Source organism: Pseudopipra pipra, unplaced genomic scaffold (assembly GCF_036250125.1).
Source record: "Pseudopipra pipra isolate bDixPip1 unplaced genomic scaffold, bDixPip1.hap1 HAP1_SCAFFOLD_160, whole genome shotgun sequence".
Classification (NCBI taxonomy): Eukaryota; Metazoa; Chordata; class Aves; order Passeriformes; family Pipridae; genus Pseudopipra; species Pseudopipra pipra.
In genome coordinates, this window is record NW_026990639.1 from 1 (window position 1) to 69,294 (window position 69,294).

A 69,294-nucleotide genomic window follows, 5' to 3' on the forward strand; every position below is an offset into this window, starting at 1 on the left:
TCTTATACATCACATCATATATACTATATATATACAAAGATAAAATAAAATCATTAAGAATCTTTAAGAATCTAATCCCCCCTTCCCCCCCCTACCCCCCCTTCCCCCCCCTACCCCCCCCTTCCCCCCCCTTCCCCCCCCTTCCCCCCCTACCCCCCCCTTCCCCTCCCTTCCCCCCCCTTCCCCCCCTACCCCCCCCTTCCCCCCCCTTCCCCCCCCTTCCCCCCCCTACCCCCCCCTTCCCCCCCCTACCCCCCCCTTCCCCCCCCTACCCCCCTACCCCCCCCTTCCCCCCCTACCCCCCCTACCCCCCCCTTCCCCCCCCTTCCCCCCCCTTCCCCCCCCTACCCCCCCCTTCCCCCCCCTACCCCCCCCTACCCCCCCCTACCCCCCCCTTCCCCCCCCTACCCCCCCCTACCCCCCCCTTCCCCCCCGTCCCCCCCTTCCCCCCCGTCCCCCCCTTCCCCCCCCGTCCCCCCCCTTCCCCCCCGTCCCCCCCTTCCCCCCCCGTCCCCCCCCGTCCTCCCCCGTCCCCCCCCGTCCCCCCCTGTCCCCCCCCGTCCCCCCTCGCCTTGCCTCCCACCCCTCCTCCGCCACTACTCCCCCCTTCTCCTTCCCCCCCCCCCCTTCCCCCCCCGTTCCCCCCCGGGCAGGGGGTCCCGGGATGGGAGGAATCGCGGGGCGGATCTCCCCGCTCTGACCCCTCCCACCGCAGGACCCCACTCCCCCGGACGGGGGTCCCCCCGACCGCCCCCCGGGGCGGGGAGTCCCGAGGTGGGAGGGGCCAGAGGGGGGAACTCGCCCCTCCTCCCCTCCCACCCCGGGACCCCCTTTCCCGGAGGGGGCCCCGCCCCCGACCGCCCCCGGGGGAGGAGTCCCGGGGTGGGAGGGATCAGTGGGAGGAGTTCGCCCCTCTGACCCCTCCCACCGCGGGACCCCACTGCCCTGGAGGGGGTCCCCAGGCCACCCCTCAGGGCGGGGAGTCCCGGGGTGGGAGGGGCCCGACAGGGGGAAAACTCCCCCCTCCCACCCGGGACCCCCTTCTCCGGAGGGGGCCCCGCCCCCGATCGCCCCCCGAGGGACGGAGTCCCGGGGTGGGAGGGATCAGTGGGAGGAATTCCCCCCTCTGACCCCTCCCACCCGAGGACCCCACTCCTCCGGAGGGGATCCCCCTGCCCCCCTCCCCTGGCCCCTCCTCCTCCCCCCTCCCCGAGCCCCCCCTGCCCCCGCCCACCTCCCCGAGCCCCCTCCTCCGGAGGGGACCCTCATCCCCTGCCCCCCCCGCCTCCCCCTCGTCCCCCCCTCCGGAGGGGACCCTCATCCCCTGCCCCCCCCGCCACCCCCTCGTCCCCCCGCCCGCGGAGCCCCCCGTGTGATGTCGGGACGGGCCGGAGCCCCGGCGGTGTCGGGCGGTGCTTGTGAACTGCAGGGGGGACCCGCCGAGCGGGCCCGGCCCCGTGGAAAGGGGGATCCAGGGGGGGCGCCGGCTCCGGCCCTCGCGGCTTTATTAAAGCGGCGCCCCCAAGCCCGCGGCTGCGGGGACACGGCCCGGGGGACAGGGGGACGGACGGGACGGGCGGGGGGGCAAGGACGGAGCGGGGGTGCGGGCAGGTCGGGCTGTGCAGCGGAGCAGCGAGGGGGGAGCAGGGGCAGGCAGGGGGGGCCGGGGGCAGGTGGGGGGGCCGGGCTGTGCAGGAGGGCAGCGACAGCGGCCGGGGAGAGGCGGCGTGCGGGGAGCGGGTGGAGGGTGGAGAGGAAGGGAGGGGACGAAAAAAAAGGGGGAAAAGCAAAAGAAAGACAAAAACAAAAGCAAAGAAAAAGGGCCGCGGCAGCGAGAGGCTCCCGCGGCGCTGCTGCCTCCCCGCGCACTGCCCGAGCAAACGGCCGCGGGGGCGAGTTCCGGCGCTTAAATACCCCCGCCCCGACCCGCCCCCTGCCCGTCCCCGCCCCGCGCACCTGGACGGGCCCCGCCTCGCACACCTGTGCGGGCCCCGCTCCGCCCCGGCCCCGCCCCGGCCCCGCCCCGGCCGCGCCGTTTAAAGCCGGCAGAGCCGCGCTCGTCCCGAGTCTGTGGAGGAACCTCGTACCGGGATGCTGCGGGAGCGATCGGCGCGTCGGAAGACCGAGGGTGGCGATGGAGCTCGGCAGGAGGACCGGGACAAGGATCGGGGCCAGGACCGGGACCGCGACCGGAGGAGCGAGGTTGGTTTGGGGCTGGGATGGGGCTCGGCATCCGGACGGGGACCAGGATCGGTGCCGGGCTCATCCCAGCCCGGCCTCGCCGCCTGTGCCCCGGCAACGCGGGCGAGAAGAGCCGCTCCGGGCCGGGCGCTGGGGCCGAGCGCGGCGGGGCCGCTCGGGCCGGGGCTCTGCCGGGGCCCGGTCGGGGGAGAACGGCGGCGCGTTCGTCGTGTCGACGCGGAGCCGGGGCTGGGACCGGCCGGGGCGCGGGGACACGCCGGGCCGGCCCCGGGACCCCCGAGGAGGGGTGCCGCCCGTACCCCCCGCGGGATCGGAGCTTCCCCGCTCGGGCACCCCCGAGGCCACCGCACCCGCTCCCGGGGCGAACATCGCCCGTCTCCCCCTTAAACGCGGCCCCAGGAGGTTCCCACCCCCAGGGCCCCCCGGGAACGAGGGATCTGGGGCCCGCCGGGGCTCCGGCCACGGGCCCGCTCCGGCCGCGGGGAGCTGGGGGCCTGCCGGGGAGGGAAGAACGGCGGCAGCCCTTTCCCCGTTCCTCCCGTGCTCCGGGACCCCGAGCAGAGCTGCTCGTTTGTCCCCGTGTCCCTGTGTCTGTCCTCAGGCGGCCCCAGGAGCTGGCACTGACCGTGCCGCGGGTCGGGCACAGGCTGCTCCCAGCTCTGCCTGCGGAACTTCGGCAATTACCGACAGCAGTTCTTTGCCCTGCCATCCAGAAGGTGCGGCTCATCTGACACCAGCCAGGTGAGACCTGAGGCTCTCCTTCCTCTCCCCCGCTTTCTCGGCAACTCGCACCCTCCCGGGGCAAACCCTCTGGTTTTCAAAATCCCGTTGAAACATTTCCTCTTGATTTGCAGACGGGGAAGGCCCTGCCTGGGAGGGAAACGGCTACAGGGGAGGAAACCAAGAAATGCTCCAACCGGATGGTGCTGCGCGAGTCAAAAGAGGGGCAAGACCACGGGCAAATACAGTCAGGAAATGAGCTTTTATTCAATCTCTGCAGGAGCCCTTCGCAGCCACGGGCCGGAGGGAGCGGGGCCGGCTGGGCTGTGCCCGGCTGGGGACGGGCACCAATTCATCGCTGCCCTGCTCAGGGAGGTTTTCCGGCCCCGTCCGGGCTTCACCCAACGGCTGCAAAGGTGCTCGTGCGGCATCCGAGCTCATTTCCAGGGATAAAGGAGCCAAACGAGTCCGGAGGGATCCCTCGCTCCGAGGCAAAGGCGTTTGGTCGAGTGTCGCCGCCTGGTCCCGCCTGCGGGGGAGCGTCTCCTCCAGGTGAGCCTTCGGAACCCAAAATGCCGGGGGGGCTCAGGTCGGGGCCGCTTTTCGGGCCCGGAGTTGGACGGAGCCCTCGGCGGCTCCCGCTTCCCGCCAGGAACGTTCTCGGGGCTCCCTGGGCAGTCCCAGCTGGGCAGGGAACGCGGGCCGGGAGGAGGCCGGAGCGACAGACAGCGACCCAGCCCTGCTTGGGCTTCCTATTGCCAGGGGATGGAGGAGCTGTGCCCTGGAGCTGTGCCCTACAGCCCCCGTGGGGTGGGCACGGGGAAAGGGCTGCCCGCGGCTCCTCAGCCGGGCGCTGCTCTGGACGGGCCCCCTGAGATGCCTCACCCTGGACACGCCCCAGCGCCAGCCCCAAAGGACCCAAAGAATCCAGCTGGCACTCGGCAGTGTCGGCACGGCGGGGCTGCAGAGCAGCGCGGGCAGCCATTCCCAGGGCCCACCTCCCAGAGCTCCCCCGCGCCCCCCACGGGTGTCCCGCCCGCCCCAAATCCCTGCCCTTCCAGCCGGAGGCCAGCAGCCAGCAGCAGCCTTAAAGCCAGGGCCATGTGCCCTCAGCGGCACTAAATCCCGAGCAAGAGCCCTCGGAGATGCCTGAAAAGAAAAGAGGGTGCTTGGAGAAAGTTGGGCTTGGATGCAATTCGCAGTTTTTCGGGGACCCAACCGCACCTGCAGAACCCGTGGACAGCTGGAACAGGTGGGTCAGAGCCGAGGTGCCCTGAAGGCAGGGCTGTGCATCCCTTTCCTCGGGGAAAAGAACTCCCCGGGGCCGCTCCCGAGGCTCGGAAGGGACAGCGGCTTCCCGCCCGGACAGACGTCCTCGCCCGTGCTCAGGGGCTGCCTCGCCCCGGGCCGGGAGCGCGTCCGGCCCCCGCCTTCTCCTGGGCCAACACATCCCCTGGAGCCCGGCCCGGGGCGGAAAACCGGCCCAATTCCAGGGAACTCGCTCAAGTCCCCCCAGGGACACCAGCGGGGCTGGGGGAGGAGGGTTATAAACAGCAAAGTCTGTGGAATATCAACCTGTCCTTGTCCCGATCCCGCTGAGCAAACCTGGAACCGTGGCTGCTTCCTGGCAAACCTGGCGTTAGAGCGGCAGCTCTGCGGGGGAACAGCCGGGCTCCAGGAGGCACTGGGAGGCTGTTCCAGCAGGAATTCGGCAAGGAATTGCGGGCTGTAGGTAGAATTCATCCAAACCTGCAAAGCTGAGACCGGCACCCAAACCTGGGCCCCCTGCAGAGAACAATCTTTGTGCTGCCGTGTCGGCCAAAGCCGCTGCCCAACAGTCCCCTCGTTTGACTTTCTAGGTGAATTGTGCACAAGCCAGTCCCCCATTCCCTATCCAGGCTGGGAGTGCTCGTGCCCTTGGCACAGATGGCTCTGGCTGGGCAGGAACTGAGAGCAGGACGTGGGGCAGAGTGGATCAGCTGCCCAGGGAACATCCAGGAGATGAAGCTACGGGATCCTCATTCCAATCAAGGGAACACATTCTGTCTCTGGCAGAAGCCGGGAGCCAAAGCAGATCCCGCCTGGCCAGGCTGGGGGGCAGCAGTTGGATCCACTCTGGGGGAAAGCCCCTGTGCCTGCCAGGAGCTCTGACTCTGTTTGTCCTGCCAGCTCCTGACCAGTGTCAGGGCCACTGGGAGGGATTCAGAATCCACAGAAATCCCAAATCCTACTGAGGGACTCAATCAAAGGAAGAAAGTAATTTTTGTCATAAAAAGATTAAAAAAACTGTTAAAAATTCTAGGACAGCAATCCTGGGATTCTCAGGAAACTTAGTAGTGCTCTTGGTTCCATTTCAATGGATCTTTAGTCTGTCAATGAGCAGCTTGGAGAACTTCCCCTGGGATTTAGAGGCTGAGCAGGGTTTGCTTTGGATTGCCTGGCACCTCTGGCCCCAGCTGGTGCAAACACAACTTGGGCCAATGTGGTTAAACACACTTTCCTACAAAAACAGTTGCTGTATCCCCTAGAAACTACCCCAAGTTTGCAGACAAAACCTTCATCTCTGTCCCTCCTCAGTTATCCCAGGTTTTCCAAGCTGGTGCAAACACAACTTGGGCCAATGTGGTTAAACACACTTTCCTACAAAAACAGTTGCTGTATCCCCTAGAAACTACCCCAAGTTTGCAGACAAAACCTTCATCTCGGTCCCTCCTCAGTTATCCCAGGTTTTCCTGGCTGGGAGCTGCAAGGAAGCTGTAAATTGAAAGGCAGAAAGAGAAGATCTGTCAGCAAAAGGCACAAAGAAGGGGACAGGTTTCAGAAAACATTTCTGCAATCTAATGAATAACTCTTTCCAGTTTCCCAGGGAGAAGAACAGGAACTCACAGCCACCAAGGCCTGACAGTCCCCTGCAGCCAGAGCTCAGCACACACCCAGAGAGGCAATTCCAGCATCTAAAAGAAAAAAAAGAAGAAAAAAGTGATTTATTTTGGTTTCAAGTTATTTTAAGTTGTTCCAAGCAAAGCAAGCCTTGCTCTGGTTTCAGTTGGGTGAACAGGGAGCGCTGGGCACAGGGCACGTCATTAATGCCCAGGGGATGGGGCTTTGTGGGGGAGGGAAGAGCAGCTGATGGAGTTGCCCAGTCCAATTCCTGCCCCAGGCCTGACTGGCCCAGGACAAACCCTCTGGCAGGCAGTGGTTTTGTTCCCTCTCATGGTCAGTGCCCAGTGTGTCCCTGTGGGCAGTGCCAGGCTGGGGACAGGCACACGCAGCTGGCAGCACTCTCTGCCCCAAACAGCCTCGGGGGGCAGCGCAGCCCCGGGGATCGAGGGGGGCTGGAGGCGGCCCAGGAAAGGACCCCCCGCTCCCCCCGGGGCAGCTCCACAGCCCCCCTGCCCTCTCTGCCACGGGGGCCCCGCTGCTCCCCCGGCTGGCACAGAGCCCCCTGCCCATGGCTGGCAAATCAGGGCCAGGGCTCGGCCTCGCTGCAGCCGCCCCACACAGGAGCAACTCAGGGATCAGCCCAACATTTCCCTGCTTGGCCACTGCAGAGACCCTCAGTTCACCTCAACAGGTTCCTTCTCTTCCCAGCAGGTTACCTGAACTTTAACACCCACAACTGTCTGTCTGTCACCACTCATCACATCAGGTTACCTCAGTGTGTTCATTCCCTGCCCTGCAGAGAATGAACCTCCTTTTTAACCCCCAAACTTTCCCCTTCCAGCCCACTCCTGATTACCTCTTTTTGAACACAAAATTGAGTCATTCTCTCCCTGAGTTTACCTACCTTTTAAATCCCAGAGTCTTCCCTACCTGCACACTCCTGATTACCTCTTTAGGACCTCCAAATATTCATGCTCTGCCCTGCAGATTTGCTCAAGTGGGACCCCCAAAATTTCCCTACCTCTCCACAGCTGATCACCTCATGTATACCTAAATATGTTCATGCTCTACCCTACAGACCACCTCAAGTTTACTCTCAAAACTTCCCCCACCTGCTCACCACTGACTACCTCCTTTTGACCTCCAAATATTCATTCTCCACCCTGGAGGGTTTCTCTAGTTTTACCTGTCCACTGATGACTGCCTTAGTTTATCCCAAAATGTTCATTCTCTCTGCCAGACACTACCACACATTTTACCCCCAGAACCTTCCCTGGGCCCACTGTGGTGTCCACTCCTGATTGCCTCCTCTGCACCTCTCAGGATTCATTCTGGACCCTGGAGATTACCTCAGAGATTTCTGCCCTGAATCTCCCCACCTGGCCACCACTGATTACCTCAGTTGACCTCCTGATGTCCTTTCTCTCCCCTGGAGATAACCTCCTTAAAAACCCCCCAAGTTTTAACTCAAAATATTCCTTCTGTCCCCTGGACATTACCTCAAGTTTTACCCCTGTAATTTTCCCCATATGTCCACAACTGATTACCCCAGTTTACCTCAGGATGTACATTCTCTGCTCCACGTGACCTCAACGTTTACAAACACAAATTTTCCCTCCTTGCCCATCACTGACTGCCTCACTTTACCCCAAGGTATTCATTCTCTCTGCTACAGATTTTACTCCCAAAATTCTCCTTACCTACCCACATGTAATCAGCTCCTCTGTACAAATACATGTTCATTCTCTACCCTGTGGGCTACCCCAAGTTTACCCTAAAACACTTCCCAACTGTCCACCACTGAGTACCTCATTTATCCTTCAAAATATTCATTCTCTGCCCTGGACATTCCCTCAAGTTTTACCCCCAAAGGTTTCCCCTCCTGCCCACCCCTGACTGCCTCAGTGTCCATCAGGAGGTACATCCTCTCTGCTACAGGTGACCTCACTCTGGACCCACTGCATTTTCCCGACCTCTCCACATCTCAGCAACTCACTTCTACATCAAGATGTTCATTCTCTACCCAGCACACCACCTCCAGTTTACTCTCAACACTTTCCCCACCTCTCCACCACCCAGGAACTCATTTTCACCTCAGAAGATTCACTCTCTGCCCTGCAGATTCCCACAAGTTTTACCCCCCACATTTTCCCTGCAGGTCCGCAAGGTTTACCCCAGGAGGTGCATTCTCTCTTCTCCACAAGACCTCTGATTTTACAAACACAAATTTTCCCTCCCTGCCCACCACTGACTGCCTCACTGGACCTCAAAAGCCTCATTTTCTCCCCTAGGTGACATCCACACTTACCCTCACAGTTTTCCCTGCTTGCAAACTACTTATTACCTCATTTTTACCTCCAAACATTCATCCTCTGCCACACAGATGACCTCAAAGTTTCCCCCAAAACCTCCTCACCTGTCCACTACTGTTTGCCCCAGTTTACCCCAGGAGGTGCATTCTCTCTCCTCCACATTACCTCAGGTTTGACAAACAAAGATTTCCCTCCCTGCCCACTACTGACTGCCTCACCTTACCCCAAAAGATTCATTCTCTCTGGGACAGATTGCCCCACATTTTACTCCCAACATCTGCCTTACCTGTCCACGTCTGACCAGCTCCTTTGTACCTACAGAGGGTCATTCTGCACCCCACACACACCTCAGGCTTATCTCAAACCTCTCCCCACCTGTCTGCCACCCAGTGCCTCATCTTTACCTCAACAGGTTCCTTCTCTTCCCAGCAGATTACCTGAACTTTAACACCCACAATTGTCTGTGTCTCTCACCACTCATCACCTCAGGTTACCTCAGTGTGTTCATTCCCTGCCCTGCAGAGAATGAACCTCCTTTTTAACCCCCAAACTTTCCCCTTCCAGCCCACTCCTGATTACCTCTTTTTGAACACAAGAGTCATTCTCTCCCCAGAGTCTTCCCTACTGCACACTCCTGATTGCCTCTTTTGGACCTCCAAATATTCATTCTCTGCCCTCCAGATTTGCTCAAGTTTCACCCTCAGAAATTTCTCTGCCTCTCCCCTACTGACTGCCTCACTTTGTGGGGGTCAAATCTGTGGCAATGTGCAGCAGAGAGAAGGAATATTTTGGAACAATTTTCCCTACAAGTCCACCACTGAGTACCTCATGTTCATCTCTCAATATTCATTCTCTACCATGCAGATTACCTCAGATATTTCCCTCCCAATTTTCCCTATGAGTCCACAACTGATTACCCCAGTTTACCTCAGGATGTACATTCTCTCTGCTCCACGTGACCTCAAATTTTACAAACAGAATTTTTCCCTACCTGCCCAACACTGACTGCCTCACTTCACACCAAGATATTCATTCACTCTGCTACAGATTGCCCAGATTTTACTCCCAAAATTCTCCTTACCTACCCACATGTAATCAGCTCCTCTGTACAAATACATGTTCATTCTCTACCCTGTGGGCTACCCCAAGTTTACCCTAAAACACTCCCCAGCTGTCCACCACTGAGTACCTCATTTATCCTTCAAAATATTCACTCTCTGCCCTGGACGTTCCCTCAAGTTTTAACCCCAAAGGTTTCCCCCCCTCCTGCCCACCCCTGACTGTCTCAGTGTCCATCAGGAGGTACATCCTCTCTGCTACAGGTGACCTGAAATTTTACAAACACAAATTTTCCCGACCTGCCCACCACTCACTGCCTCACTTTACCTCTAAATGGTCCTTCTGTCCTCTACAGATGAGATCAAGTCTTACCCCCAACATTTCCCTTCCTCTACATCATCAATTATCTCTTCCTGACACCCCAAATTTCCATTCCATCCCTACACATTCCCTGAGTGTTTCCCTCCCAAGCATCCTTCCCTTCTTCCCTGTTTAATAACTCACACTCCAGCCCCAGGCTCTCCACTCCCCCCTCAGTGGGACCCCTCCAAAATGCCACCTCCCTCCCCTCTGCAGCACCTCACCTTTTCCTACACAAACAGTTGCTGGGTCCCCTCAAAATTACATTTCTGCAATCTAATGAATAACTCTTTCCAGTTTCCCAGGGAGAAGAACAGGAACTCACAGCCACCAAGGCCTGACAGTCCCCTGCAGCCAGAGCTCAGCACACACCCAGAGAGGCAATTCCAGCATCTAAAAGAAAAAAAAGAAGAAAAAAGTGATTTATTTTGGTTTCAAGTTATTTTAAGTTGTTCCAAGCAAAGCAAGCCTTGCTCTGGTTTCAGTTGGGTGAACAGGGAGCGCTGGGCACAGGGCACGTCATTAATGCCCAGGGGATGGGGCTTTGTGGGGGAGGGAAGAGCAGCTGATGGAGTTGCCCAGTCCAATTCCTGCCCCAGGCCTGACTGGCCCAGGACAAACCCTCTGGCAGGCAGTGGTTTTGTTCCCTCTCATGGTCAGTGCCCAGTGTGTCCCTGTGGGCAGTGCCAGGCTGGGGACAGGCACACGCAGCTGGCAGCACTCTCTGCTCCAAAGACACTTCTGGCCTCCTTGGCAAACTGCCTCTGACACTTGGTTTTCTTCAGGAGAAATTAAGGAATTGCTCATGGCAGTTTGGAGATGAAGTTATCCCAAAGGGAAGGAAAGAACAAATATTCCTGTCAGAGCCCTTGGGATCTGCTGGGCTGAATTGGGAAGGGCCCATTATCTGCAGAGCAAATACAGGACAACCTCAAACACAAAGCCCAGCCTGTCCAGTGGGGTGTGAAAGCACCACTGGGACAAACCTCCACTCTCCTGATTCTTTTCAGGGACTGCTCCAATCCAGCTCTGAAGCTGCCAAGCCCAAACTGTCCCCAGTGCTCTGGAACAACAGGATCTTCTCAGGGATGATGCATTGGAAGCACAGTCCCAGCAAACACTCCCAGACACACAGAGGCACAACTGGAGCTCATGGCTGGGGCTGGGAAGGGCTGCAAGGAGGACACAACTCCCAGGTAGGGCAGCCTCGGCAGCAACAGCAGCAAATTCCCAGCTTGGATGGCAAAGCAGAGAGACAAAGGCTGGCAATGCCCATGGCATTGGTAGCTTTCCCTTCTGCTCCCTGTGGGGCCACAGCCCGGGAGGAAATCTCCAAGGGGGACAGAAGACCTCAGGAGGCAACAAAAGACAGCAGCGTCTGTTGCCCTGGTCCTGTTCCAACTCAGCCTGCGGGCCCAAACCTTCCCCCTCCAGGGAAACACTGACCTTCCCGGTGTCAGGCTGGAACACAGCCCTCATTCTCACCTTCCACACGCTCCCAGGCTCACCTCAAATTCAGGACAAGGGGCCAAAGGCCCCTCGGGCCGGGGCTCTCTCTGTCTCTGCGGGCTCAGGGACTGCAGCCACCAGGGCCCTCCAGCACGGACAGCCTGGACCCAGAGCAGATCCCTGGGCATTAGCAGCGTCCTGGGCATCCCTGGAGACAGAAACCATCAGCCTCTGGGATAGCACTTCATTGCCAGCACACACAGCCTGCCAAATTTAGGGGGGCAGCTCTCGGACCACAAAGCCCAGTCTGACCCAGTTCTCCTGGGCACCAACACGGACTCCACAAACCCACCAGAATGAGAATGTTCTGCTGCTTTGACAAACTTCAGCCCAGCTTTGCAAACCTCAGTCCCTGCAGCTCCTGCTCTCCAGAGCCCCGTTCAGGGCTGGCTCCAGTTCCCTGGAGAACCTGCCCCAGCCCCACTCTGGGCCAGCCTGAGCAGAAGCCACTGGGCTGCACAAGGAAGAACCCTCCCCTGGCTGCTGCAGCTGGAGGGAGATCCAGCTCCCAATGGAATCCTGGCAACAGCCTCCCAGAGGGTCTCTCCACAGCCCTTGGCAGTGGCTCAGAATGGCAGCAGCTCCAGTGCCAGCTGGGTCCCTGCACGAGTCCTTGTCCCAGCCCTGCCACACGGACACACACGGGAGACACCCACGGGCACACAGGCCTTGCCTGCACAATTCCTCACCCACAGCTGAGGGAAAGCCACACAATAGTAAGAAATACCCTGGGCTGAAAGCACTCATCACTCCAGTCCATCAGGACTTGGAGGCAGTTGGGGAGGCAACAGACCCAAATTCTAATCCTACCTCTACATTTCTAACAGGTTCTCTTAGAAAGATCCTGGACAGGAACTCGGACAACAGAACCCAAACACTGCACAAGTAATAGCAGAAGGTTTGCCAGGAAGAACAGAAGTTCCTTGTTTTCCTTAACGCTCTGGGACTGTAGGACCCAATCTTTGCAACCAAGGGACACCAGAGATGTGATTAATACTTAAACCTCTCCACCATGGTTCTGTCTCAGAGAACTGGGCCAGCCCTGAGCTACTCCCAGGTGCCTGCAGTGCTTTGGGGAGGGGCAGGACAATGTCCCACTTCTGCTTGGAAACATTCCAGATGAGGAAAAGCCACTTCCCTTCTCTCTCTCTGACCCAGAACCAGAACAGTCCTGTGGGACAACACGGACTATGCACGGATGGCCCGAGTCAGTGGGGGGAAAAAAACCTAAACAAACCAAACCACCCCAAATTTCAAGATAAAAACAGGCTGCTTCCTTAATAGGAACACACCAAACTCATTGAAGCCAGAGAGAAAATTACAAACAAACAAACAAACAAAAGACCCAAAGAGATACTTTGCATTGATCATTCCAAAGGAAATTCTCCACAGATCAGAAGCAAGTACCAATACTTTGTCCTCTATTGAAAATTAATGACTTGAGGGGCTGGACATGTCCAGTGAGGGTTCAGGGCTCTGGTGGGTCCTTTATGGCTGATCCCGACCGGCCCAGGCCAAACCCAACCACCCCCATCCCTGCTCCATCCCAAACCTGGGGGCAACATTCAGACAGTTTGGAAACACTGCCCTTCCCTGCTACTCCGTCCTTCCTTACATATCCAGTGCTCAGGGAGCAAATGCCAACAGCAGGAGGAGAGAAACGTGTCCCTCTGACTTACCCCACCCCACGGGCAGCACCAGGAGCCCCCAGCCAGGCCGGCGGGGCTGCAGCCTCTTGCCTTTGGCTGCTCCCAGCCCAGGGCACTTGGCAGAGCTGGGCTGGAGCAGGGCTTTGGCCTGGCCTGGAAGAGAGGAGAACAAGGCAATTAAGGGCACTGGGCAAGTCAAAGGCTCCTGCCCTTCACCCTTCTCTTCAATTGCTCACTAGAGAGTTTTAGCCATGAAAAATCCAGGGGGGACAACAAATAAAATGGGACCTTTTCCACCATTTTTATTCCTCTCTACTTCAGGCACTAAAAGGAGGCTCATCTTTCTTACTGCATTCCTTGCCCCATTTGAACAGAACCCTTTTCATTCCAAACCTCCCATGGGAGTCAGTCAATCCTCTGCCATTGGACTTTGGGCAAAGGAAGAGACACCTGGGACAATGGAGCCCAGGAAATGAGGGAGAGAAACCTGACAGGGAAAGGATTCAAGGCACTCCAGAACTCAGAAATATGTTCATGCCTTGCCAGCCCACCCCCATTCTGTGCCACCCACCTGAGCTGGGCAGGTGAGGCCAAGGCTCCCCTTCCTGCTGCCAGTCACTGTCCCACCACATGGATCCCCGTGCTGGGCAGCACTTGGAAAAACTTGGGAAAGACAAAAGGGAAATGGCACTGTCTGTCAGAAAACATGTCTGTGAACAAACCTTCTGCACAAATGTAATCCCATCCCTCTGCTCCAATAAACCCAGGGCAGGCAGGTCTCTCCAGCCCAGGGAGAACAGGAAGGAGAACTGCAGGAACACAGGCAGGCACAGGCAGCTCTAGGCACTGATTCCCTGCAGACCTCTCTGCACTTGGGGCTCTTGGCACTTCATTTATAAAGAATGGGGGGCAGCAGCCCAGGAATGCCCCTCAAAAACACAGAGAGAGAACAGGAACAGGGGTTGTTTGGGAACAGGCTGTGTGTCCAGCAGGGATGGGAACTGGAAACACGGGAGGCTGGAGGAAGGCAGGGGGGGAGCACGGGCCTGCCTTGGATGGATCCTTTTTCCCTTTGCTCAGGAGCCTCAGCTCCACCCTGTCTGAGAGCACCAGGGAACTGCTGCAGGGGAAGAGTTCATTTAGGCACAAGCCAGTGATGCAGCCACGGGGGCAGGGCAAGAGGGGAGAGGAACTGACACAAAAATGACACAATCACCACTGAAAGGGACTTTATTGAGCTGCAACACAAACACATTCACAGCCCGCCAGGGCAAGAGGTGCCCCCAGGACCACCAACACAGCAGCTGGGCTTGCAGGAACACCCTCTTCTCAAGTTATGGAGCCAAGGGCTCACAGTTGGGATCCACCCTAAAGATGCACTCAGGCATCAGGGCCAAGTCCTGCCCAGTCACTGCAGACAGTTCAGCCCCAGCAGCAGTGGCATTTTCTGCCTCTCCCTCCAACATTAATTGGGACCCAACAGCTCAAGGCTGTGGAATTTCAGCTTCATAAATGTTTTATAAAGTTGTACTTCCTGAGAACTGGTGCATTTTTGAGTCTTCCTGACTCTTCCAGGGCTGCACTTGCCAGGATCCTTTGGGCCTGGTGTTTTGCTGACAGGCAGGGCACTCCAGAAAACAACTCCTCACCAGTCATGGAATAACAGGAACAGCTAGACTCAGAGTGGGGAAAGGAATTCTGTTATCCTGATGATGTTGGGCTGCAGGACACAGGCAGCAGGTACCCAACAGTTGGACCGATATTCGCCTCGGGAGGATGGTGCCAAACTGTGCCATCCCCTGCCCCAGCTGATCCCTTTGCTCTTTTGGCAGCACTTCCCAGAACAGCCCAGCAGGCAGAGCCCAGGGGACGGCCCTGCTGCTGTGACACTGGGGCTGGGACTGGCACCGCTCACACAGGGGGACAACGATGCCAGGGAGACCCCCCGGACCCAGCACCGTAAGGGAAACTACAGCACTGCATGGCAACAGTGCTCCCAGCCCCTGGAATCACATCCATCCAATCCCACTGAGGGCACCAACAGCCGCCCGCACAATGAGCCCGACAGACCCCGGCCCTGCCAGAGAGTCCCCCCGGGCACAAAGGGACACTGACCCCTGGGCAAGGGCCATTTGCTTCCCACGTCACCTTGTCCTGGGGTCCTGGTTTGGAGCTGCTTTTCCATCTCCATCCAAATCAAACCAAGGCACCCGACCCAGGCACCTTTTCCAGGGAACTGCCCGGGCCAACAGCATCGCCCAGAGGGACCACAAGGGCTGTGAGGATGGCCAGGATCCACAGGTTCTGTAAGATATCAAGCTAAAACATGGCAATATCATTCCCTCCACTAACATTTATTCACAGGAACATATTCCCATTTTCCTTGTCTGCATTTAATCACTAATTCCGTGAGGGTGGCACTTGGGAGCCAAGTAGCCAAACCACTGCCAACTGACCCCAAATCCCTACAAACCTGACACTGCCCTAGTTCTTCCTGTTTCATTCCCACAGGTACAGTGTCTCACTCAGCACATGGACTACTTTTGCCTCCCCCCTTTGTGACTTCAAACTCCCTCTGGCACGGGTTATAAGCTCCTGCTTTCCAAAAGTGCTTCCCACTGACAGATGTGGCTGACCCAGCAGTGAGCCATGCATGCTCCCTCTCTGCTCCCAGCACTTGCTCTGGGGCTTTTCCCCATTTCCCCAGTGATTTGTGCTCACTGTCCAGGGGATCTACACTTGTTGCTTCAACCACAGGGCCGGTGGCAACTCCCTCCCGAGGCCTCGCTCCTGCCCCGACCCCTGCTCTGGCTCTGCCTTGGATCCACCATCTCCATTCCATGGGGCTGCCTTCCTGAGCAGGGCCTGGCCTGGGCATCCTGGAGGAGCTTTTTACCCAAGGCCTTAGGGGGATTTCAGGCCCTCTTAGCATTTGTTAAGTTCCCACTAAAGCCCAAGAACATACTCAGAGCCGCTTCTCCAACAGGGTCTATCTTGGGCTGGCTTCCAGTAACTTCCTATTCCCAAATCCTAAGGGCACTTCCTTCCTACCTGTAACAGTTCATTAGGATACATGCCCAGAATAAAGACAAGTGCCACAAGCATTCAAACACACAAGGTACCTTTATTACAGTGAGAATAATAATAATAAACTTAGCAAAGAGAATCAAAAGTTAAAAAAGGATACAAATGAACTGCCTTATTGTGTGGCATTAAAACAAATACTAAGAACAGCATTCAATACAGTATAATCTTAACTAGTAAAAAGGGAGTCAAAGGGATACCAAAAAGGATCATAACACAATCTTATGGATAACTATTAACACGATATTTGGTTAGTAATAGGGGAAATTAAAGGGAAAATATTATGAATACTAAATAAAGGGTATTAAAGGAACACTAAAGGATATTTAAAGTCTTCTTTCTCGATTGCCTCCTCTCACTAACCTGTGCCCACCCCCCCAGCCAGGCAGGGCTGTCAGGATCTGCAGCAGCTGGTCGGTGCCCATCCCTTAGCGGGCGTCCCCGCGGAGCAACACAGGCTCGGTGGCAGGATGAGGATCGCTCAGCTCAGCAGTCCTGACAGCCCATTTGATCAGCTCCACATTACACCACGTAGGGCCAGGACGCAGTGTAAGGGGAGGCCTGAATGGCAGCCAAACACCGCCTGATCATTGCCTGGTGGCAACAGCCTGGGCCTGCCCTACTTGTAGGGCAAGGGGCCAGCCACCCCTGACCACATCATCTTCCTCTCACCATCATCTTTCTCACCCCTAGGGATGACCTCTCCCATGGTGTTTCAAGGGTAGATGTACCTACCTTGCAAGATGTAGCAGAACCAAGGAAGAACTCAGCTCTCATAACAGGGGATATCAGGCTGACTTGCTGAAAAGCACAATGGACCTTACAATTAGCTTGTGCCATCAAGTTACATTGTACCACACTCCAGCTGGTTTCACAACCTAATATGATTTCTTTCTCACACCTCTATGCTCCATTGATCATCTAATTCAGGAGTCCCCCCTTACACGACCCTACTTCTGCCAGAGGCTCCAATTGGCATCATTAGCACTGGCAGGAACCTTCAGTTCCCCCTCTGCAGCTCGTATTGGCCACAGGTCTGGAGCCTGTTGAATTGCTCCCCGAGCTGTTTCCAACCCTCCCTGCTGCTCATTTCCCACTCAAACTCACACTTCTGCCCTGGGACTTTATGGCCCAGGCCAAGGATTGGTCCCAAAGGAGGACCTTGTTGTCACCAAAAGCCAAACCAACCAATAAACTGCTGGGCTTCCACCTTGCTCTGGGGGTGACCAAGCCTGAAGTCTCCTGCCTAGTCCTGGGCAATACTTCCAGGGGACCACAACACCTCTGAGATCCTAAAAATATCACAGGTTGGGCAGGTCTTGAATTTTGTCTGGATTAACTCCCCCCCTTCCTTTCCATGTGCTGCCCTACTCATTCTAATGGTGCTTGTACTCCCTGAACCATTCCCTCACCCATCCAACCATCCCTTGTGCCCTCTCTGACAAGGACAGTGGGTCCAGGTGTTCTGCCACGCTCCCAGGGCACAGGGTGGGACTGTGGAGCCACCCTCGAGGGGGGAAACGTGCCCTGCCTGCCCTGCCCAGGGAAAGGGAACTGCCCCCAGTGTTCCCCAGCACAAGGCACCCTTGGGAATATCCCCTGCAATGGGACACTCAGGGACAGCAACAAGCACTGCACGAGGCTGCTCTGGCACAGGACCAATTTTAAGCTCAGCTTTTCTCTGGACCACTGCACTTTGTTTCCCACCTCATCCTGCAGTCAGAACTTGCCCTCCTTGCAACTTTTTAGGGTGACCATAAATTACAGAGGCCTCTGCTCCAGCATCCACAAGGGCCTGAACCATCTGAAAAGATCCATTTTTCCAGGGAATTCAAAGCTCCACCTGAGGACCAGGGTCTTTTCTCACCCATCCTTGTGCTGCAGCTTGGCCTCCATCTCACTCTGCTTTCAGTTCTCTCCATGGTTGAACATTGGCAGCCCTGGCCCTGGGTGGAGCTCGGCATCCTGATCCCATCCCTCCTGGCCCCGGAACCGCTGACTCAGCAATGGGGGGCCCTCCATTGCCAAGGGCACGGTCCCGTCGGGGCTCACGGGGGGAGCAGGAGGTCGAAGGCTCCATCCCTGCTGCTACAACCTTCCAACACTACAGCCAACAGAGGGGCCTCTCCAGCCCTGCCTCCCAAGGCATCCTGAACAAACCCATCCCAACTCCACAGGACAAACTGCTCCCTCTCTGCCCAGTCCAGTCTACTCTCAGTAATGCCTGAATCCATTGCAGGGACCTTGCTTTGAGCTCCCCAGGGCCGGGCACCCCGAGGATCTCCCCGAATAATCCTTTCGGTGCGCGCTGGAGTCCTCGGGGTGCCCCAACCCGGGGGGCACCAACAGCACTGTCCCTCCAGGGGGCCCAATTTGGTCCTAAAATGCAGGGGGATCTTGCCTGTGTCCCAGACTGGTCCGGGGATCTGAGGCCCTTCCCGAGAAAATCTCGGTGCCGGCGTGAAGGGCCAGAGATCCCTTGGAGCCACGGGAGAGCAGGCAGAGTCCCTCCTGGGGGGCCAATTTTCCTGCCTGAATTCAGCTCTTCAAAGAAGCCTCTGAGACTCAGCTGGTGAGTTTTAGAAGCCAGGCATTCCTTGCTTACAACACCCTGCCATCATCCCAGCCCCACGGGTGCCCTGGCAGTCAGCTCCCAAAGGGCACACGGAAGTGTCTCCACTGCAGCTGATGGGAGGGGTCAGCATTACAGGAGGGTTCATTTTCCTTCCCTGCCTTCCTGTTCCACATTCAGGGCATTTTCCAACACTCATTACCATACACACCTACCCTTACAAGGTTTCCAAGGGGCTTCACTGAGGGCCTTCCCAGGTCTGCTCTGTCTGGAGCCCTCAAAGTCCTCAGTGCCTGCCTGAGGAACCTCAACACAACTCACCTGCTTACACAGCAACTTGGTGCTGCTTGGCTCATGCGTCACTTCCCTTCTTCCTTCTTTCTTCACCTCCCTTGCTTGGTCCCTTTCAATCCCTTGGCTCAGCTCTCTGCAGTTTCCAGGCTACCTCCCACTGCAAAAAGGATCAGATCTTGTTACATCTCAACACTCAGATATCATTCCCCTTTATTCTTGACACTGGGCCATCAGGCCAGTGTCTCATGATTTAAAGCATAGTTTGACTCCTCAGTGACAACAACAGCTACAGCCCTGAATCCTAACACAGGCTGAGACACAAACACGGATGGGAACTCTGAAGGATCCACTTTGTCCTGCTCACCAATCCAAAGGAGCTTTCTGAACTCAAGAATAACAGACCCCAGGTCCTTTTTCTGCAAATTTAGCTTCTATCAATGTGACCCACAAGACCTGGAAAGGCCCTTCCCACTTCACCTGCAGGGCTGGCAGTGCCACCACTGGACACGGACCCAGTGGCTGGGCAGGAACGGAGGGGCTGGGGCGTCCAATCCATCGGCCCAGGTGGCACCAGGAGTTCCTGGAGTTCCTGAGGGGAGAGCCTCAAGACAACAAAGGATTAGGAAGATCATTTTAAACTTCAATATGTATATCTCTTGGAAGACGGGGAGTTGGACAAAGCCTACTGGTGCAACAAGGACACACTCAAGGCTATTTAAAAGCACCTACCAGCACTCAAAAGCTGTAACTGTCCTTCTGTCAGGTGGAACTCAGCCAACTCTCTTTGCCAAGAGCCTCCAGGAGGATTTCCAGCTTTTGGAGCTCCCTTTTAACCATTTTTCCCATCACTGTAGCTGGGACTATCACCTGCCCTACAGGGGGAACAGCCCACAAAGTTCACTTGCAGGGATGCCATTAACTCAAAGTCCCTTCTCAGGGGGGTCACTGCACACCTTGTCCTTTGTTTGCCCTCCCCACCAAAGATGCTTCCAACAGTTCTGAGACATCTGGCAGACCCAGAGCTCTCCTCAGGGAATGCTTCAGCTGCTTAAAGGCTGTCCTTGCACCATCTAGCCAAGGCAGCAAATGCTTACAGGCTGTTGGAGAAGTTGGCAGAACAGTCTTACCACACATCCAGAGGGAGCAATCCAGAGTCCACCCCATCCCACCATTCCCAGCAAGGCAGTTCATGGGCTGTCTGGGGCTCAGGGAGGAGTCAGGGGGCTTCTTTTCTTCCTTCCTGCTTTCCAGATTTCCTCCTTCCAAAGCAAAGGTTTCTTGGCTTTCCTTGCTGAAGTAGATGCAGCAAAGGCCATCTTTGCAATCCAATACTGGAAACTACTCGAGGTTGTCACTTACAGGGGTTCTCTCAGGTCCTGCACTGATCAATCATCTTGGCCATTGGTTTCTTGGCAGGTTCTTGCATTCACGTCCTACAAGCAAACCAGGATGAGCAAATTTAGCTGTTACTGCAACCAATCCAAGCTGGCATTCTGATTTTAAAGGATACTGGCTTTGCCTTACCAGCAGAGATCCCACATCAGGGGTAATACCTACAGGTTCTGCCCTCTTCCACTCTCCTGCAATTCCACAGGCCCACACCACAGGAACAACTGCAGCTGCCACTTCAGTCAGGACCTTGCTGCTGACAGGAGTTATTCCCTGCACAACAAGAGCTGCTGCTTGGACACATTTAGTTTCAGCAATTACAGTTTCAATATCCCCAGTTTTCCATTTCATTGCTGCCTCAACTTTTCCAGTCCATCTCTTCCTAGCACAGGTTTGGGTGAGTTTGGCAAACAGACAAACTCAGGAATTCCCCAATGTTTTCCCAGTTTCACCCCTGTCACACCAGTCACCTTAACACTGCCAGTCCTTCATTCTCCCTCTATTATGTTAAGGCCTGAGGAAGTTGGACCTGTGTCTGACCAGGACAAGTGCAAACCAAATGCTGGGGACTGGAACACACACCTGGCACTCCTGCAGCTCTTACCATTACATTCAAGAGAAAACAGCCAATTGGACCATCACTGCTCATTTCTTAATCCCAATCCCACACTGCTTTGGCACTTGGAGCACCACTTTTAGAACCCAATTACAGTCCATTAGAGAGCTCCATGTCTAGCAGGGACAGCTACCCCTGGGATACTCTCAGCAATGCCTGAATCCATGGCAGGGACCTTGCTTTGAGCTCCCCAGGGCCGGGCACCCCGAGGATCTCCCCGAATAATCCTTTCGGTGCGCGCTGGAGTCCTCGGGGTGCCCCAACCCGGGGGGCACCAACAGCACTGTCCCTCCAGGGGGCCAATTTGGTCTCAAGCTTGCCATGGACAGCCCAAAAGGCATTTCAAGAGGCCTTCTTTGGAACCCCCCAACGGGTACAGGGGGGAAGCCACAAGAAGGCCTCATTTCTAAAGGCAGGGGGATCTTGCCTGTGTCCCAGACTGGTCCGGGGATCTGAGGCCCTTCCCGAGAAAATCTCGGTGCCGGCGTGAAGGGCCAGAGATCCCTTGGAGCCACGGGAGAGCAGGCAGAGTCCCTCCTGGGGGGCCAATTTTCCTGCCTGAATTCAGCTCTTCACAGAAGCCTCTGAGACTCAGCTGGTGAGTTTTACAAGCCAGGCATTCCTTGCTTACAACACCCTGCCATGATCCCAGCCCCACGGGGGTCCTGGCAATCAGCTCCCAAAGGGCACACACAGCTATCTCTACTGCAGCTGATGGGAGGGATCAGCATTACAGGAGGGTTCATTTTCCTTCCCTGCATTCCTGTTCCACAGTCAGGACATTTTCCAACACTTATTACCACACACACCTACCCTTAGAAGGTTTCCAAGGGGCTTCACTGAGGGCCTTCCCAGGTCTGCTCTGTCTGGAGCCCTCAAAGTCCTCAGTGCCTGCCTGAGGAACCTCAACACAACTCACCTGCTGACACAGCAACTTGCTGCTGCTTGGCTCATGCCTCAGTTCCCTTCTTCCTTCTTTCTTCACCTCCCTTGCTTGCTCCCTTTAAATCCCTTGGCTCAGCTCTCTGCAGTTTCCAGGCTACATCCCACTGCAAAAAGGATCAGCTCTTGTTACATCTCAACATGCACATATCATTCCCACTTTACCCTAAGGATCCACTTTGTTCTGCTCACCAATCAAAAGGAGCTTTCCGAACTCAAGAATAACAGACCCCAGGTCCTTTTTCTGCAACTACAGCTGCTATAAATGTGACCCACAAGACCTGGAAAGGCCCTTCCCACTTCACCTGCAGGGCTGGCAGTGCCACCACTGGACACGGACCCAGGGGCTGGGCAGGAACGGAGGGGCTGGGGCGTCCAATCCATCGGCCCAGGCGGCACCAGGAGTTCCTGGAGTTCCTGAGGGGAGAGCCTCAAGACAACAAAGGATTAGGAAGATCACTTTTTCCTTTCATAGGTCTTTCTCCTGGAAGATGGGGAGTTGGACAAGGCCTACTGGTGCAACAAGGACACACTCAAGGCTATCTATTCAAAGGATCTACCAGCACTCAAAAGCTATCACTGTCCTTCTGTCAGGGCAAACTCAGCAAACTCTGTTTGCCAAGAGCCTCCTGGAGGATTTCCAGCTTTTGGGGCTCCCTTTTAACCATTTTTCCCCATCACTGTAGCTGGGACTATCACCTGCCCTACAGGGGGAACAGCCCACACAGTTCACTTGCAGGGATGCCATTAACTCAAAGTCCCTTGTCAGGGGGGTCACGGCACACCTTGTCCTTTGTTTGCCCTCCCCACCAAAGATGCTTCCAACAGTTCTGAGACATCTGGCAGACCCAGAGCTCTCCTCAGGGAATGCTTCAGCTGCTTAAAGGCTGCCCTTGCACCATCTAGCCAAGGCAGCAAATGCTTACAGGCTGTTCTTAAAAGCTGGTATAAAAGTCTTACCACACATCCAGAGAGAGCAATCCAGAGTCCAGCCTGTCCCACCATTCCCAGCAAGGCAGTTCATGGGCTGTCTGGGGCTCAGGGAGGAGTCAGGGGGCTTCTTTTCTTCCTTCCTGCTTTCCAGATTTCCTCCTTCCAAAGCAAAGGCTTCTTGGCTTTCCTTGCTCAAGCAGATGCAGCAAAGGCCATCTTTGCAATCCAATACTGGAAACTGCTCGAGGTTGTCATTTAAGGTGGTTTTCTCAGGTCCTGCACTAATCAATCATCCTGGCCATTGGTTTCTTGGCAGGTTCTTGCATTCACATCCTACAAACAAACCAGGATGAGCAAATTTAGCTGTTACTGCAACCAATCCAGTCTGGCATTCTGATTTTAAAGGATACTGGGTTTGCCTTACCCATATAGATCCCACATTAGGAGTAATACCTACAGGTTCTGCCCTCTTCCACTCTCCTGCAATTCCACTGGCCAACACCACAGGAACAACTGCAGCTGCCACTTCAGTCGGGACCTTGCTGCTGACAGGAGTTATTCCCTGCACAACAAGAGCTGCTGCTTGGACACATTTAGTTTCAGCAATTACAGTTTCAATATCCCCAGTTTTCTATTTCATTGCTGCCTCAACTTTTCCACTCAATCTCTTCCTAGCAGAGGTTTGGGTGAGTTTGGCAAACAGACAAACTCAGGAATTCCCCAATGTTTTCCCAGTTTAACCCCTGTCACACCAATCACCTTAACACTGCCAGTCCTTAATTCTCCCTCTACTGGGTTAAGGCCTGAGGAAGTTGGACCTGTGTCTGACCAGGACAAGTGCAAACCAAATGCTGGGGACTGGAACACACACCTGGCACTCCTGCAGCTCTTACCATTACATTCAAGAGAAAATAGTGAATTGTACCATCACTGCTCATTTCTTCTGTACCACACCAACATCATTCCAGGCCTCTCACTGCCAACCCTATGCTTCTCCCAGCAGCTCCAGTGGCACCAAAACTTGTCCTGAAGGCACAAAGGCTCCTTTTGGGAGCACCATGACCCACCCAGACTGTAGCACTGGAATTCCATCTCCTGGACAAGCTGGGAGAAGCAGGGAAGAAAAACAAGGACCTTACAGGTCAATTGGGGGCACCTCTTCATCCAACAGCAGCTCCAAGAAAGGTACTGAGTCAACACCTCACCAAAGACACAGGAAAACAACTGCCAACACCTCGACAATCACTTCAGTTTTCAACTGATAAAGCAACACTGAAGAAAAGCTTTTCAGACACTTGGCAAGACTCCATCCCACTTTAACCAGTGTGTGGGACTTGTTCCCAGCCTCCTGAGGTTCATTTCCCACCTCACTCAGGGCTGCAGTACACCTGGTTCTACACACACACACAGGGAGCTGCTGCTCCTGCATTCCAGTCTCCTGGTTCCCCTTGCAACTCCTCCAGCTGTTTGCCCAGCTCTCCAGTGCCCATTCCTTTGCCCACTGCACTTGTTCACAGCCCCAGGGCTCCCAGGGCCACCCTGGGCTCTCCCCTGCCCTGACACTCAGGGCCCTTTCCCAGCCCCGACTCCATCCAGCACTGACCCAGCTGCTGCACCTGCAATTCTCCTGCTCCTGCCCTCCCTCTGCCTGCAAAACACCCCTGCCAGCTCCTGCATCCCACCTCTTACCTCCCAGACAACAAGAGCTGCATCCTCCTGGATCCTCCAGCTGGATGCTGCTGGCTCTGGGCAGCTCCCACCCTTCAGCAGGGGATGCCAAAGGCAGCTCTGGGGACTGGCCCCAGGGCAGGGACACACCCACTCTGGCTCACACCAACACTCAGCCAGCTCAGGCCTGGCTCTTCTGCCTGCAGGGCAACAAACAGCCAAGCAGGGACACTGGGACACTCCAAGGAAACAGGCAAAACAAACTCAGCAGCCTGGCACACCACAGCCCCCAGACCTGCCCAGGCTCCAGCTGCTGCACAGACCTGTGGCCACACAGGACCCAAACCCACCCCCAGCACAGACAACCCTGGGCAGGTCAAGCTGCTCATTCCCAACCACAACCAAACATCCAGTGCCACTGTCTGCCAGCCCCTGCTCCCAGCAATCCATCATCTTTCCCTTTTCCTTTCTTTACAGGTCCTTCCATTCACATTCTACTATCAAACCATGATCAGCAAATTTAACTGTTACTGCAACCAATCCAGTTTGGCTTCCTAATTTTAAAGGATACTGGGTTTGCCTTACCAGGAGAGACTCTGCCTTAGGGGTAATTCTTACAGCTTCTGTCCTTGTCCATTTCTTGGAATTCCACTGGCCCACACCACAGGAACAACTGCAGCTGCCACTTCAGTCAGGACCTTGCTGCTGACAGGAGTTATTATCCTTCTGTAAACACCAAACTGCTTCAATACAAACAATCCAGTGGACACTACAACTCCTTGGCACTTTCAGTGTAACCAGTGCAAGTCAGTTCCTAAGTTACACAAGGTTTTCTTCTCAAGTTGTAATTAATTAAGATATCAAAACAACAACAACTGTGAGATAAGAGATCCCCCCCAATGGTTCTACTTTTAGGAAACAAAAACCCAAACCCCCATCCCCAGTACTGCAATAGCTCAGGCTCCCAAAAAGGCCCAGGGGCTGGGCTGGGGCTTTTGGCTGCCCTGGAGCACAGGCAGGAACACGATGTCACCACCCCCACAGCCACAGCTGAGAACCCAAAGAGCAGCCACACCACCAGCTCCTGCCAGCCCTGCTGGGCTGGGCCGTGGGAGGAAGGGCACTGGCCTTTCTTCCTGCCTAGGAGCAAAGAGCCTCCTTGCTGAGCACTTCTCCTGCCAAGGGCATCAGCTCAGATGGGAAGTTCATCAAGTGCAACTTCTTGGAATGAGAAAGATACTTGTTCCCTGGACAATCTCTTTCCAACTGAACTCAGAAGTACACACTAGAAGTTCAGGTATTGTCTAAAATTTCTTACAAGAACCTCTGAGACACAACTGGTGAGTTTCAGAAGCCAGGCAATCTTGTATCCTATGCTCTTGAATCATTCCAGCCCGCCAGTTGTCCTGGCAATCAGTTCCCAAAGGGCACACAGAGCTATCTCCACTGCAGATGATGGGAGGGGTCAGCATTACAGGAGGATTCATTTCCTTCCCTGCATTCCTGTTCCACAGTCAGGACATTTTCCAACACTCATTACCATACACGCCTACACTTCGAAGGTCTCAGAGGGGCGTCACCGAGGGCCTTCCCAGGTCTGCTCTGTCTGGAGCCCTCAAAGTCCTCAGTGCCTGCCTGAGGAACCTCAACACAACTCACCTGCTTACACAGCAACTTGCTGCTGCTTGGCTGCTGCCTCACTTCCCTTCTTCCTTCTTTCTTCACCTCCCTTGCTTGGTCCCTTTCAATCCCTTGGCTCAGCTCTCTGCAGTTTCCAGGCTACATCCCACTGCAAAAAGGATCAGATCTTGTTACATCTCAACACTCAGATATCATTCCCCCTTTATTCTTGACACTTGGCCATCAGGCCAGTGTCTCATGATTTAAAGCATAGTTTGACTCCTCAGTGACAACAACAGCTACAGCCCTGAATCCTAACACAGGCTGAGACACAAACACGGATGGGAACTCTGAAGGATCCACTTTGTCCTGCTCACCAACCAAAAGGAGCTTTCTGAACTCAAGAATAACAGACCCCAGGTCCTTTTTCTGCAAATTTAGCTTCTATCAATGTGACCCACAAGACCTGGAAAGGCCCTTCCCACTTCACCTGCAGGGCTGGCAGTGCCACCACTGGACACGGACCCAGTGGCTGGGCAGGAACGGAGGGGCTGGGGCGTCCAATCCATCGGCCCAGGCGGCACCAGGAGTTCCTGGAGTTCCTGCAGGGGAGAGCCTCAAGACAACAAAGGATTAGGAAAAGGATCATTTTAAACTTTAATATGTGTATCTCCTGGAAGATGGGAGTTGGACAAGCCTACTGGTGCAACAAGGACACACTCAAGGCTATCTATTCAAAGGATCTACCACCACTCAAAACTATCACTGTTCTTCTTTCAGGGGGAACTCAGAAAACTCTGTTTGCCAAGAGCCTCCAAGAGGATTTCAGCTTTTGGGGCTCTCTTTAACTATTTTTCCCATCACTGTAGCTGGGACTATCACCTGCCCTACAGGGGGAACAGCCCACACAGTTCACTTGCAGGGATGCCATTAACTCAAAGTCCCTTCTCAGGGGGGTCACTGCACACCTTGGCCTTTGTTTGCCCTCCCCACCAAAGATGCTTCCAACAGTTCTGAGACATCTGGCAGACCCAGAGCTCTCCTCAGGGAATGCTTTAGCTGCTTAAAGGCTGCCCTTGCACCATCTAACCAAGGCAGCGAATGCTTACAGGCTGTCGGAAAAGTTGGCAGAACAGTCTTACCACACATCCAGAGGGAGCAATCCAGAGTCCACCCCATCCTACATTCCCAGCAAGGCAGTTCATGGGCTGTCTGGGGCTCAGGAGGAGTCAGGGAGCTTCTTTTCTTCCTTCCCGCTTTCTGGATTTTCTCCTGCCAAAGCAAAGGTTTCTTGGCTTTCCTTGCTCAAGCAGATGCAGCAAAGGCCATCTTTTCAATCCAGTACTGGAAACTGCTCGAGGTTGTCACTTACAGGGGTTCTCTCAGGTCCTGCACTGATCAATCATCTTGGCCACTGGTTTACTTGGCAGGTTCTTGCATTCACGTCCTACAAGCAAACCAGGATGAGCCAATTTAGCTGTTACTGCAACAATCCAAGCTGGCATTCTGATTTTAAAGAATACTGGGTTTGCCTTACCCATATAGATCCCACATCAGGGTAATACCCACAGGTTCTGCCCTCTCCCACTCTCCTGCAGTTCCACTGGCCCACACCACAGGAACAACTGCAGCTGCCACTTCAGTCGGGACCTTGCTGCTGACAGGAGTTATTCCCTGCACAACAAGAGCTGCTGCTTGGACACATTTAGTTTCAGCAATTACAGTTTCATTATCCCCAGTTTTCCATTTCATTGCTGCCTCAACTTTTCCAGTCCATCTCTTCCTAACACAGGTTTGGGTGAGTCTGGCAAATAGACCAACCGAGGAATTCCCTAATGTTTTCCCAGTTTAACCCCTGTCACACCAATCACCTTAACACTGCCAGTCCTTCATTCCCTCTTTGTTGTGTTAAGGACTGGGGAAGTTGGACCTGTGTCTGACCAGGACATGTGCAAACCAAATGCTGGGGACTGGAACACACACCTGGCACTCCTGCAGCTCTTACCATTACATTCCCGAGAAAACAGCCAATTGGACCATCACTGCTCATTTCTTAATCCCAGTCCCACACTGCTTTGGCACTTGGAGCACCACTTTTAGAACACAATTACAGTCCATTAGAGAGCTCCATGTCTAGCACGGACAGCTACCCCTGGGATACTCTCAGCAATGCCTGAATCCATGGCAGGGACCTTGCTTTGAGCTCCCAGGGCCGGGCACCCCAAGGATCTCCCCGAATAATCCTTTCGGTGCGCGCTGGAGTCCTCGGGGTGCCCCAACCCGGGGGGTACCAACAGCACTGTCCCTCCAGGGGGGCCCAATTTGGTCCTAAAATGCAGGGGGATCTTGCCTGTGTCCCAGACTGGTCCGGGGATCTGAGGCCCTTCCCGAGAAAATCTCGGTGCCGGCGTGAAGGGCCAGAGATCCTTGGAGCCACGGGAGAGCAGGCACAGAGTCCCTCCTGGGGGGCAATTCTGCTGCCTGAACTCAGCTCTTCAAAGAAGCCTCTAAGACTCAGCTGGTGAGTTTTAGAAGCCAGGCATTCCTACCCACTTTGAGATATTTTAAGAGCTTACTGAGTGAAAAAACATCAAGGTTTTTCAGGGACATCTGACCTCCCACAGACAGCTCCTTTCTCCTTTCAGTACAAAATTATTTTCATGGAATCATTTAATAGGGAGTGCCCAGGAACCCCAGACTGTGCTTTCCAGAACAGAAAATAAACAGAGGGAAGGAGCTTTGCACGAGTGTAACATACTCCAGAACACACCTGACTTTTGTTTTACTCTTTATGTTCAAATATAGCAGAAGATGAAAACTCCAGCAGGAGAGCTGGCACATTACCCATGGTACCCTCAAAGCCCCTCTCATGAGGGCTGTAGGAAAACTGCAGTTGTGCGAGTCCCTTTTGCCTGCAGATGGCTGGGGATCCTCTCCATCCACCTTGTGCTCTCCCAACAGCAGAAAGGGGAACCTCAGGGACACGGTGGCACTCGACATCCTGCTGAGAGAACAAGGAAACCTTTAGCATAAAGGTGAGTTGGAATCTAAAACTTCCTTTCCTGGGAAAGGAAGCTTGTGAAGCTTTGTGAAGCCTGCAACCAAGAGGGGGAAAATTTGCATCTCCTTTGGTGCAGGTGTCAACAGAGGCCAACAGAGCTTCCACCTTTTTCAGACAACCAGCCCCGCAGCCCTGCCACGGCTCCCCCGGGGTCACCCGGCAGGGAAGGGGCTTACCCGGCCCCCGCTGCCCAGCACAAGGCGCCCCTAAACGCCCCCCGGCTCCCCCGGTCCATAACCCAGCGGCCAAGGCGCTCTCCCCTCCGCAGCCCGGGCAGCAGCGGGGCACCACCCTCAGCCCTCACACACAACCGACCGCACCCGCCCCGCCGGCCCTTTATACCGCGGGCCGCCAGCGCTGCCCAATCAGCGCTCGAGCGCCGCCGCCCAATCCCAGCCCGCCTGGCCCTGCGGCCCCGCCCCGCCCGCTCAGCTGAGGGAGATCGGGAACTGGGGACAGGAACCTGCTGCTGGGGGAGAGCCTGGAGATGGAATTGCACACGGGCACCTGAAGCCCAGGCGATTTGCTTGCCTTGGCAAGGCCCTGTCACAGGAAATCTTGCTCCCTGTCACAGGAAATCTCTGTTTCCCTGCCCATCCCTGGAGACAGGTGGCCCCTAAAATCCCCGGCAATCAGGAAGCACAGGCTGGAGGAGCTGGCAGGACCCAGTGGCCGTGTGTGCTGTGTGACACCGTGTCCTGCAGCCCCACGGACCTGCACAGCAGGGACAGGTCCTGGCAGCGTTTCAGTGCCGAGGCCAAAGCTGGGGCTCAGGGACAGCTGGGGCACGTGGCAGCTCTGGGAATCTCTGCCATGGATGGCTGGGCATTCCAGGACTGCCTGCTGGGCAAAGGAGCTTCTCTGCAGACTGTGGAACCAACAGGTCTCATGGACTGTAGGAAGCCAGAACTGCTGCAGGACTGTAGAGGAATCTGGGTCAGAAGAGACAGTTCAAGGTCTCTAAGTCTGACCTCCTGCTCAGGCCACAGTCACCAATGGGATCGCACCGGGCTGCTCAGGGAGGGATCCAGTCATGGTTTGAAACATTCCACGGATGGGGATACCACAACCTCCCCAGGCAACCCGTTCCATGAGCGACTGTCCTGACAAAATACCTCCCCTCCTATGCGGTTGGCAGCAACAGCTGGGCTGGCAGGAGCAGAACCTCCCTGCTGGGCCATTCCCCAGCAGCCCAAGTGCCCTGCACAGGGCTTGGTGCGGAGGCCTGGGCGGCTCGTTCCTCCAGCTGGGCATTTTAGGAGCTGCCCTTGCCCCGTCACTGCCAAGTCCCTCTGGCAGTGGTGCAGCTCCTCAGCTGGAGTGCCTCTGAGGGACCCCCGGCCACGTTTCCCAGCAGCTGAAGGAAGGGAGGGTCACCCCCCAAGCTGGGCTGCCTTTCTCTCGCTGCCTTTTCCCCACCTTTACACTGCAGTGACAAGAGCTGCACTTTCCCAGGGAACGGGGCAGTGACAGGGCAGAGCAGCAGGCAGGAACCCCCTTCTTTTCTGCAGGCCACTGACTAACTGTGTGTGAAGGGACAGCGACTCTGGTACCAACTCCACCTCCCACTTCTTGTCACAGATCGATCTGAGGCACTTGTCAGGTCAATACCTGCTCTTTCCAGGAGCACCAGGCTTGTGGTCAGTGTCCTCATTGTAGCCCACGAATCCCTCTAGGTGTTAAATCAGCCTCCCTGTCCTGATTCTTCTCATGAAGAATTAGCATTTAATGAGATCTACAAATTATCCTGAGAGGGTCTATGTTACAAGCTCAGTTTGGCAGTGTTGCTATCCTGGAAAGTGTGGAACAGTGACTGTCAGTTTTCCTTATGCTGCTCTTAAACACCATCCCTACATTCCCAGGAGAACTCTGGAGGGAGAGACAGAATGTTTAGAACATGAAACCCTGGCATTGCAATTGTTATTTCTAAGGATGTGTTTCTATCTGATACAGTTGTTGGGGCGATTACTCTGGAGAGTGTTTTGTACCTCAGGCAGTAAGTCTGATGTATCAGCCTCCTCGTGAGCAGGAACCAGCAGGTTCCCCAAAGGAATGTTATGGCAGAATCTGTCAAACACAGCACGGAGGTGAGCAGGAGTGGTGCTTGTGCACAGCTGAAGTGAAGCACCCTTGGATTCGAACTGCTCTGGGAGATCTTTGTTGAGATGGGTATTTCTGCACAGCTTCTTGTGACATGTTGAATTTAGAGATGAGCTGATAAAGGCAGTGACACTGTTCTGTCATCACTGAGCTTTTGAGGATTTCAAACCCCTTACTCTTAAGTCCAGGGGCTCGTTCCCTGGGGTCCGTGCTCGGGGGTTTGTTCCCGGGGCTCGTTCCCGGGCCCCGCCCGTGCCCGCTGCGGGTCCTGGCCGGTGCCGCCTCTCCCCCCGAGGTGGGATTGGGGCTGGGAACCCCCAGGGAACGGGACACGGTCCCACTCGGGCCGGAGGAGCCGGGGCTGTGCCTTGGCACGGGAGAGCGGTGACCCCGGTGGGCACGGCCGGGACTGCAGCCCCGGGGCGCGACCCAAAAGCGGGGGATGGACCCCAAACCACGGCTGGGATGAGAGAGTGTGTCGTGGGTGGCCATAACCACTTGTCCCTCCCGCAGTCCTCGGCCCTGTCGGTCAAGTCCTGCAGTGCGGACTCGCCGTTCCCGGTAGCCGGAGAGGGCTCCCATCCCCGGGCAGCCCCAACGCCCCTAAATCCCGCAGCTCCTGCTCCCGATCCCGGGGTGCCGGGTCTCCTCGTCCCGCCCCTGCCGCAGGTATCTGGACGAGTACGGCAGCAGCTACAGCCAGGCGCCTCTGCCTGTGCTCCTGGGCTCCACCAGGACCTTCCTCTCCATGGTCTCCACCAGGACCTTCCTCTCCATGGTCTCCACCTGCTGCATCTCCCCTGCACCCACCGCCTGCTTCCTGAAGGAGGTGGCACCCCTGGCACCAGTGGGCTCATCTCCGTGCTGCTCCTTGGCAATCCAGGCGAACCAATGACGCCTGCTTCCAAATTGCCAGCCACTCTCCCATACCACCACAGTGATCCTCAGATCTCAATTCGGTCAGACAAGACTCGACACATAAGGAGCGAAAATGGACATGAACTCTCCCATAAATGCATAAAGCTACTTTATTTTCAGTATACATTTCATTTTGAAAAATATAAATGCTAAAGTATCTCATCATTTCATCTTTTGATTCCATAAAAGTCACAATAGAAAGCTTCATAAAACTGTAAAATACTATAATGTTATAAGGAATTTCATGGTTTATATTACTGGAAAAAAAAATCACTTTAATAATATTTGAAACGTTTTCTGCTTGGTCCTGCTGCATTGCCGGGTCTGGGGCCGAGAAGCTGAGTAGCCAAGATTTCAGGTAAATTCCACAGATGATGGTGTGGGATGCAGGAGGATGCGGATCACATCCCGTCTCCTTCACAGCAAAGATTACTCATAAAAAATAAAACCCATAAAACCAACATAACCCTAAAGCAGCCAGATGCTTCGGAGCAGAAGGTGTTAATGGAACCGATCCAGCCCTGTGCCACGTCCTGGAGATTGTGGTGTGATGGGTTTGGTGTTTTGTAAAAATCACATTATATATGGTACAATACATTTTTTACAGAAAGCCTGGCATCTAGAAATAAGAGGTAGAACTTTTAGATACTTCTGTATCTAAAACCCACAGAGCAATGCTCCGTGTTGCCCAAGGCCTCTCTATGCCACCAAAAGGAAAGGGACTTGGGTCCCAGCTCTTAAACCCGAAGGATAATTTAAGGATTTATCACCTAGGGGTTTAGGTCCTACTCCCAGGAATTACCAGTCTGGCAGCAGCACTAATTTATTGCTCTGATTTGTATTTCTCCCCTCCCAACTCACAACAAAACAGTATAGGACACCCTTAGTATATTAAAAAGTCAGCTCAAAGGCAAAAAAGCCAAGGTCAGCTGTGATTCCTCACTTAAAAGAGGAAAATGTAAAGTGAGAATGACTGAAAATAAAGATTACAATCAGCATTTATGGATATTAACATGAGAAATTAAAACCAAGAGAAGAGCACAAAAGCAAATTATCTAAGAAGGGAAATAAGTTAATGACCAACTGATCCCTGCCTGGGCAGCTTAATGACACAAATAATTAATTACTCTGTTAAGTGCTGATTTTTTTTGCAACTGCTTGGCACCTAAGGAAACAAACAGTGACAGGACAGCGCTGCAAATCCAGAACACCAGACTCAGAGGAAAAAAATAAATCCCACCATCAGCAGGTTAACACCAAGGGGGAGGGGAGGGGAGGGGAGAAAAGCACTTAAGCTGGAGGCAGCAGAAGGAACAACATTGATTTTGTAACCAGCAAAGGAAAAAAAAACCAAACCAAAACAAAAAGCTCACAAAAGCAAAATCTGTCATAAAGCAGAGGCCTGGAAATTAAAAAAGAGAGGAAAAAGAATAGAACAAGAAAAAGTAGTTCTCAAGTAAAAGGAAAGATTAAAAAATTAAAAAAAAATCACTCTAAATATATAGATATATATTTGTAGTGCAAGTCAGAGTCAAGCAGGCATGTGAGAGGTTAGTTCTACTCACTGTCAGCAGGTTTGCTATCACTTAGGAAAGGTTCCTGCTCCATGATGTCCATTGGTATTTTAATACTTGGGACTTTTTCTGAATAGGGGCAGTCAGACTGTGAAAGAAACGTGTAAAAGCTCTTAGAACATTCCCACTGCTCTCTCTCTTATCGTCTCCCACACATTAAAATTATCCTTCACATAGTTTCTGTAGGAACGGGGAAAAGAAAAGAAGGAAAAAGAGAAAAGCATTGTCCAGCTTAGTTTTGGTTGCCTGGTAGATTCCACTGGTTCCCCACTGCACCCCACTTCCCCTTGTCCTTCACACTCCAAAAGTAAAACAGACTGAAAGGATAATCTTGTGGAATTGTAAATTAACACAGATCTTCCCCTTTCCCACCCCACCAGCTTTTAAGACACCATCCCATTCTGCTTGGAGTCGGCTGCAGGAAATACAGACAGAAAACGGATCTGTGGGCAGACACAGCAGGGCACTGGCTGCTGGGAAAGCTCATCCAAACCCTTTATCCTACTGGCATTTCTGTAAAACCCCTCAGTTGTTCCCAGTTGCTCTATGAGGGCAGAGGTTCCGTATGCTGGGCTGGTTCAGCACCTCCTCTTTAATTGGGGTAAAGCCCAGCCTCAGTTACACCTCTAGTTCATCAATTCCAGGACCCTTGGAGGGATTCAGGATCCCTGGCCTGGCAGGACAAACAGCAACCAGGTCAGGAAGGGGCAAAGGGAAAAGCTGGAGGACCAGCAGGGCTTACACTCCACTGCCTTCTGTCACCCACCTGCTTCTGCTTAGCAGACGGTCCTTGGAATTATTCTGCTTTTTTAAAAATAAAGGAAACTTCTCATAGCCAAGGAAAGGCTGATATTGCCTAACTTGGCAAAGGCAGGAAGGTGGGATTTGCAAGAAACATTGGGACAGCAGCCCTGTGCCCCAGGACAGAAAGCCTGTGAGCTTTGGCTTTCAGGTGCAGTGTGTGGCACAGCCTGGGCACTCTGTGGGCAGGCAGGGCTTTCTGTGCTGGCACCTTTTCCCTGCGAGGAATCCTCATTTGGATCGGGTTTGGATCGGGTGGCCGGCAATGGCGGGTCGGGGCTGACCAAAGGGGGGGACAGCAGCCCTGTTTCCCGGGACAGAAAGCTTGTGAGGTTTGGCTTTCAGGTGCAGTGTGTGGCGCAGCCTGGGCACTCTGTGGGGAGTAAGTGGTCTGTTTCCTGGTATTCGAGCAAGCCACATCAGCTCATCTGCACCTAAGGACCTTGTGAGGTAACCAGGAGACGAGTTGAGGTTCTTCCTCGGAGATTTTTACTTCATGGAGGAGCTCCTTTCAGTTCAGCCCAGGTGAACGGAGCTGCACTGCAAGCTCTAATCATCTCCTCATTGAATGCAGCTGAGGGCGTTTGTGGGGGATTTAAACTGCGGGGAGAAACTGCTCCGAGCTCAGCCCGGCTGCCTTGAGAGGCATAATCAGCTGAGCGGGGGGTGGAGTCCAGGTGGTTTCTGGGTGATAGAAATTTGAGCAGGCAAAGAGGAGTGTGCCATGTTAGTAAGGCAGGGCACTTGGAGCAGCAGGTCGTCCAGGCAGAGGGAGTAAAAGAGAAGAACCACTCTCCTTCCCAGCTGTCTTTGGTGGCCTATGAGGTAGGTCTGCGGCTAATGGTTTTTCTGGAATAGGACTGAGAGTTTAAGTGGAGCACTTCATCAATAGACGGGGTGCAGTTCAATAGTGGAAAGAAAAGCTTTGCCGTGTGTCTCTCAAGTTCAGCTAATGGCCCACTTTTGGTATAAGGTGGGCAGGCAGGGCTTTCTGTGCTGGCACCTTTTCCCTGCGAGGAATCCTCATTTGGATCGGGTTTTGGGGGGGCTGCTAAAATGGCGGGGCGGGGCTGACCAAAGGGGGGACAGCAGCCCTGTTTCCCGGGACAGAAAGCTTGTGAGGTTTGGCTTTCAGGTGCAGTGTGTGGCACAGTCTGGGGTGTCCGTGGGCAGGCAGGGCTTTCTGTGCTGGCACCTTTTCCCTGCGAGGAATCCTCATTTGGATCGGGTGGCCGGCAATGGCGGGGCGGGGATGACCGAAGGGGGGACAGCAGCCCTGTTTCCCGGGACAGAAAGCTTGTGAGGTTTGGCTTTCAGGTGCAGTCTGTAGCACAGCCTGGGCACATTGTGGGCAGGCAGGGCTTTCTGTGCTGGCACCTTTTTCCTGCGAGGAATCCTCATTTGGATCGGGTTTGGATCGGGTGGCCGGCAATGGCGGGGCGGGGGTGACCAAAGGGGGGACAGCAGCCCTGTTTCCCGGGACAGAAAGCTTGTGAGGTTTGGCTTTCAGGTGCAGTGTGTGGCGCAGCCTGGGGTGTCCGTGGGCAGGCAGGGTTTCCTGTGCTGGCACCTTTTCCCTGCGAGGAATCCTCATTTGAATCGGGTTTTGGGGGGGCTGCTAAAATGGCGGGGCGGGGCTGATCAAAGGGGGGACAGCAGCCCTGTTTCCCGGGACAGAAAGCTTGTGAGGTTTGGCTTTCAGGTGCAGTGTGTGGCGCAGCCTGGGCACTCTGTGGGCAGGCAGGGCTTTCTGTGCTGGCACCTTTTCCCTGCGAGGAATCCTCATTTGGATCGGGTTTGGATCGGGTGGCCGGCAATGGGGGGCCGGGGCTGACCAAAGGGGGGACAGCAGCCCTGTTTCCCGGGACAGAAAGCTTGTGAGGTTTGGCTTTCAGGTGCAGTGTGTGGCGCAGCCTGGGCACTCTGTGGGCAGGCAGGGCTTTCTGTGCTGGCACCTTTTCCCTGCGAGGAATCCTCATTTGGATCGGGTTTTGGGGGGGCAGCTAAAATGGCGGGGCGGGGCTGACCAAAGGGGGGACAGCGGCCCTGTTTACCGGGACAGAAAGCTTGTGAGGTTTGCCTTTCAGGTGCAGTGTGTAGCGCAGCCTGGGCACTCTGTGGGCAGGCAGGGCTTTCTGTGCTGGAACCTTTTCCCTGCGAGGAATCCTCATTTGGATCGGGTTTGGATCGGGTGGCCCGCGGTGGTGGGCGGGGCTGACCAAAGGGGGGACAGCAGCCCTGTTTCCCGGGACAGAAAGCTTGTGAGGTTTGGCTTTCAGGTGCAGTGTGTGGCGCAGCCTGGGAACTCTGTGGGCAGGCAGGGCTTTCTGTGCTGGCACCTTTTCCCTGCGAGGAATCCTCATTTGGATCGGGTTTTGGGGGGGCTGCTAAAATGGCGGGGCGGGGCTGACCAAAGGGGGGACAGCAGCCCTGTTTCCCGGGACAGAAAGCTTGTGAGGTTTCGCTTTCAGGTGCAGTGTGTCGCGCAGCCTGGGCGCTCTGTGGGCAGGCAGGGCTTTCTGTGCTGGCACCTTTTCCCTGCAAGGAATCCTCATTTGGATCTGGTTTGGATCGGGTGACCGGCAATGGCGGGGCGGGGCTGACCAAAGGGGGGACAGCAGCCCTGTTTCCCGGGACAGAAAGCTTGTGAGGTTTGGCTTTCAGGTGCAGTGTGTGGCGCAGCCTGGGGTGTCCGTGGGCAGGCAGGGCTTTCTGTGCTGGCACCTTTTCCCTGCGAGGAATCCTCATTTGGATCGGGTTTTGGGGGGGCTGCTAAAATGGCGGGGCGGGGCTGACCAAAGGGGGGACAGCAGCCCTGTTTCCCGGGACAGAAAGCTTGTGAGGTTTGGCTTTCAGGTGCATTGTGTGTCTCAGCCTGGGCACTCTGTGGGCAGGCAGGGCTTTCTGTGCTGGCACCTTTTCCCTGCGAGGAATCCTCATTTGGATCGGGTTTTGGGGGGCTGCTAAAATGGCGGGGCGGGGCTGACCAAAGGGGGGACAGCAGCCCTGTTTCCCGGGACAGAAAGCTTGTGAGGTTTGGCTTTCAGGTGCAGTGTGTGGCGCAGCCTGGGCACACTGTGGGCAGGCAGGGCTTTCTGTGCTGGCACCTTTTCCCTGCGAGGAATCCTCATTTGGATCGGGTTTTGGGGGGGCTGCTAAAATGGCGGGGCGGGGCTGACCAAAGGGGGGACAGCAGCCCTGTTTCCCGGGACAGAAAGCTTGTGAGGTTTGGCTTTCAGGTGCAGTGTGTGGCTCAGCCTGGGCACTCTGTGGGCAGGCAGGGCTTTCTGTGCTGGCACCTTTTCCCTGCGAGGAATCCTCATTTGGATCGGGTTTGGATCGGGTGGCCGGCAGTGGTGGGCGGGGCTTAGCAAAGGGGGGACAGCAGCCCTGTTTCCCGGGACAGAAAGCTTGTGAGGTTTGGCTTTCAGGTGCAGTGTGTGGCGCAGCCTGGGGTGTCCGTGGGCAGGCAGGGCTTTCTGTGCTGGCACCTTTTCCCTGCGAGGAATCCTCATTTGGATCGGGTTTTGGGGGGGCTGCTAAAATGGCGGGGCGGGGCTGACCAAAGGGGGGACAGCAGCCCTGTTTCCCGGGACAGAAAGCTTGTGAGGTTTGGCTTTCAGGTGCAGTGTGTGGCTCAGCCTGGGCACTCTGTGGGCAGACAGGGCTATCTGTGCTGGCACCTTTTCCCTGCGAGGAATCCTCTTTTGGGTCGGGTTTGGATCGGCTGGTCGACAATGGAGGGGCGGGGCTGACCAAAGGGGGGACAGCAGCCCTGTTTCCCGGGACAGAAAGGTTGTGAGGTTTGGCTTTCAGGTGCAGTATGTGGTGCAGCCTGGGGTGTCCGTGGGCAGGCAGGGCTTTCTGTGCTGGCACCTTTTCCCTGCGAGGAATCCTCCTTTGGATCGGGTTTTGGGGGGGCTGCTAAAATGGCGGGGCGGGGCTGACCAAAGGGGGGACAGCAGCCCTGTTTCCCGGGACAGAAAGCTTGTGAGGTTTGGCTTTCAGGTGCAGTGTGTGGCACAGCCTGGGCACTCCGTGGGCAGGCAGGGCTTTCTGTGCTGGCACCTTTTCCCTGCGAGGAATCCTCATTTGGATCGGGTTTGGATCGGGTGGTCGGCAGTGGTGGGCGGGGCTGACCAAAGGGGGGACAGCAGCCCTGTTTCCCGGGACAGAAAGCTTGTGAGGTTTGGCTTTCAGGTGCAGTGTGTGGCGCAGCCTGGGGTGTCCGTGGGCAGGCAGGGCTTTCTGTGCTGGCACCTTTTCCCTGCGAGGAATCCTCATTTGGATCGGGTTTTGGGGGGGCTGCTAAAATGGCGGGGCGGGGCTGACCAAAGTGGGGACAGCAGCCCTGTTTCCCGGGACAGAAAGCTTGTGAGATTTGGCTTTCAGGTGCAGTGTGTGGCGCAGCCTGGGGTGTCCGTGGGCAGGCAGGGCATTCTGTGCTGGCACCTTTTCCCTGCGAGGAATCCTCGTTTGGATCGGGTGACCGGCAATGGCGGGGCGGGGCTGACCAAGGGGGGGGACAGCAGCCCTGTTTCCCGGGACAGAAAGCTTGTGAGGTTTGGCTTTCAGGTGCAGTGTGTGGCGCAGCCTGGGCACACTGTGGGCAGGCAGGGCTTTCTGTGCTGGCACCTTTTCCCTGCGAGGAATCCTCATTTGGATCGGCTTTTGGGGGGCCTGCTAAAATGGCGGGGCGGGGCTGACCAAAGGGGGGACAGCAGCCCTGTTTCCCGGGACAGAAAGCTTGTGAGGTTTGGTTTTCAGGTGCATTGTGTGTCTCAGCCTGGGCACTCTGTGGGCAGGCAGGGCTTTCTGTGCTGGCACCTTTTCCCTGCGAGGAATCCTCCTTTGGATCGGGTTTTGGGGGGGCTGCTAAAATGGCGGGGCGGGGCTGACCAAAGGGGGGACAGCAGCCCTGTTTCCCGGGACAGAAAGCTTGTGAGGTTTGGCTTTCAGGTGCAGTGTGTGGTGTAGCCTGGGGTGTCCGTGGGCAGGCAGGGCTTTCTGTGCTGGCACCTTTTCCCTGCGAGGAATCCTCATTTGGATCGGGTTTTGGGGGGGCTGCTAAAATGGCGGGGCGGGGCTGACCAAAGGGGGGACAGCAGCCCTGTTTCCCGGGACAGAAAGCTTGTGAGGTTTTGCTTTCAGGTGCATTGGGTGGCTCAGCCTGGGCAGTCTGTGGGCAGGCAGGGCTTTCTGTGCTGGCACCTTTTCCCTGCGAGGAATCCTCATTTGGATCTGGTTTTGGGGGGGCTGCTAAAATGGCGGGGCGGGGCTGACCAAAGGGGGGACAGCAGCCCTGTTTCCCGGGACAGAAAGCTTGTGAGGTTTAGATTTCAGGTGCAGTGTGTGGCGCAGCCTGGGGTGTCCGTGAACAGGCAGGGCTTTCTGTGCTGGCACCTCTTCCCTGCGAGGAATCCTCATTTGGATCGGGTTTTGGGGGGGCTGCTAAAATGGCGGGGCGGGGCTGACCAAAGGGGGGACAGCAGCCCTGTTTCCCGGGACAGAAAGCTTGTGAGGTTTGGCTTTCAGGTGCAGTGTGTGGCACAGCCTGGGCACTCCGTGGGCAGGCAGGGCTTTCTGTGCTGGCACCTTTTCCCTGCGAGGAATCCTCATTTGGATCGGGTTTGGATCGGGTGGTCGGCAGTGGTGGGCGGGGCTGACCAAAGGGGGGACAGCAGCCCTGTTTCCCGGGACAGAAAGCTTGTGAGGTTTGGCTTTCAGGTGCAGTGTGTGGCGCAGCCTGGGGTGTCCGTGGGCAGGCAGGGCTTTCTGTGCTGGCACCTTTTCCCTGCGAGGAATCCTCATTTGGATCGGGTTTTGGGGGGGCTGCTAAAATGGCGGGGCGGGGCTGACCAAAGGGGGGACAGCAGCCCTGTTTCCCGGGACAGAAAGCTTGTGAGATTTGGCTTTCAGGTGCAGTGTGTGGCGCAGCCTGGGGTGTCCGTGGGCAGGCAGGGCATTCTGTGCTGGCACCTTTTCCCTGCGAGGAATCCTCGTTTGGATCGGGTGACCGGCAATGGCGGGGCGGGGCTGACCAAGGGGGGGGACAGCAGCCCTGTTTCCCGGGACAGAAAGCTTGTGAGGTTTGGCTTTCAGGTGCAGTGTGTGGTGTAGCCTGGGGTGTCCGTGGGCAGGCAGGGCTTTCTGTGCTGGCACCTTTTCCCTGCGAGGAATCCTCATTTGGATCGGGTTTTGGGGGGGCTGCTAAAATGGCGGGGCGGGGCTGACCAAAGGGGGAACAGCAGCCCTGTTTCCCGGGACAGAAAGCTTGTGAGGTTTCGCTTTCAGGTGCAGTGTGTCGCGCAGCCTGGGCGCTCTGTGGGCAGGCAGGGCTTTCTGTGCTGACACCTTTTCCCTGCAAGGAATCCTCATTTGGATCTGGTTTGGATCGGGTGACCGGCAATGGCGGGGCGGGGCTGACCAAAGGGGGGACAGCAGCCCTGTTTCCCGGGACAGAAAGCTTGTGAGGTTTGGCTTTCAGGTGCAGTGTGTGGCGCAGCCTGGGGTGTCCGTGGGCAGGCAGGGCTTTCTGTGCTGGCACCTTTTCCCTGCGAGGAATCCTCATTTGGATCGGGTTTTGGGGGGGCTGCTAAAATGGCGGGGCGGGGCTGACCAAAGGGGGGACAGCAGCCCTGTTTCCCGGGACAGAAAGCTTGTGAGGTTTGGCTTTCAGGTGCATTGTGTGTCTCAGCCTGGGCACTCTGTGGGCAGGCAGGGCTTTCTGTGCTGGCACCTTTTCCCTGCGAGGAATCCTCATTTGGATCGGGTTTTGGGGGGCTGCTAAAATGGCGGGGCGGGGCTGATCAAAGGGGGGACAGCAGCCCTGTTTCCCGGGACAGAAAGCTTGTGAGGTTTGGCTTTCAGGTGCAGTGTGTGGCGCAGCCTGGGCACACTGTGGGCAGGCAGGGCTTTCTGTGCTGGCACCTTTTCCCTGCGAGGAATCCTCATTTGGATCGGGTTTTGGGGGGGCTGCTAAAATGGCGGGGCGGGGCTGACCAAAGGGGGGACAGCAGCCCTGTTTCCCGGGACAGAAAGCTTGTGAGGTTTGGCTTTCAGGTGCAGTGTGTGGCTCAGCCTGGGCACTCTGTGGGCAGGCAGGGCTTTCTGTGCTGGCACCTTTTCCCTGCGAGGAATCCTCATTTGGATCGGGTTTGGATCGGGTGGCCGGCAGTGGTGGGCGGGGCTTAGCAAAGGGGGGACAGCAGCCCTGTTTCCCGGGACAGAAAGCTTGTGAGGTTTGGCTTTCAGGTGCAGTGTGTGGCGCAGCCTGGGGTGTCCGTGGGCAGGCAGGGCTTTCTGTGCTGGCACCTTTTCCCTGCGAGGAATCCTCATTTGGATCGGGTTTTGGGGGGGCTGCTAAAATGGCGGGGCGGGGCTGACCAAAGGGGGGACAGCAGCCCTGTTTCCCGGGACAGAAAGCTTGTGAGGTTTGGCTTTCAGGTGCAGTGTGTGGCTCAGCCTGGGCACTCTGTGGGCAGACAGGGCTATCTGTGCTGGCACCTTTTCCCTGCGAGGAATCCTCATTTGGGTCGGGTTTGGATCGGGTGGTCGACAATGGAGGGGCGGGGCTGACCAAAGGGGGGACAGCAGCCCTGTTTCCCGGGACAGAAAGGTTGTGAGGTTTGGCTTTCAGGTGCAGTATGTGGTGCAGCCTGGGGTGTCCGTGGGCAGGCAGGGCTTTCTGTGCTGGCACCTTTTCCCTGCGAGGAATCCTCCTTTGGATCGGGTTTTGGGGGGGCTGCTAAAATGGCGGGGCGGGGCTGACCAAAGGGGGGACAGCAGCCCTGTTTCCCGGGACAGAAAGCTTGTGAGGTTTGGCTTTCAGGTGCAGTGTGTGGCACAGCCTGGGCACTCCGTGGGCAGGCAGGGCTTTCTGTGCTGGCACCTTTTCCCTGCGAGGAATCCTCATTTGGATCGGGTTTGGATCGGGTGGTCGGCAGTGGTGGGCGGGGCTGACCAAAGGGGGGACAGCAGCCCTGTTTCCCGGGACAGAAAGCTTGTGAGGTTTGGCTTTCAGGTGCAGTGTGTGGCGCAGCCTGGGGTGTCCGTGGGCAGGCAGGGCTTTCTGTGCTGGCACCTTTTCCCTGCGAGGAATCCTCATTTGGATCGGGTTTTGGGGGGGCTGCTAAAATGGCGGGGCGGGGCTGACCAAAGGGGGGACAGCAGCCCTGTTTCCCGGGACAGAAAGCTTGTGAGATTTGGCTTTCAGGTGCAGTGTGTGGCGCAGCCTGGGGTGTCCGTGGGCAGGCAGGGCATTCTGTGCTGGCACCTTTTCCCTGCGAGGAATCCTCGTTTGGATCGGGTGACCGGCAATGGCGGGGCGGGGCTGACCAAGGGGGGGGACAGCAGCCCTGTTTCCCGGGACAGAAAGCTTGTGAGGTTTGGCTTTCAGGTGCAGTGTGTGGCGCAGCCTGGGCACACTGTGGGCAGGCAGGGCTTTCTGTGCTGGCACCTTTTCCCTGCGAGGAATCCTCATTTGGATCGGCTTTTGGGGGGGCTGCTAAAATGGCGGGGCGGGGCTGACCAAAGGGGGGACAGCAGCCCTGTTTCCCGGGACAGAAAGCTTGTGAGGTTTGGTTTTCAGGTGCATTGTGTGTCTCAGCCTGGGCACTCTGTGGGCAGGCAGGGCTTTCTGTGCTGGCACCTTTTCCCTGCGAGGAATCCTCCTTTGGATCGGGTTTTGGGGGGGCTGCTAAAATGGCGGGGCGGGGCTGACCAAAGGGGGGACAGCAGCCCTGTTTCCCGGGACAGAAAGCTTGTGAGGTTTGGCTTTCAGGTGCAGTGTGTGGTGTAGCCTGGGGTGTCCGTGGGCAGGCAGGGCTTTCTGTGCTGGCACCTTTTCCCTGCGAGGAATCCTCATTTGGATCGGGTTTTGGGGGGGCTGCTAAAATGGCGGGGCGGGGCTGACCAAAGGGGGGACAGCAGCCCTGTTTCCCGGGACAGAAAGCTTGTGAGGTTTGGCTTTCAGGTGCAGTGTGTGGCGCAGCCTGGGCACACTGTGGGCAGGCAGGGCTTTCTGTGCTGGCACCTTTTCCCTGCGAGGAATCCTCATTTGGATCGGGTTTTGGGGGGGCTGCTAAAATGGCGGGGCGGGGCTGACCAAAGGGGGGACAGCAGCCCTGTTTCCCGGGACAGAAAGCTTGTGAGGTTTAGATTTCAGGTGCAGTGTGTGGCGCAGCCTGGGGTGTCCGTGAACAGGCAGGGCTTTCTGTGCTGGCACCTTTTCCCTGCGAGGAATCCTCATTTGGGTCGGGTTTGGATCGGGTGGTCGACAATGGAGGGGCGGGGCTGACCAAAGGGGGGACAGCAGCCCTGTTTCCCGGGACAGAAAGGTTGTGAGGTTTGGCTTTCAGGTGCAGTATGTGGTGCAGCCTGGGGTGTCCGTGGGCAGGCAGGGCTTTCTGTGCTGGCACCTTTTCCCTGCGAGGAATCCTCCTTTGGATCGGGTTTTGGGGGGGCTGCTAAAATGGCGGGGCGGGGCTGACCAAAGGGGGGACAGCAGCCCTGTTTCCCGGGACAGAAAGCTTGTGAGGTTTGGCTTTCAGGTGCAGTGTGTGGCACAGCCTGGGCACTCCGTGGGCAGGCAGGGCTTTCTGTGCTGGCACCTTTTCCCTGCGAGGAATCCTCATTTGGATCGGGTTTGGATCGGGTGGTCGGCAGTGGTGGGCGGGGCTGACCAAAGGGGGGACAGCAGCCCTGTTTCCCGGGACAGAAAGCTTGTGAGGTTTGGCTTTCAGGTGCAGTGTGTGGCGCAGCCTGGGGTGTCCGTGGGCAGGCAGGGCTTTCTGTGCTGGCACCTTTTCCCTGCGAGGAATCCTCATTTGGATCGGGTTTTGGGGGGGCTGCTAAAATGGCGGGGCGGGGCTGACCAAAGGGGGGACAGCAGCCCTGTTTCCCGGGACAGAAAGCTTGTGAGATTTGGCTTTCAGGTGCAGTGTGTGGCGCAGCCTGGGGTGTCCGTGGGCAGGCAGGGCATTCTGTGCTGGCACCTTTTCCCTGCGAGGAATCCTCGTTTGGATCGGGTGACCGGCAATGGCGGGGCGGGGCTGACCAAGGGGGGGGACAGCAGCCCTGTTTCCCGGGACAGAAAGCTTGTGAGATTTGGCTTTCAGGTGCAGTGTGTGGCGCAGCCTGGGGTGTCCGTGGGCAGGCAGGGCTTTCTGTGCTGGCAGCTTTTCCCTGGGAGGAATCCTCATTTGGATCGGGTTTGGATCGGGTGGCCGTCAGTGGTGGGCGGGGCTGACCAAGGTGGGGTACAGCAGCCCTGTTTCCCGGGACAGAAAGCTTGTGAGGTTTGGCTTTCAGGTGCAGTGTGTGGCGAAGCCTGGGTACACTGTGGGCAGGCAGGGCTTTCTGTGCTGGCACCTTTTCCTTGCGAGGAATCCTCATTTGGATCGGGTTTTTGGGGGGCTGCTAAAATGGCGGGGCGGGGGTGACCAAAATGGGGACAGCAGCCCTGTTTCCCGGGACAGACAGCTTGTGAGATTTGGCTTTCAGGTGCAGTGTGTGGCGCAGCCTGGGGTGTCCGTGGGCAGGCAGGGCTTTCTGTGCTGGCACCTTTTCCCTGCGGAGAATCCTCATTTGGATCGGGTTTGGATCGGGTGGCCGGCAATGGCGGGGCGGGGGTGACCAAAGGGGGGACAGCAGCCCTGTTTCCCGGGACAGAAAGCTTGTGAGGTTTGGCTTTCAGGTGCAGTGTGTGGCACAGCCTGGGCACTCTGTGGGCAGGCAGGGCTTTCTGTGCTGGCACCTTTTCCCTGCGAGGAATCCTCATTTGGATCGGGTTTGGATCGGGTGGCCGGCAGTGGTGGGCGGGGCGGGGCTGACCAAAGTGGGGACAGCAGCCCTGTTTCCCGGGACAGAAAGCTTGTGAGGTTTGGCTTTCAGGTGCAGTGTGTGGCGCAGCCTGGGGTGTCCGTGGGCAGGCAGGGCTTTCTGTGCTGGCACCTTTTCCCTGCGAGGAATCCTCATTTGGATCGGGTTTTGGGGGGGCTGCTAAAATGGCGGGGCGGGGCTGACCAAAGGGGGGACAGCAGCCCTGTTTCCCGGGACAGAAAGCTTGTGAGGTTTGGCTTTCAGGTGCAGTGTGTGGCACAGCCTGGGCACTCCGTGGGCAGGCAGGGCTTTCTGTGCTGGCACCTTTTCCCTGCGAGGAATCCTCATTTGGATCGGGTTTGGATCGGGTGGTCGGCAGTGGTGGGCGGGGCTGACCAAAGGGGGGACAGCAGCCCTGTTTCCCGGGACAGAAAGCTTGTGAGGTTTGGCTTTCAGGTGCAGTGTGTGGTGTAGCCTGGGGTGTCCGTGGGCAGGCAGGGCTTTCTGTGCTGGCACCTTTTCCCTGCGAGGAATCCTCATTTGGATCGGGTTTTGGGGGGGCTGCTAAAATGGCGGGGCGGGGCTGACCAAAGGGGGGACAGCAGCCCTGTTTCCCGGGACAGAAAGCTTGTGAGGTTTAGATTTCAGGTGCAGTGTGTGGTGTAGCCTGGGGTGTCCGTGGGCAGGCAGGGCTTTCTGTGCTGGCACCTTTTCCCTGCGAGGAATCCTCATTTGGATCGGGTTTTGGGGGGGCTGCTAAAATGGCGGGGCGGGGCTGACCAAAGGGGGGACAGCAGCCCTGTTTCCCGGGACAGAAAGCTTGTGAGGTTTGGCTTTCAGGTGCAGTGTGTGGCGCAGCCTGGGCACACTGTGGGCAGGCAGGGCTTTCTGTGCTGGCACCTTTTCCCTGCGAGGAATCCTCATTTGGATCTGGTTTTGGGGGGGCTGCTAAAATGGCGGGGCGGGGCTGACCAAAGGGGGGACAGCAGCCCTGTTTCCCGGGACAGAAAGCTTGTGAGGTTTAGATTTCAGGTGCAGTGTGTGGCGCAGCCTGGGGTGTCCGTGAACAGGCAGGGCTTTCTGTGCTGGCACCTTTTCCCTGCGAGGAATCCTCCTTTGGATCGGGTTTTGGGGGGGCTGCTAAAATGGCGGGGCGGGGCTGACCAAAGGGGGGACAGCAGCCCTGTTTCCCGGGACAGAAAGCTTGTGAGGTTTGGCTTTCAGGTGCAGTGTGTGGCACAGCCTGGGCACACTGTGGGCAGGCAGGGCTTTCTGTGCTGGCACCTTTTCCCTGCGAGGAATCCTCATTTGGATCGGGTTTGGATCGGGTGGTCGGCAGTGGTGGGCGGGGCTGACCAAAGGGGGGACAGCAGCCCTGTTTCCCGGGACAGAAAGCTTGTGAGGTTTGGCTTTCAGGTGCAGTGTGTGGCGCAGCCTGGGGTGTCCGTGGGCAGGCAGGGCTTTCTGTGCTGGCACCTTTTCCCTGCGAGGAATCCTCATTTGGATCGGGTTTTGGGGGGGCTGCTAAAATGGCGGGGCGGGGCTGACCAAAGGGGGGACAGCAGCCCTGTTTCCCGGGACAGAAAGCTTGTGAGGTTTGGCTTTCAGGTGCAGTGTGTGGCGCAGCCTGGGCACTCTGTGGGCAGACAGGGCTATCTGTGCTGGCACCTTTTCCCTGCGAGGAATCCTCATTTGGGTCGGGTTTGGATCGGGTGGTCGACAATGGCGGGGCGGGGCTGACCAAAGGGGGGACAGCAGCCCTGTTTCCCGGGACAGAAAGCTTGTGAGGTTTGGCTTTCAGGTGCAGTATGTGGCGCAGCCTGGGTTGTCCGTGGGCAGGCAGGGCTTTCTGTGCTGGCACCTTTTCCCTGCGAGGAATCCTCATTTGGATCGGGTTTGGATCGTGTGGTCGGCAGTGGTGGGTGGGGCTGACCAAAGGGGGGACAGCAGCCCTGTTTCCCGGGACAGAAAGCTTGTGAGGTTTGGCTTTCAGGTGCATTGTGTGGCTCAGCCTGGGCACTCTGTGGGCAGGCAGGGCTTTCTGTGCTGGCAGCTTTTCCCTGCGAGGAATCCTCATTTGGATCTGGTTTGGATCGGGTGGCCGTCAGTGGTGGGCGGGGCTGACCAAGGTGGGGTACAGCAGCCCTGTTTCCCGGGACAGAAAGCTTGTGACGTTTGGCTTTCAGGTGCAGTGTGTGGCGAAGCCTGGGTACACTGTGGGCAGGCAGGGCTTTCTGTGCTGGCACCTTTTCCTTGCGAGGAATCCTCATTTGGATCGGGTTTTTGGGGGGCTGCTAAAATGGCGGGGCGGGGGTGACAAAAATGGGGACAGCAGCCCTGTTTCCCGGGACAGAAAGCTTGTGAGGTTTGGCTTTCAGGTGCAGTGTGTGGTGTAGCCTGGGGTGTCCGTGGGCAGGCAGGGCTTTCTGTGCTGGCACCTTTTCCCTGCGAGGAATCCTCCTTTGGATCGGGTTTTGGGGGGGCTGCTAAAATGGCGGGGCGGGGCTGACCAAAGGGGGGACAGCAGCCCTGTTTCCCGGGACAGAAAGCTTGTGAGGTTTGGCTTTCAGGTGCAGTGTGTGGCACAGCCTGGGCACTCCGTGGGCAGGCAGGGCTTTCTGTGCTGGCACCTTTTCCCTGCGAGGAATCCTCATTTGGATCGGGTTTGGATCGGGTGGTCGGCAGTGGTGGGCGGGGCTGACCAAAGGGGGGACAGCAGCCCTGTTTCCCGGGACAGAAAGCTTGTGAGGTTTGGCTTTCAGGTGCAGTGTGTGGCGCAGCCTGGGGTGTCCGTGGGCAGGCAGGGCTTTCTGTGCTGGCACCTTTTCCCTGCGAGGAATCCTCATTTGGATCGGGTTTTGGGGGGGCTGCTAAAATGGCGGGGCGGGGCTGACCAAAGTGGGGACAGCAGCCCTGTTTCCCGGGACAGAAAGCTTGTGAGGTTTGGCTTTCAGGTGCAGTGTGTGGCGCAGCCTGGGCACACTGTGGGCAGGCAGGGCTTTCTGTGCTGGCACCTTTTCCCTGCGAGGAATCCTCATTTGGATCGGGTTTTGGGGAGGCTGCTAAAATGGCGGGGCGGGGCTGACCAAGGGGTGGGCAGCAGCCCTGTTTCCCGGGACAGAAAGCTTGTGAGGTTTGGCTTTCAGGTGCAGTGTGTGGCGCAGCCTGGGGTGTCCGTGAACAGGCAGGGCTTTCTGTGCTGGCACCTTTTCCCTGCGAGGAATCCTCATTTGGATCGGGTTTTGGGGGGGCTGCTAAAATGGCGGGGCGGGGCTGACCAAAGGGGGGACAGCAGCCCTGTTTCCCGGGACAGAAAGCTTGTGAGGTTTGGCTTTCAGGTGCAGTGTGTGGCGCAGCCTGGGCACTCTGTGGGCAGACAGGGCTATCTGTGCTGGCACCTTTTCCCTGCGAGGAATCCTCATTTGGGTCGGGTTTGGATCGGGTGGTCGACAATGGCGGGGCGGGGCTGACCAAAGGGGGGGCAGCAGCCCTGTTTCCCGGGACAGAAAGCTTGTGAGGTTTGGCTTTCAGGTGCAGTATGTGGCGCAGCCTGGGTTGTCCGTGGGCAGGCAGGGCTTTCTGTGCTGGCACCTTTTCCCTGCGAGGAATCCTCATTTGGATCGGGTTTGGATCGTGTGGTCGGCAGTGGTGGGTGGGGCTGACCAAAGGGGGGACAGCAGCCCTGTTTCCCGGGACAGAAAGCTTGTGAGGTTTGGCTTTCAGGTGCATTGTGTGGCTCAGCCTGGGCACTCTGTGGGCAGGCAGGGCTTTCTGTGCTGGCAGCTTTTCCCTGCGAGGAATCCTCATTTGGATCTGGTTTGGATCGGGTGGCCGTCAGTGGTGGGCGGGGCTGACCAAGGTGGGGTACAGCAGCCCTGTTTCCCGGGACAGAAAGCTTGTGAGGTTTGGCTTTCAGGTGCAGTGTGTGGCGGAGCCTGGGTACACTGTGGGCAGGCAGGGCTTTCTGTGCTGGCACCTTTTCCTTGCGAGGAATCCTCATTTGGATCGGGTTTTTGGGGGGCTGCTAAAATGGCGGGGCGGGGGTGACAAAAATGGGGACAGCAGCCCTGTTTCCCGGGACAGACAGCTTGTGAGATTTGGCTTTCAGGTGCAGTGTGTGGCGCAGCCTGGGGTGTCCGTGGGCAGGCAGGGCTTTCTGTGCTGGCACCTTTTCCCTGCGGAGAATCCTCATTTGGATCGGGTTTGGATCGGGTGGCCGGCAATGGCGGGGCGGGGGTGACCAAAGGGGGGACAGCAGCCCTGTTTCCCGGGACAGAAAGCTTGTGAGGTTTGGCTTTCAGGTGCAGTGTGTGGCACAGCCTGGGCACTCTGTGGGCAGGCAGGGCTTTCTGTGCTGGCACCTTTTCCCTGCGAGGAATCCTCATTTGGATCGGGTTTGGATCGGGTGGCCGGCAGTGGTGGGCGGGGCTGACCAAAGGGGGGACAGCAGCCCTGTTTCCCGGGACAGAAAGCTTGTGAGGTTTGGCTTTCAGGTGCAGTGTGTGGCGCAGCCTGGGGTGTCCGTGGGCAGGCAGGGCTTTCTGTGCTGGCACCTTTTCCCTGCGAGGAATCCTCATTTGGATCGGGTTTTGGGGGGGCTGCTAAAATGGCGGGGCGGGGCTGACCAAGGGGGGGGCAGCAGCCCTGTTTCCCGGGACAGAAAGCTTGTGAGGTTTGGCTTTCAGGTGCAGTGTGTGGCGCAGCCTGGGGTGTCCGTGGGCAGGCAGGGCTTTCTGTGCTGGCACCTTTTCCCTGCGAGGAATCCTCATTTGGATCGGGTTTTGGGGGGGCTGCTAAAATGGCGGGGCGGGGCTGACCAAAGGGGGGACAGCAGCCCTGTTTCCCGGGACAGAAAGCTTGTGAGGTTTGGCTTTCAGGTGCAGTGTGTGGCACAGCCTGGGCACTCCGTGGGCAGGCAGGGCTTTCTGTGCTGGCACCTTTTCCCTGCGAGGAATCCTCATTTGGATCGGGTTTGGATCGGGTGGTCGGCAGTGGTGGGCGGGGCTGACCAAAGGGGGGACAGCAGCCCTGTTTCCGGGACAGAAAGCTTGTGAGGTTTGGCTTTCAGGTGCAGTGTGTGGCGCAGCCTGGGGTGTCCGTGGGCAGGCAGGGCTTTCTGTGCTGGCACCTTTTCCCTGCGAGGAATCCTCATTTGGATCTGGTTTTGGGGGGGCTGCTAAAATGGCGGGGCGGGGCTGACCAAAGGGGGGACAGCAGCCCTGTTTCCCGGGACAGAAAGCTTGTGAGGTTTGGCTTTCAGGTGCAGTGTGTGGTGTAGCCTGGGGTGTCCGTGGGCAGGCAGGGCTTTCTGTGCTGGCACCTTTTCCCTGCGAGGAATCCTTATTTGGATCGGGTTTTGGGGGGGCTGCTAAAATGGCGGGGCGGGGCTGACCAAAGGGGGGACAGCAGCCCTGTTTCCCGGGACAGAAAGCTTGTGAGGTTTGGCTTTCAGGTGCAGTGTGTGGTGTAGCCTGGGGTGTCCGTGGGCAGGCAGGGCTTTCTGTGCTGGCACCTTTTCCCTGCGAGGAATCCTCATTTGGATCGGGTTTTGGGGGGGCTGCTAAAATGGCGGGGCGGGGCTGACCAAAGGGGGGACAGCAGCCCTGTTTCCCGGGACAGAAAGCTTGTGAGGTTTGGCTTTCAGGTGCAGTGTGTGGCGCAGCCTGGGCACACTGTGGGCAGGCAGGGCTTTCTGTGCTGGCACTTTTCCCTGCGAGGAATCCTCATTTGGATCGGGTTTGGATCGGGTGGCCGGCAGTGGTGGGCGGGGCTGACCAAAGGGGGACAGCAGCCCCTGTTTCCCGGGACAGAAAGCTTGTGAGGTTTAGATTTCAGGTGCAGTGTGTGGCGCAGCCTGGGGTGTCCGTGAACAGGCAGGCTTTCTGTGCTGGCACCTTTTCCCTGCGAGGAATCCTCCTTTGGATCGGGTTTTGGGGGGGCTGCTAAAATGCGGGGCGGGGCTGACCAAAGGGGGGACAGCAGCCCTGTTTCCCGGGACAGAAAGCTGTGAGGTTTGGCTTTCAGGTGCAGTGTGTGGCACAGCCTGGGCACTCCGTGGGCAGGCAGGGCTTTCTGTGCTGGCACCTTTTCCCTGCGAGGAATCTCATTTGGATCGGGTTTGGATCGGGTGGTCGGCAGTGGTGGGCGGGGCTGACCAAAGGGGGGACAGCAGCCCTGTTTCCCGGGACAGAAAGCTTGTGAGGTTTGGCTTTCAGGTGCAGTGTGTGGCGCAGCCTGGGCACACTGTGGGCAGGCAGGGCTTTCTGTGCTGGCACCTTTTCCCTGCGAGGAATCCTCATTTGGATCGGGTTTTGGGGGGGCTGCTAAAATGGCGGGGCGGGGCTGACCAAGGGGGGGGCAGCAGCCCTGTTTCCCGGGACAGAAGCTTGTGAGGTTTGGCTTTCAGGTGCATTGTGTGGCTCAGCCTGGGCACTCTGTGGGCAGGCAGGGCTTTCTGTGCTGGCAGCTTTTCCCTGCGAGGAATCCTCATTTGGATCTGGTTTGGATCGGGTGGCCGTCAGTGGAGGGCGGGGCTGACCAAGGTGGGGTACAGCAGCCCTGTTTCCGGGACAGAAAGCTTGTGAGGTTTGGCTTTCAGGTGCAGTGTGTGGCGAAGCCTGGGTACACTGTGGGCAGGCAGGGCTTTCTGTGCTGGCACCTTTTCCTTGCGAGGAATCCTCATTTGGATCGGGTTTTTGGGGGGCTGCTAAAATGGCGGGGCGGGGGTGACCAAAATGGGACAGCAGCCCTGTTTCCCGGGACAGACAGCTTGTGAGATTTGGCTTTCAGGTGCAGTGTGTGGCGCAGCCTGGGGTGTCCGTGGGCAGGCAGGGCTTTCTGTGCTGGCAGCTTTTCCCTGCGGAGAATCCTCATTTGGATCGGGTTTGGATCGGGTGGCCGGCAATGGCGGGGCGGGGGTGACCAAAGGGGGGACAGCAGCCCTGTTTCCCGGGACAGAAAGCTTGTGAGGTTTGGCTTTCAGGTGCAGTGTGTGGCACAGCCTGGGCACTCCGTGGGCAGGCAGGGCTTTCTGTGCTGGCACCTTTTCCCTGCGAGGAATCCTCATTTGGATCGGGTTTGGATCGGGTGGTCGGCAGTGGTGGGCGGGGCTGACCAAAGGGGGGACAGCAGCCCTGTTTCCCGGGACAGAAAGCTTGTGAGGTTTGGCTTTCAGGTGCAGTGTGTGGCGCAGCCTGGGGTGTCCGTGGGCAGGCAGGGCTTTCTGTGCTGGCACCTTTTCCTGCGAGGAATCCTCATTTGGATCGGGTTTTGGGGGGGCTGCTAAATGGCGGGGCGGGGCTGACCAAAGGGGGGACAGCAGCCCTGTTTCCCGGGACAGAAAGCTTGTGAGGTTTGGCTTTCAGGTGCAGTGTGTGGTGTAGCCTGGGGTGTCCGTGGGCAGGCAGGGCTTTCTGTGCTGGCACCTTTCCCTGCGAGGAATGCTCATTTGGATCGGGTTTTGGGGGGGCTGCTAAAATGGCGGGGCGGGGCTGACCCAAAGGGGGACAGCAGCCCTGTTTCCCGGGGACAGAAAGCTTGTGAGGTTTGGCTTTCAGGTGCAGTGTGTGGTGTAGCCTGGGGTGTCCGTGGGCAGGAGGGCTTTCTGTGCTGGCACCTTTTCCCTGCGAGGAATCCTCATTTGGATCGGGTTTTGGGGGGGCTGCTAAATGGCGGGGCGGGCTGACCAAAGGGGGGACAGCAGCCCTGTTTCCCGGGACAGAAGCTTGTGAGGTTTGGCTTTCAGGTGCAGTGTGTGGCGCAGCCTGGGCACTCTGTGGGCAGGCAGGGCTTTCTGTGCTGGCACCTTTTCCCTGCGAGGAATCCTCATTTGGATCTGGTTTTGGGGGGGCTGCTAAAATGGCGGGGCGGGGCTGACCAAAGGGGGGACAGCAGCCCTGTTTCCCGGGACAGAAAGCTTGTGAGGTTTGGCTTTCAGGTGCAGTGTGTGGCACAGCCTGGGCACTCTGTGGGCAGGCAGGCTTTCTGTGCTGGCACCTTTTCCCTGCGAGGAATCCTCATTTGGATCGGGTTTGGATCGGGTGGCCGGCAGTGGTGGCGGGGCTGACCAAAGGGGGACAGCAGCCCTGTTTCCCGGGACAGAAAGCTTGTGAGGTTTAGATTTCAGGTGCAGTGTGTGGCGCAGCCTGGGGTGTCCGTGAACAGGCAGGGCTTTCTGTGCTGGCACCTTTTCCCTGCGAGGAATCCTCCTTTGGATCGGGTTTTGGGGGGGCTGCTAAAATGGCGGGGCGGGGCTGACCAAAGGGGGGACAGCAGCCCTGTTTCCCGGGACAGAAAGCTTGTGAGGTTTGGCTTTCAGGTGCAGTGTGTGGCACAGCCTGGGCACTCCGTGGGCAGGCAGGGCTTTCTGTGCTGGCACCTTTTCCCTGCGAGGAATCCTCATTTGGATCGGGTTTGGATCGGGTGGTCGGCAGTGGTGGGCGGGGCTGACCAAAGGGGGGACAAGCAGCCCTGTTTCCCGGGACAGAAAGCTTGTGAGGTTTGGCTTTCAGGTGCAGTGTGTGGCGCAGCTGGGGTGTCCGTGGGCAGGCAGGGCTTTCTGTGCTGGCACCTTTTCCCTGCGAGGAATCCTCATTTGGATCGGGTTTTGGGGGGGCTGCTAAAATGGCGGGGCGGGGGCTGACCAAAGTGGGGACAGCAGCCCTGTTTTCCCGGGACAGAAAGCTTGTGAGGTTTGGCTTTCAGGTGCAGTGCGTGGCGCAGCTTGGGCACACTGTGGGCAGGCAGGGCTTTCTGTGCTGGCACCTTTTCCCTGCGAGGAATCCTCATTTGGATCGGGTTTTGGGGGGCTGCTAAAATGGCGGGGCGGGGCTGACCAAGGGGGGGCAGCAGCCCTGTTTCCCGGACAGAAAGCTTGTGAGGTTTGGCTTTCAGGTGCAGTGTGTGGCGCAGCCTGGGGTGTCCGTGGGCAGGCAGGGCTTTCTGTGCTGGCACCTTTTCCCTGCGAGGAATCCTCATTTGGATCGGGTTTTGGGGGGCTGCTAAAATGGCGGGGCGGGGCTGACCAAAGGGGGGACAGCAGCCCTGTTTCCCGGGACAGAAAGCTTGTGAGGTTTGGCTTTCAGGTGCAGTGTGTGGTGTAGCCTGGGGTGTCCGTGGGCAGGCAGGGCTTTCTGTGCTGGCACCTTTTCCCCTGCGAGGAATGCTCATTTGGATCGGGTTTTGGGGGGGCTGCTAAATGGCGGGGCGGGGCTGACCAAAGGGGGGACAGCAGCCCTGTTTCCCGGACAGAAAGCTTGTGAGGTTTGGCTTTCAGGTGCAGTGTGTGGTGTAGCCTGGGGTGTCCGTGGGCAGGCAGGGCTTTCTGTGCTGGCACCTTTTCCCTGCGAGGAATCCTCATTTGGATCGGGTTTTGGGGGGCTGCTAAAATGGCGGGGCGGGGCTGACCAAAGGGGGGACAGCAGCCCTGTTTCCCGGACAGAAAGCTTGTGAGGTTTGGCTTTCAGGTGCAGTGTGTGGCGCAGCCTGGGCACACTGTGGGCAGGCAGGGCTTTCTGTGCTGGCACCTTTTCCCTGCGAGGAATCCTCATTTGGATCTGGTTTTGGGGGGGCTGCTAAAATGGCGGGGCGGGGCTGACCAAAGGGGGGACAGCAGCCCTGTTTCCCGGACAGAAAGCTTGTGAGGTTTGGCTTTCAGGTGCAGGTGTGGCACAGCCTGGGCACTCTGTGGGCAGGCAGGGCTTTCTGTGCTGGCACCTTTTCCCTGCGAGGAATCCTCATTTGGATCGGGTTTGGATCGGGTGGCCGGCAGTGGTGGGCGGGGCTGACCAAAGGGGGGACAGCAGCCTGTTTCCAGGGACAGAAAGCTTGTGAGGTTTGGCTTTCAGGTGCAGTGTGTGGCGCAGCCTGGGGTGTCCGTGGGCAGCAGGGCTTTCTGTGCTGGCACCTTTTCCCTGCGAGGAATCCTCATTTGGATCGGGTTTGGGGGGGCTGCTAAAATGGCGGGGCGGGGCTGACCAAAGTGGGGACAGCAGCCCTGTTTCCCGGGACAGAAAGCTTGTGAGGTTTGGCTTTCAGGTGCAGTGTGTGGCGCAGCCTGGGCACACTGTGGCAGGCAGGGCTTTCTGTGCTGGCACCTTTTCCCTGCGAGGAATCCTCATTTGGATCGGGTTTTGGGGGGCTGCTTAAATGGCGGGGCGGGGCTGACCAAGGGGGGGGCAGCAGCCCTGTTTCCCGGGACAGAAAGCTTGTGAGGTTTGGCTTTCAGGTGCAGTGTGTGGCGCAGCCTGGGGTGTCCGTGGGCAGGCAGGGCTTTCTGTGCTGGCACCTTTTCCCTGCGAGGAATCCTCATTTGGATCGGGTTTTGGGGGGCTGCTAAATGGCGGGGCGGGGCTGACCAAAGGGGGGACAGCAGCCCTGTTTCCCGGGACAGAAAGCTTGTGAGGTTTGGCTTTCAGGTGCAGTGTGTGGCACAGCTTGGGCACTCCGTGGGCAGGCAGGGCTTTCTGTGCTGGCACCTTTTCCCTGCGAGGAATCCTCATTTGGATCGGGTTTGGATCGGGTGGTCGGCAGTGGTGGGCGGGGCTGACCAAAGGGGGGACAGCAGCCCCTGTTTCCCGGGACAGAAAGCTTGTGAGGTATGGCTTTCAGGTGCAGTGTGTGGCGCAGCCTGGGCACACTGTGGGCAGGCAGGGCTTTCTGTGCTGGCACCTTTTCCCTGCGAGGAATCCTCATTTGGATCTGGTTTTGGGGGGGCTGCTAAAATGGCGGGGCGGGGCTGACCAAAGGGGGGACAGCAGCCCTGTTTCCCGGGACAGAAAGCTTGTGAGGTTTGGCTTTCAGGTGCAGTGTGTGGCACAGCCTGGGCACTCTGTGGGCAGGCAGGGCTTTCTGTGCTGGCACCTTTTCCCTGCGAGGAATCCTCATTTGGATCGGGTTTGGATCGGGTGGCGGCAGTGGTGGGCGGGGCTGACCAAAGGGGGGACAGCAGCCCTGTTTCCCGGGACAGAAAGCTTGTGAGGTTTGGCTTTCAGGTGCAGTGTGTGCGCAGCTGGGGTGTCCGTGGGCAGGCAGGGCTTTCTGTGCTGGCACCTTTTCCCTGCGAGGAATCCTCATTTGGATCGGGTTTTGGGGGGGCTGCTAAAATGGCGGGGCGGGGCTGACCAAAGTGGGGACAGCAGCCCTGTTTCCCGGGACAGAAAGCTTGTGAGGTTTGGCTTTCAGGTGCAGTGTGTGGCGCAGCCTGGGCACACTGTGGGCAGGCAGGGCTTTCTGTGCTGGCACCTTTTCCCTGCGAGGAATCCTCATTTGGATCGGGTTTTGGGGGGGCTGCTAAAATGGCGGGGCGGGGCTGACCAAAGGGGGGACAGCAGCCCTGTTTCCCGGGACAGAAAGCTTGTGAGGTTTGGCTTTCAGGTGCAGTGTGTGGCGCAGCCTGGGCACTCTGTGGGCAGACAGGGCTATCTGTGCTGGCACCTTTTCCCTGCGAGGAATCCTCATTTGGGTCGGCTTTGGATCGGGTGGTCGACAATGGCGGGGCGGGGCTGACCAAAGGGGGGACAGCAGCCCTGTTTCCCGGGACAGAAAGCTTGTGAGGTTTGGCTTTCAGGTGCAGTGTGTGGCGCAGCCTGGGGTGTCCGTGGGCAGGCAGGGCTTTCTGTGCTGGCACCTTTTCCCTGCGAGGAATCCTCATTTGGATCGGGTTTTGGGGGGGCTGCTAAAATGGCGGGCGGGGCTGACCAAAGGGGGGACAGCAGCCCTGTTTCCCGGGACAGAAAGCTTGTGAGGTTTGGCTTTCAGGTGCAGTGTGTGGCGCAGCCTGGGCACTCTGTGGGCAGGCAGGGCTTTCTGTGCTGGCACCTTTTCCCTGCGAGGAATCCTCATTTGGATCGGGTTTGGATCGGGTGGCCGGCAATGGGGGGCCGGGGCTGACCAAAGGGGGGACAGCAGCCCTGTTTCCCGGGACAGAAAGCTTGTGAGGTTTGGCTTTCAGGTGCAGTGTGTGGCGCAGCCTGGGCACTCTGTGGCAGGCAGGGCTTTCTGTGCTGGCACCTTTTCCCTGCGAGGAATCCTCATTTGGATCGGGTTTTGGGGGGGCAGCTAAAATGGCGGGGCGGGGCTGACCAAAGGGGGGACAGCGGCCCTGTTTACCGGGACAGAAAGCTTGTGAGGTTTGCCTTTCAGGTGCAGTGTGTCGCGCAGCCTGGGCGCTCTGTGGGCAGGCAGGGCTTTCTGTGCTGGCACCTTTTCCCTGCAAGGAATCCTCATTTGGATCTGGTTTGGATCGGGTGACCGGCAATGGCGGGGCGGGGCTGACCAAAGGGGGGACAGCAGCCCTGTTTCCCGGGACAGAAAGCTTGTGAGGTTTGGCTTTCAGGTGCAGTGTGTGGCGCAGCCTGGGGTGTCCGTGGGCAGGCAGGGCTTTCTGTGCTGGCACCTTTTCCCTGCGAGGAATCCTCATTTGGATCGGGTTTTGGGGGGGCTGCTAAAATGGCGGGGCGGGGCTGACCAAAGGGGGGGACAGCAGCCCTGTTTCCCGGGACAGAAAGCTTGTGAGGTTTGGCTTTCAGGTGCATTGTGTGTCTCAGCCTGGGCACTCTGTGGGCAGGCAGGGCTTTCTGTGCTGGCACCTTTTCCCTGCGAGGAATCCTCATTTGGATCGGGTTTTGGGGGGCTGCTAAAATGGCGGGGCGGGGCTGATCAAAGGGGGGACAGCAGCCCTGTTTCCCGGGACAGAAAGCTTGTGAGGTTTGGCTTTCAGGTGCAGTGTGTGGCGCAGCCTGGGCACACTGTGGGCAGGCAGGGCTTTCTGTGCTGGCACCTTTTCCCTGCGAGGAATCCTCATTTGGATCGGGTTTTGGGGGGGCTGCTAAAATGGCGGGGCGGGGCTGACCAAAGGGGGGACAGCAGCCCTGTTTGCCGGGACAGAAAGCTTGTGAGGTTTGGCTTTCAGGTGCAGTGTGTGGCTCAGCCTGGGCACTCTGTGGGCAGGCAGGGCTTTCTGTGCTGGCACCTTTTCCCTGCGAGGAATCCTCATTTGGATCGGGTTTGGATCGGGTGGCCGGCAGTGGTGGGCGGGGCTTAGCAAAGGGGGGGACAGCAGCCCTGTTTCCCGGGACAGAAAGCTTGTGAGGTTTGGCTTTCAGGTGCAGTGTGTGGCGCAGCCTGGGGTGTCCGTGGGCAGGCAGGGCTTTCTGTGCTGGCACCTTTTCCCTGCGAGGAATCCTCATTTGGATCGGGTTTTGGGGGGGCTGCTAAAATGGCGGGGCGGGGCTGACCAAAGGGGGGACAGCAGCCCTGTTTCCCGGGACAGAAAGCTTGTGAGGTTTGGCTTTCAGGTGCAGTGTGTGGCTCAGCCTGGGCACTCTGTGGGCAGACAGGGCTATCTGTGCTGGCACCTTTTCCCTGCGAGGAATCCTCATTTGGGTCGGGTTTGGATCGGGTGGTCGACAATGGAGGGGCGGGGCTGACCAAAGGGGGGACAGCAGCCCTGTTTCCCGGGACAGAAAGGTTGTGAGGTTTGGCTTTCAGGTGCAGTATGTGGTGCAGCCTGGGGTGTCCGTGGGCAGGCAGGGCTTTCTGTGCTGGCACCTTTTCCCTGCGAGGAATCCTCCTTTGGATCGGGTTTTGGGGGGGCTGCTAAAATGGCGGGGCGGGGCTGACCAAAGGGGGGACAGCAGCCCTGTTTCCCGGGACAGAAAGCTTGTGAGGTTTGGCTTTCAGGTGCAGTGTGTGGCACAGCCTGGGCACTCCGTGGGCAGGCAGGGCTTTCTGTGCTGGCACCTTTTCCCTGCGAGGAATCCTCATTTGGATCGGGTTTGGATCGGGTGGTCGGCAGTGGTGGGCGGGGCTGACCAAAGGGGGACAGCAGCCCTGTTTCCCGGGACAGAAAGCTTGTGAGGTTTGGCTTTCAGGTGCAGTGTGTGGCGCAGCCTGGGGTGTCCGTGGGCAGGCAGGGCTTTCTGTGCTGGCACCTTTTCCCTGCGAGGAATCCTCATTTGGATCGGGTTTTGGGGGGGCTGCTAAAATGGCGGGGCGGGGCTGACCAAAGTGGGGACAGCAGCCCTGTTTCCCGGGACAGAAAGCTTGTGAGGTTTGGCTTTCAGGTGCAGTGTGTGGCGCAGCCTGGGGTGTCCGTGGGCAGGCAGGGCATTCTGTGCTGGCACCTTTTCCCTGCGAGGAATCCTCGTTTGGATCGGGTGACCGGCAATGGCGGGGCGGGCTGACCAAGGGGGGGGACAGCAGCCCTGTTTCCCGGGACAGAAAGCTTGTGAGGTTTGGCTTTCAGGTGCAGTGTGTGGCGCAGCCTGGGCACACTGTGGGCAGGCAGGGCTTTCTGTGCTGGCACCTTTTCCCTGCGAGGAATCCTCATTTGGATCGGCTTTTGGGGGGCCTGCTAAAATGGCGGGGCGGGGCTGACCAAAGGGGGGACAGCAGCCCTGTTTCCCGGGACAGAAAGCTTGTGAGGTTTGGTTTTCAGGTGCATTGTGTGTCTCAGCCTGGGCACTCTGTGGGCAGGCAGGGCTTTCTGTGCTGGCACCTTTTCCCTGCGAGGAATCCTCCTTTGGATCGGGTTTTGGGGGGGCTGCTAAAATGGCGGGGCGGGGCTGACCAAAGGGGGGACAGCAGCCCTGTTTCCCGGGACAGAAAGCTTGTGAGGTTTGGCTTTCAGGTGCAGTGTGTGGTGTAGCCTGGGGTGTCCGTGGGCAGGCAGGGCTTTCTGTGCTGGCACCTTTTCCCTGCGAGGAATCCTCATTTGGATCGGGTTTTGGGGGGGCTGCTAAAATGGCGGGGCGGGGCTGACCAAAGGGGGGACAGCAGCCCTGTTTCCCGGGACAGAAAGCTTGTGAGGTTTTGCTTTCAGGTGCATTGGGTGGCTCAGCCTGGGCAGTCTGTGGGCAGGCAGGGCTTTCTGTGCTGGCACCTTTTCCCTGCGAGGAATCCTCATTTGGATCTGGTTTTGGGGGGGCTGCTAAAATGGCGGGGCGGGGCTGACCAAAGGGGGGACAGCAGCCCTGTTTCCCGGGACAGAAAGCTTGTGAGGTTTAGATTTCAGGTGCAGTGTGTGGCGCAGCCTGGGGTGTCCGTGAACAGGCAGGGCTTTCTGTGCTGGCACCTTTCCCTGCGAGGAATCCTCATTTGGATCGGGTTTTGGGGGGGCTGCTAAAATGGCGGGGCGGGGCTGACCAAAGGGGGGACAGCAGCCCTGTTTCCCGGGACAGAAAGCTTGTGAGGTTTGGCTTTCAGGTGCAGTGTGTGGCACAGCCTGGGCACTCCGTGGGCAGGCAGGGCTTTCTGTGCTGGCACCTTTTCCCTGCGAGGAATCCTCATTTGGATCGGGTTTGGATCGGGTGGTCGGCAGTGGTGGGCGGGGCTGACCAAAGGGGGGACAGCAGCCCTGTTTCCCGGGACAGAAAGCTTGTGAGATTTGGCTTTCAGGTGCAGTGTGTGGCGCAGCCTGGGGTGTCCGTGGGCAGGCAGGGCATTCTGTGCTGGCACCTTTTCCCTGCGAGGAATCCTCGTTTGGATCGGGTGACCGGCAATGGCGGGGCGGGGCTGACCAAGGGGGGGGACAGCAGCCCTGTTTCCCGGGACAGAAAGCTTGTGAGGTTTGGCTTTCAGGTGCAGTGTGTGGTGTAGCCTGGGGTGTCCGTGGGCAGGCAGGGCTTTCTGTGCTGGCACCTTTTCCCTGCGAGGAATCCTCATTTGGATCGGGTTTTGGGGGGGGCTGCTAAATGGCGGGGCGGGGCTGACCAAAGGGGGAACAGCAGCCCTGTTTCCCGGGACAGAAAGCTTGTGAGGTTTCCCTTTCAGGTGCAGTCTGTGGCACAGCCTGGGAACTCTGTGGGCAGGCAGGGCTTTCTGTGCTGGCACCTTTTCCCTGCGAGGAATCCTCATTTGGATCGGGTTTTGGGGGGGCTGCTAAAATGGCGGGGCGGGGCTGACCAAAGGGGGGACAGCAGCCCTGTTTCCCGGGACAGAAAGCTTGTGAGGTTTCGCTTTCAGGTGCAGTGTGTCGCGCAGCCTGGGCGCTCTGTGGGCAGGCAGGGCTTTCTGTGCTGACACCTTTTCCCTGCAAGGAATCCTCATTTGGATCTGGTTTGGATCGGGTGACCGGCAATGGCGGGGCGGGGCTGACCAAAGGGGGGACAGCAGCCCTGTTTCCCGGGACAGAAAGCTTGTGAGGTTTGGCTTTCAGGTGCAGTGTGTGGCGCAGCCTGGGGTGTCCGTGGGCAGGCAGGGCTTTCTGTGCTGGCACCTTTTCCCTGCGAGGAATCCTCATTTGGATCGGGTTTTGGGGGGGCTGCTAAAATGGCGGGGCGGGGCTGACCAAAGGGGGGACAGCAGCCCTGTTTCCCGGGACAGAAAGCTTGTGAGGTTTGGCTTTCAGGTGCATTGTGTGTCTCAGCCTGGGCACTCTGTGGGCAGGCAGGGCTTTCTGTGCTGGCACCTTTTCCCTGCGAGGAATCCTCATTTGGATCGGGTTTTGGGGGCTGCTAAAATGGCGGGGCGGGGCTGACCAAAGGGGGGACAGCAGCCCTGTTTTCCCGGGACAGAAAGCTTGTGAGGTTTGGCTTTCAGGTGCAGTGTGTGGCTCAGCCTGGGCACTCTGTGGGCAGACAGGGCTATCTGTGCTGGCACCTTTTCCCTGCGAGGAATCCTCATTTGGGTCGGGTTTGGATCGGGTGGTCGACAATGGAGGGGCGGGGCTGACCAAAGGGGGGACAGCAGCCCTGTTTCCCGGACAGAAAGGTTGTGAGGTTTGGCTTTCAGGTGCAGTATGTGGTGCAGCCTGGGGTGTCCGTGGGCAGGCAGGGCTTTCTGTGCTGGCACCTTTTCCCTGCGAGGAATCCTCCTTTGGATCGGGTTTTGGGGGGGCTGCTAAAATGGCGGGGCGGGGCTGACCAAAGGGGGGACAGCAGCCCTGTTTCCCGGGACAGAAAGCTTGTGAGATTTGGCTTTCAGGTGCAGTGTGTGGCGCAGCCTGGGGTGTCCGTGGGCAGGCAGGGCATTCTGTGCTGGCACCTTTTCCCTGCGAGGAATCCTCGTTTGGATCGGGTGACCGGCAATGGCGGGGCGGGGCTGACCAAGGGGGGGGACAGCAGCCCTGTTTCCCGGGAAAGCTTGTGAGGTTTGGCTTTCAGGTGCAGTGTGTGGCGCAGCCTGGGCACACTGTGGGCAGGCAGGGCTTTCTGTGCTGGCACCTTTTCCCTGCGAGGAATCCTCATTTGGATCGGCTTTTGGGGGGGCTGCTAAAATGGCGGGGCGGGGCTGACCAAAGGGGGGACAGCAGCCGTTTCCCGGGACAGAAAGCTTGTGAGGTTTGGTTTTCAGGTGCATTGTGTGTCTCAGCCTGGGCACTCTGTGGGCAGGCAGGGCTTTCTGTGCTGGCACCTTTTCCCTGCGAGGAATCCTCCTTTGGATCGGGTTTGGGGGGGCTGCTAAAATGGCGGGGCGGGGCTGACCAAAGGGGGGACAGCAGCCCTGTTTCCCGGACAGAAAGCTTGTGAGGTTTGGCTTTCAGGTGCAGTGTGTGGTGTAGCCTGGGGTGTCCGTGGGCAGGCAGGGCTTTCTGTGCTGGCACCTTTTTCCCTGCGAGGAATCCTCATTTGGATCGGGTTTTGGGGGGGCTGCTAAAATGGCGGGGCGGGGCTGACAAGGGGGGACAGCAGCCCTGTTTCCCGGGACAGAAAGCTTGTGAGGTTTGGCTTTCAGGTGCAGTGTGTGGCGCAGCCTGGGCACACTGTGGGCAGGCAGGGCTTTCTGTGCTGGCACCTTTTCCCTGCGAGGAATCCTCATTTGGATCGGGTTTTGGGGGGGCTGTAAAATGGCGGGGCGGGGCTGACCAAAGGGGGACAGCAGCCCTGTTTCCCGGGACAGAAAGCTTGTGAGGTTTAGATTTCAGGTGCAGTGTGTGGCGCAGCCTGGGGTGTCCGTGAACAGGCAGGGCTTCTGTGGCTGGGCACCTTTTCCCTGCGAGGAATCCTCATTTGGGTCGGGTTTGGATCGCGGGTGGTCGACAATGGAGGGGCGGGGCTGACCAAAGGGGGGACAGCAGCCCTGTTTCCCGGGACAGAAAGGTTGTGAGGTTTGGCTTTCAGGTGCAGTATGTGGTGCAGCCTGGGGTGTCCGTGGGCAGGCAGGGCTTTCTGTGCTGGCACCTTTTCCCTGCGAGGAATCCTCCTTTGGATCGGGTTTTGGGGGGGGCTGCTAAAATGGCGGGGCGGGGCTGACAAAGGGGGGACAGCAGCCCTGTTTCCCGGGACAGAAAGCTTGTGAGGTTTGGCTTTCAGGTGCAGTGTGTGGCACAGCCTGGCACTCCGGTGGAGAGGCAGGGCTTGTGCTGCAGGCTTTGCTGCACCTTTTCCCTGCGAGGAATCCTCATTTGGATCGGGTGGTTGGAGTCGGCAGTGGTGGGCGGGGCTGACCAAAGGGGGGACAGCAGCCCTGTTTCCCGGGACAGAAAGCTTGTGAGGTTTGGCTTTCAGGTGCAGTGTGTGGCGCAGCCTGGGGGTCCGTGGGCAGCAGGGCTTTCTGTGCTGGCACCTTTTCCCTGCGAGGAATCCTCATTTTGGATCGGAAGTCGGGTTTTGGGGGGCTGCTAAATGAGGATTTCCTCGCAGGTGCCAGCACAGAAAGCCTGCCTGCCACGGACACCCCTGCCTCCTGCCCGCCCAGGCCACACACTGCACCTGAAAGCCAAACCTCACAAGCTTTCTGTCCCGGGAAACAGGGCTGCTGGTCTGCCCCTTTGGTCAGCCCAGCCAACCACTGCGACACCGATCAAACCCGATCCAATGAGGATCCTACGCAGGGAAAAGGTGCCAGCACAGAAAGCCCTGCCTGCCACGGAGTGCCAGGCTGTGCCACACACAGCACCTGAAAGCCAAACCTCACAACTTTCTGTCCGGGAAACAGGGCTGCTGTCCCCCCTTTGGTCAGCCCCGCCCCGCCATTTTAGCAGCCCCCCCAAAACCCGATCCAAAGGAGGATTCCTCGCAGGAAAAGGTGCCAGCACAGAAAGCCCTGCCTGCCCACGGACACCCCAGGCTGCACCACATACTGCACCTGAAAGCCAAACCTCACAACCTTTCTGTCCCGGGAAACAGGGCTGCTGTCCCCCCTTTGGTCAGCCCCGCCCCTCCATTGTCGACCACCCGATCCAAACCCGACCCAAATGAGGATTCCTCGCAGGGAAAAGGTGCCAGCACAGAAGCCCTGCCTGTTCACGGACACCCCAGGCTGCGCCACACACTGCACCTGAAATCTAAACCTCACAAGCTTTCCTGTCCCGGGAAACAGGGCTGCTGTCCCCCCTTTTGGTCAGCCCCGCCCCGCCATTTTAGCAGCCCCCCCAAAACCCGATCCAAATGAGGATTCCTCGCAGGGAAAGGTGCCAGCACAGAAAGCCCTGCCTGCCCACAGTGTGCCCAGGCTGCGCCACACACTGCACCTGAAAGCCAAACCTCACAAGCTTTCTGTCCCGGGGAAACAGGGCTGCTGTCCCCCCTTTGGTCAGCCCCGCCCCGCCATTTTAGCAGCCCCCCAAAACCCGATCCAAATGAGGATTCCTCGCAGGAAAAGGTGCCAGCACAGAAAGCCCTGCCTGCCCACGGACACCCCAGGCTACACCACACACTGCACCTGAAAGCCAAACCTCACAAGCTTTCTGTCCCGGGAAACAGGGCTGCTGTCCCCCCTTTGGTCAGCCCCGCCCCGCCATTTTAGCAGCCCCCCCAAAACCCGATCCAAAGGAGGATTCCTCGCAGGAAAAGGTGCCAGCACAGAAAGCCCTGCCTGCCCACAGAGTGCCCAGGCTGAGACACACAATGCACCTGAAAACCAAACCTCACAAGCTTTCTGTCCCGGGAAACAGGGCTGCTGTCCCCCCTTTGGTCAGCCCCGCCCGCCATTTTAGCAGCCCCCCCCCAAAAGCCGATCCAAATGAGGATTCCTCGCAGGGAAAAGGTGCCAGCACAGAAAGCCCTGCCTGCCCACAGTGTGCCCAGGCTGCGCCACACACTGCACCTGAAAGCCAAACCTCACAAGCTTTCTGTCCCGGGAAACAGGGCTGCTGTCCCCCCCCTTGGTCAGCCCCGCCCCGCCATTGCCGGTCACCCGATCCAAACGAGGATTCCTCGCAGGGAAAAGGTGCCAGCACAGAATGCCCTGCCTGCCCACGGACACCCCAGGCTGCGCCACACACTGCACCTGAAAGCCAAATCTCACAAGCTTTCTGTCCCGGGAAACAGGGCTGCTGTCCCCCCTTTGGTCAGCCCCGCCCCGCCATTTTAGCAGCCCCCCCAAAACCCGATCCAAAGGAGGATTCCTCGCAGGGAAAAGGTGCCAGCACAGAAAGCCCTGCCTGCCCACGGACACCCCAGGCTGCACCACATACTGCACCTGAAAGCCAAACCTCACAACCTTTCTGTCCCGGGAAACAGGGCTGCTGTCCCCCCCTTTGGTCAGCCCCGCCCCTCCATTGTCGACCACCCGATCCAAACCCGACCCAAATGAGGATTCCTCGCAGGGAAAAGGTGCCAGCACAGATAGCCCTGTCTGCCCACAGAGTGCCCAGGCTGAGCCACACACTGCACCTGAAAGCCAAACCTCACAAGCTTTCTGTCCCGGGAAACAGGGCTGCTGTCCCCCCTTTGGTCAGCCCGCCCCGCCATTTTAGCAGCCCCCCAAAACCCGATCCAATGAGGATTCCTCGCAGGGAAAAGGTGCCAGCACAGAAAGCCCTGCCTGCCCACAGAGTGCCCAGGCTGAGACACACAATGCACCTGAAAGCCAAACCTCACAAGCTTTCTGTCCGGGAAACAGGGCTGCTGTCCCCCCTTTGGTCAGCCCCGCCCCGCCATTTTAGCAGCCCCCCCAAAACCCGATCCAAATGAGGATTCCTCGCAGGGAAAAGGTGCCAGCACAGAAAGCCCTGCCTGCCCACGGACACCCCAGGCTGCGCCACACACTGCACCTGAAAGCCAAACCTCACAAGCTTTCTGTCCCGGGAAACAGGGCTGCTGTCCCCCCTTTGGTCAGCCCCGCCCCCGCCATTGCGGTCACCCGATCCAAACCAGATCCAAATGAGGATTCCTTGCAGGGAAAAGGTGTCAGCACAGAAAGCCCTGCCTGCCCACAGAGCGCCCAGGCTGCGCGACACACTGCACCTGAAAGCGAAACCTCACAAGCTTTCTGTCCCGGGAAACAGGGCTGCTGTCCCCCCTTTGGTCAGCCCCGCCCCCGCCATTTTAGCAGCCCCCCCAAAACCCGATCCAAATGAGGATTCCTCGCAGGGAAAAGGTGCCAGCACAGAAAGCCCTGCCTGCCCACAGAGTTCCCAGGCTGTGCCACAGACTGCACCTGAAAGGGAAACCTCACAAGCTTTCTGTCCCGGGAAACAGGGCTGCTGTTCCCCCTTTGGTCAGCCCGCCCCGCCATTTTAGCAGCCCCCCAAAACCCGATCCAAATGAGGATTCCTCGCAGGAAAAGGTGCCAGCACAGAAAGCCCTGCCTGCCCACGGACACCCCAGGCTACACCACACACTGCACCTGAAAGCCAAACCTCACAAGCTTTCTGTCCCGGGAAACAGGGCTGCTGTCCCCCCCCTTGGTCAGCCCCGCCCCGCCATTGCCGGTCACCCGATCCAAACGAGGATTCCTCGCAGGGAAAAGGTGCCAGCACAGAATGCCCTGCCTGCCCACGGACACCCCAGCTGCGCCACACACTGCACCTGAAAGCCAAATCTCACAAGCTTTCTGTCCCGGGAAACAGGGCTGCTGTCCCCCCCTTTGGTCAGCCCCGCCCACCACTGCCGACCACCCGATCCAAACCCGATCCAAATGAGGATTCCTCGCAGGGAAAAGGTGCCAGCACAGAAAGCCCTGCCTGCCCACGGAGTGCCCAGGCTGTGCCACACACTGCACCTGAAAGCCAAACCTCACAAGCTTTCTGTCCCGGGAAACAGGGCTGCTGTCCCCCCCTTTGGTCAGCCCGCCCCGCCATTTTAGCAGCCCCCCCAAAACCCGATCCAAATGAGGATTCCTCGCAGGGAAAAGGTGCCAGCACAGAAAGCCCTGCCTGTTCACGGACACCCCAGGCTGCGCCACACACTGCACCTGAAATCTAAACCTCACAAGCTTTCTGTCCCGGGAAACAGGGCTGCTGTCCCCCCTTTGGTCAAGCCCCGCCCCGCCATTTTAGCAGCCCCCCCCAAAACCAGATCCAAATGAGGATTCCTCGCAGGGAAAAGGTGCCAGCACAGAAAGCCCTGCCTGCCCACAGACTGCCCAGGCTGAGCCACCCAATGCACCTGAAAGCAAAACCTCACAAGCTTTCTGTCCGGGAAACAGGGCTGCTGTCCCCCCTTTGGTCAGCCCCGCCCCGCCATTTTAGCAGCCCCCCCAAAACCCGATCCAAATGAGGATTCCTCGCAGGGAAAAGGTGCCAAGCACAGAAAGCCCTGCCTGCCCACGGACACCCCAGGCTACACCACACACTGCACCTGAAGCCAAACCTCACAAGCTTTCTGTCCCGGGAAACAGGGCTGCTGTCCCCCCTTTGGTCAGCCCCCGCCCCGCCATTTTAGCAGCCCCCCCCAAAACCCCGATCCAAAGGAGGATTCCTCGCAGGGAAAAGGTGCCAGCACAGAAAGCCCTGCCTGCCCACAGAGTGCCCAGGCTGAGACACACAATGCACCTGAAAACCAAACCTCACAAGCTTTCTGTCCCGGGAAACAGGGCTGCTGTCCCCCCTTTGGTCAGCCCCGCCCCGCCATTTTAGCAGGCCCCCCAAAAGCCGATCCAAATGAGGATTCCTCGCAGGGAAAAGGTGCCAGCACAGAAAGCCCTGCCTGCCCACAGTGTGCCCAGGCTGCGCCACACACTGCACCTGAAAGCCAAACCTCACAAGCTTTCTGTCCCGGGAAACAGGCTGCTGTCCCCCCCCTTGGTCAGCCCCGCCCCGCCATTGCCGGTCACCCGATCCAAACGAGGATTCCTCGCAGGGAAAAGGTGCCAGCACAGAATGCCCTGCTGCCCACGGACACCCCAGGCTGCGCCACACACTGCACCTGAAAGCCAAACCTCACAAGCTTTCTGTCCCGGGAAACAGGGCTGCTGTCCCCACTTTGGTCAGCCCCGCCCCGCCATTTTAGCAGCCCCCCCAAAACCCGATCCAAATGAGGATTCCTCGCAGGGAAAAGGTGCCAGCACAGAAAGCCCTGCCTGCCCACGGACACCCCAGGCTGCGCCACACACTGCACCTGAAAGCCAAACCTCACAAGCTTTCTGTCCCGGGAAACAGGCTGCTGTCCCCCCTTTGTCAGCCCCGCCCACCACTGCCGACCACCGATCCAAACCCGATCCAAATGAGGATTCCTCGCAGGGAAAAGGTGCCAGCACAGAAAGCCCTGCCTGCCCACGGAGTGCCCAGGCTGTGCCACACACTGCACCTGAAAGCCAAACCTCACAAGCTTTCTGTCCCGGGAAACAGGGCTGCTGTCCCCCCTTTGGTCAGCCCCGCCCCGCCATTTTAGCAGCCCCCCCAAAACCCGATCCAAAGGAGGATTCCTCGCAGGGAAAAGGTGCCAGCACAGAAAGCCTGCCTGCCCACGGACACCCCAGGCTGCACCACATACTGCACCTGAAAGCCAAACCTCACAACCTTTCTGTCCCGGGAAACAGGGCTGCTGTCCCCCCTTTGGTCAGCCCCGCCCCTCCATTGTCGACCACCCGATCCAAACCCGACCCAAATGAGGATTCCTCGCAGGGAAAAGGTGCCAGCACAGATAGCCCTGTCTGCCCACAGAGTGCCCAGGCTGAGCCACACACTGCACCTGAAAGCCAAACCCTCACAAGCTTTCTGTCCCGGGAAACAGGGCTGCTGTCCCCCCTTTGGTCAGCCCCGCCCCGCCATTTTAGCAGCCCCCCCAAAACCCGATCCAAATGAGGATTCCTCGCAGGGAAAAGGTGCCAGCACAGAAAGCCCTGCCTGCCCACGGACACCCCAGGCTGCGCCACACACTGCACCTGAAAGCCAAACCTCACAAGCTTTCTGTCCCGGGAAACAGGGCTGCTGTCCCCCCCTTTGCTAAGCCCCGCCCACCACTGCCGGCCACCCGATCCAAACCCGATCCAAATGAGGATTCCTCGCAGGGAAAAGGTGCCAGCACAGAAAGCCCTGCCTGCCCCACAGAGTGCCAGGCTGAGCCACACACTGCACCTGAAGCCAAACCTCACAAGCTTTCT

At 57.7% G+C, this 69,294-nt stretch overlaps 2 long non-coding RNA genes across 2 annotated transcripts; both read right to left on the bottom strand.

Moving 5' to 3' along the window:
* Positions 1–14,469: 14,469 nt before the first annotated feature.
* LOC135408059 (uncharacterized) lies at positions 14,470–17,042 on the bottom strand. Its single transcript, XR_010427210.1, has 3 exons — positions 16,728–17,042; positions 15,660–15,745; positions 14,470–14,998 (listed from the first exon to the last, which is right to left on the bottom strand). It is a non-coding gene; the product is annotated as an uncharacterized LOC135408059 (long non-coding RNA).
* Positions 17,043–25,308: 8,266 nt separating this feature from the next.
* On the bottom strand, positions 25,309–26,327 carry LOC135408058 (uncharacterized). The gene is made up of 3 exons (XR_010427209.1): positions 26,303–26,327; positions 25,852–25,981; positions 25,309–25,413 (listed from the first exon to the last, which is right to left on the bottom strand). It is a non-coding gene; the product is annotated as an uncharacterized LOC135408058 (long non-coding RNA).
* Positions 26,328–69,294: the final 42,967 nt, after the last annotated feature.